General features: G+C 42.4%; 4 protein-coding genes across 4 annotated transcripts in view; all 4 read right to left on the reverse strand.

The window, feature by feature from the left end:
* LOC105497900 (late cornified envelope protein 1C-like) overlaps positions 1–2,194 on the reverse strand; it is a 2,228-nt gene extending 34 nt beyond the window's left edge. The window contains exons 1-2 of the mRNA XM_011769423.2: positions 2,144–2,194; positions 1–1,112 (exon numbers count right to left, since the gene is read on the reverse strand). The exon at positions 1–1,112 is cut by the window's left edge and continues 34 nt beyond it. Of these exons, the coding sequence (XP_011767725.2) occupies positions 734–1,090 (357 nt within the window). The 5' untranslated portion in view covers positions 1,091–1,112; positions 2,144–2,194 and the 3' untranslated portion in view covers positions 1–733. The remainder of the gene's footprint in view (positions 1,113–2,143) is intronic.
* A 9,233-nt stretch (positions 2,195–11,427) lies between these two features.
* LOC105497899 (late cornified envelope protein 1C-like) lies at positions 11,428–13,324 on the reverse strand. The gene is made up of 2 exons (XM_071071393.1): positions 13,274–13,324; positions 11,428–12,102 (listed from the first exon to the last, which is right to left on the reverse strand). The coding sequence occupies exon 2, from the start codon at positions 12,078–12,080 to the stop codon at positions 11,724–11,726; it is 357 nt and encodes a 118-aa protein (XP_070927494.1). The 5' UTR covers positions 12,081–12,102; positions 13,274–13,324; the 3' UTR covers positions 11,428–11,723.
* A 12,097-nt stretch (positions 13,325–25,421) lies between these two features.
* KPR (keratinocyte proline rich protein) lies at positions 25,422–27,225 on the reverse strand. The gene has a single exon (XM_011769420.2). The coding sequence runs from the start codon at positions 27,223–27,225 to the stop codon at positions 25,486–25,488; it is 1,740 nt and encodes a 579-aa protein (XP_011767722.2). The 3' UTR covers positions 25,422–25,485.
* A 43,211-nt stretch (positions 27,226–70,436) lies between these two features.
* KPLCE (KPRP N-terminal and LCE C-terminal like protein) overlaps positions 70,437–72,089 on the reverse strand; it is a 1,783-nt gene continuing 130 nt past the window's right edge. Inside the window, exons 2-3 of the mRNA XM_071071397.1 lie at positions 70,971–71,288; positions 70,437–70,916 (exon numbers count right to left, since the gene is read on the reverse strand). Of these exons, the coding sequence (XP_070927498.1) occupies positions 70,437–70,916; positions 70,971–71,267 (777 nt within the window). The 5' untranslated portion in view covers positions 71,268–71,288. The remainder of the gene's footprint in view (positions 70,917–70,970; positions 71,289–72,089) is intronic.

Here is a 72,089-nt window from a genome sequence, read left to right on the forward strand (position 1 = left end):
GCATGCAAATTATACAGCACTAAATGTGATTTAATTTTTTTACAATGCAAATTCATTTCACCTATGTGCATGTACATATGTGTGTGTGAATGCATGCACATACAATACGGAGGAGGAGTCCGGGGAGATTGTTAGTGGAAGGAGTGGGGACCGAGGAACACAAGAGTGAAGAGGTGATAGTGGGAAGGAGGATGAAGTCGGCCTCCTGGTCATGCCTGAGGGACACAGTTACATACACGAAAGGAACCAGAAGTTGAAAGAACAATGCTTCTTGAAACTACTTCGGTCCCTTCTTTTAAAAGGAAAACACAGAAAGAAGAAAAAACACAAAACACACAAAAATGCAAGCTTTTTCCTCCTGAACCCTTTCCCCATCCTCTGTCCACCAAGGCCTCAGCAGCCACCAGCAGACACAGGGGAGCAGAACAAGGATGACACAAACAGGAAAATCAAGCAGGCTGGTAACAAGTTGGGGAGCAGATTCTGGACTTTATTTCTTCAGTTTAGGCAGCAGGATACAGCAGTGTGAACTGTGGAGGAACTGGGTGTGTGCTTTGCGTTCCCAGGGAAGCCATGGATATGCAGAAGAAAGTCTCTGAACGCCATTAAAGAGAAAGATTTTGGGTTTCCTGACACCAGGCCAGAGGGATTCTCCAGGCAAGACTTCAAGCTTTTGCTGGAACCTCTCAGCTATTCAGGCAGATTCGGAAGGAAGAGGAAGTCAAGGTCCACTTCAGCAACAGCCTCCAGAATGCTGGCCGCTGCCCGCTCCGCAACAGCTGGATCCCCCTGAGGGCTGGCTGCAGCAGTCAGAGCTCTGGGGTCTGTGGCAGTGGGACCTGCGGTGCCTGTGGTGGCTCAGGCAGCAGCCACCTCCCCCAGAGCTGCAGCAGCCCCCAGAGCTGGAGCCACAGCAGCCCCCAGAGCTGGAGCCACAGCAGCCTCCGGAGCTGACACTGCAGCAGGAAGAGACTGGAGGGCACTTAGGGGGACACTTTGGGGGACACTTAGGGGCAGGGCACTTGGGAGTGCACTTGGGGGTGCACTTGGGAGGGGGCTGGCACTGCTGCTGGTTCTGCTGGCAGGACATCTCGGCAGTAGGTACTTAGGAGCTGAGGGAGAGTCAGACAGAAAATCAGACCTAGGCAGAGGTCACCCCTGCCCCTCTGACAGTCTTAGCATGACTTATACTTATAGAAACATCATGTCCAATAGTTTCACTTCCAATACTTTCCCCAAATTCTCTCATCATCTCTTTGCAAGCTCTGGATACCCTTGTATGTTATCCGTTACACAAAATAGTAAATTAAGACCAAACAATATTACAAAATGCATTTGACAGTCTAAAGTGTTGTAAGTGAATGAATAAATTATTCCTAAATATGTCTTCACATCCTGAAATTAAATGATTTATAGGTCATTTAGGGAAAATTATTTCTTAAAGACAAAAAATAGTCACTACCTTTTGTAACTTGCAAGGTAGTTTTACTCTGTAAGATCCATACTACGAAAGATCTTGGATATTCCTGGCTCAGTAAACTCACTTTGTTGAAGCAGAGACAGACAAACCCATAAATTCCTGCAGCCCTGGAATTTGAATCCTGGCCTCTTGATCTCAGGCTGGAGCTCAGACTTCCTCAGCTCACCACTTGCTAAAGCTGATGGGCTGGCATGGTGGGTCTCAGGCTTGGTGTGTCCTAATCAACCTGAGAAGTTTGTGAACGAATCCCAGACCCATAAAAATGTCAGTTCCATAAGCCCAAAGGAGCCTCTGGTCCCCTGTCCATGGCTCCAGCTCTTCCCTGCAGACAGGGACAAGGTTGTATTTTCAGAGGTGGGCTCCCTTCCTGTGGCCTATCAGAGTGCCCCAGGTCTCTGCGCTTCAAGGTTTCCCATCCTGAGGGGCCTGCTCCACCCTAGAGCAGTGTTTTCGGAGCCCAAAGGCACAGCCAGCCCGTTCTTCTTTCTGTCCCAGTTATTACCAGTCTCCTCCCTGTCCCCTATTCCATCAGTCTTCTCAAGAAAACTCCCCACCTCTAACAACATGGCCTCCAGCCGCGGAGGCCCTGCCTACCACCCCTCCTACCCTGATCTGAGCATCCCTCTGTGGAAGCCCCTGCTCCTGTTCCCAGAGGACACATACCAAAGTCACAGGCAGCACAGGGTCCTTCAGCACCTCAGGATGTGAGTGAATGGGGTGCTCTGGCCCTGAGCCCTTTTATCCCAGCCTGAGTTTCTGCCTCCTGTGGTGAGACAGGGCCTGGGCATGAGAGGACTCGCCTCCTGATACCCACGTGGGTCCTGTGATGGGTGGTGACTGGCAGCTCCTCACCTGTCTCCCTCCCCATGTTGAGGGCAGCTGCTGCTGAATAGGAGTAGGGCTGCTTAAAAAAAAAAAAGGGTGAGGACAATTTATACATGACTTTCTGCCCCATTCTTCCTGGTAAATCCCAGCCTTGACTGCTTTTTAGTTCTAGTTTTTGCACATTGGCTCCCAATTCCTTTGTTCCTTCTTGTTGCTCGTGGAACTCATTGGCTCTTGGCAGCTGAGTTCGGACTGTAATTTAGAGATTCTTTCACATATTCCCACTTAAGTCTAGGTAATCCTCCCAGGCTACCAGGGGTCAGCTAACTTCTGTCTGCAGCCCAAATCTGCCTGCTTCCTGATTTGGATAGCCTGCGAGGTTTTTATGTGTTTAAATTGTCGAGAAAAGAAAGCAAAAAAGGAAAATGTTTTACAACATATAAAAATTATATTAAATTCAAATTTCACGCTCCATAAAGTTTTATTTCTCTGACTCAGATAATGAGCCACATTCTTTATTTTACTGATTGTGTCTGTGGTTCTTTTCACACTACAATGGAGAGCTGAGTAACTGGGATAGAGATGCTATGGTTCCCAAAGCCTAAAATATTTATTCTCTTACAGCTTGTAAAAAAAAAAGAAAAGAAAAGAAAAGAAATGCTGACCTGATACATTCCATTATATTTAAGAGCTTGCAGTCAGACAGGCTAGAAAACTGTCCTGGTTCTGCCATCTAATGTCTGTCTGTACTTGTGAAAATTACTTTACTTGACTCCTTTTTAGTTTGTTGTTCTTGTTTGTTCCTCAGTTTAAAAGTACAGATAGTAATACAGATATCTCTAAGGGTATTGTGCCAGCCAGTAAAATAATATAAGGAAAGAGTCTGGTAGAAGGTCCGTGAGATGACAGACCCTTAAAAAATGTGATGCCTACATATGCATCAATAAAGGAATAGGTATCATTTTGAAGTCATAGCTGCTTTCCAAGATGGAGGGGTTGGGGTGTAAATCTGGGATTTGGGATTGTTTGGTTTTTTGATTGTTTCCTTTTTTAATGTTTAAGACCGCTTCCTTTGCTCTGCTAAGTATATTGATGTATTTGACTATGAAGTAGGAATGACTGTGAGTGTGAATAGGGAAGGCATTTGTGTGGAGTGGGAGAACTCCAGAACTCTGTATCGTTCCACATGGAGTGAAAAAACCCGGAGTTTCCAAGGACCCTATGTCAGGAAGGAGGGAAAGGCACACATGGGGAGATGGAAGGGGAAAGGGGGACTGGGGGGAAAGCCAGGACTTAGGTGCAGGACACTGTCCACGACATGGTAGGAGAGCCTCTAGGAGCTTTTCACCTCAGCAGCTCCCTCCTCCTAGGTTTCCCCCTATTGTCTCTGCTTGAAGAGTGTTTTCTTTCCCTCTACTTTCAGTAGATGAAGGGAAAGCGCAGGAGTTCCTATCTGGTTCAAGTTTGTATACAACAATATGGTGAGCTTTTCCAACATAAAACTAATTCATGAATTAGAAGAAGGCGCACTACAGCCAGAACAAACATATGAGGAAAAGCCCTCTCTTTCCTGTCAGTGGTAGAAACACTGGGGGAGCATCTAAAATTCTCCAGAGCCTGGAACAATATAATACATTAGTGATATCTAGGTCATAAGCAGAAGAGTGAAGCTAGTTCACAAGTAGTTGCAAAATATAAATATGTTTGTCATATGTATTCGGATATCCAAATAATATATACACTAAATGTGTGTGTTTATATAAACATACACACATCATATATTTTATAATGACTCTGTGTGTGCGTATTTTCTTAGCTGTTTCTCTGCCTCTCGCCTTCTTGGTTTCTCTCTCTAGCTCTTCTTCATTAGAACTGTTCTAGAAATAATTGCCTGTGACCTTAATAGAGTGACCAAACATCCCAGTTTGCCAGCAACAGTTTGGGATTATGCCTTTTGTCTCAACATATATTATCACAAACCTTCTTTTTCATCTCGAATGTGTGCCAGTTTGGATGAAAATGTAAATAGTCATGCTACCATTGAACAAGTCTTCTCAAAGGCTTTTGCTGATTCATGATAAAGCCAAAACTCTTACCCTTCACGTTCAAGGACCTGTGTGATGTGACCTTATTCTGTTTCTACAAGTTTTTATTTGCTTTGCTTTTCTTTTTATTGTTTTTTTTCCTTTTGAGACAAGGTGCTGCTCTGTCACCCAGACTGGAGTGCCATGGTACAAATCAGGGGTCACTACAGCTTCAAACTTTTGCTAGGACTGCAGGCACACACCATCATGGCCCAGGTAATTTTTAATTGTTTTGTAAAGTTGGAGTCTCATTATGTTGGCCAAGGTGTTCTTGAACTCCTGGCCTCAAGTGATCCTCCTGCCTCAGCCTCCCAAAGTGCTAGAATTATAAGCGTGAGCCACTATGCCCAGCCGACTGCTTTGCTTTTTTAGAGAAGAAATCCTCTTCAGCTGACTTGGCCAGTTAACTCTACTTTGAACAAACTACTCCTTGCCTTAATGTGTTTTGCTTTATGTGACATATCTCTGAAATGAGATTGAATATTTTGTCTGGATGTGATGTTTGTATCTTTTATCAGCACTTAGAGCAAGGATATGCATGTAATCATTTCATCAGCATTTCATAGCACCTGAGAGCTTGCAAATAGCTTTTCCATCTGACTGGAGATCATCCCATGTGGGATTGGCCCTAAGACATGCACAACGATAAGTGCTTGCCATATCCCTCAGATGCCTCTGTATTATTCAAGGATGATGTCTGTACTTAGGTTGTCCCAAAAGGCTTTGTTATTGAAGGAGAGGTCAGGGTATTGATTCCTTGGCTTACTCAGGAAGTACTACTCATATGTCCAGCTCACTGATTCCTGGTATGGTGGGGCTGACATGCCACTGAGCCATGCCTCTGTCTCCAGGAAGGGCAGCGCCCAACAACAATTACTCTGACTTGGGTTTGGTGATAAATCAGCAGCGTGGTTGTAGTATCATGAGGACTCATTGCTAAGCCTTGGCTATTAGATTTAAACTGGCTGGATATCATCTCAATGGAAGAAACATTTCCTGATAAGTGATTGGCTTTCTGGGGTTATCTTTTCATGAAAGGTATCTGCCTCTTATAATCTCAGGAGATGACAGGACACATGGCTGAGATCCACAGGAAGTAATTCTAACTGTATGGACTTCACTCTGTTCCCTGGACCCTACAGCCCTTTCCAGAGAAGGATCTTGTACATTAGCAGTTTTTGATTTGTTCCCCCTTTTTTTCCCCCAAAACCTTTATTTTGTTTTGTAAATTCCTTTTAATGCACACTTAGATGAAGATATTTATGTTTTCTAATTCGTTGATAAAAAATTATTTTGAGTGAAAAAGGGAAAAGGAAATATAAAAGAAAAACAAGTGCATTTTTAAAACTTAGAAATCTACATAGCAAATAACATCACAAATAAGACAGAAAGAAAAGTAATTGGTTGGAGGAAATTGCAATACATTTGCTAAGAATATAGAAAAACAGTCCTTACAATTTAATTGGAAAAATGCAAGTATGCCAATACAAAGAACAATCAAAGGCCATGAACAGGCAACACACATACTAGAAAAGAAACACAAATGGGAAAAACATGTTAAAAATATGTTCAGTGTGGCCGGGCATGGTGGTTCATGCCTGTAATCCCAGCACTTTGGAAGGCCATGGAGGGTGGAGTTCAAGACCAGTCTGGCCAACATGGTGAAATCCGTCTCCACCGAAAATACAAAAAATTAGCCAGGCGTGGTGGCAGCACCTATAATTCCAGCTACTTGGGAGGCTGAGGCAGGAGAATCGCTTGAACCCAGGAGGCAGAGGTTGCAGTAAGCCATGATCAGGCCACTGCACTCCAGCCTGGGCGACAGAGAGAGACTCTGTCGCAAAAAAAAAAAAAAAAAAAATTCCATGTGACTAATAATCAAAAAATGAAAAATAACAAAAGGAAATATTTTGGGTTTTTCTGATGTAGGTTGTCTATCCAGTTTATTCATATCAGACTGGCAAAGATTACCTAATAAAAACTCAGTGTTGGGGAGCATTTGTGGAATCGAGCACTCATGCTTTATTAGTGTGAAAATAAATTGCCATAATTATTCTTCATTACAATGTGATGATCATTTAACACACACTTGATGGTGTGTAAATGAATTAAAAAGTAAAATGAACATACTCTTTTACAATGTTTGAACATCTAGAATTTCACCTAAGGAAATAAGGGAATGAAGGAAAGAATATATGCATAAGAATGTTCACAGTAGCAAATTAGAAATAATAGGAGTTCTGTAAGATTTCAGAATACAAGACCAATATTCTTATATCTCTGAAAATAATGGAAGATAAAAAATTTAAAGATGCGACTTTAAACAGAAAAATGCATGTTTTATAATAATATGTATATTTTTAATGAACTACATACTTAGGAAAAAGGATCACATGACAACAATGAGAAACTGTTTCACACTCATCACTGGACAATTATATAAACATCTAATATCACACAGTGTTGCCAGTATGTGAAGCCACAGGCATTCTCACACTGATGGAGGGAGTGTGAGCTGGAGATCAATGTGACAGCATATTGTAAAGTTAAAGATGAGCCTATCCACAATTCAATTGTGTGATCCCTCAGCACATATCCTAGAGAGACGTGCCTAGGCATGGATGACAGAGAATTTTAAATAGTGGAATCTTTTAGATTTGCAAGATACTTAGAAACAACATAAATATTCCTTAAAAAGAGATTGCTTAAATATGTAGTAGTGTGGTTGTAAGGTGAAATATTGCATAGCAGTACGAAATGCACACAGCTAAGCCAATTAATAGGAATATCTCACAAATGATTCTGTGATAGGAAAGCAAGTTTGCATAAGATTTCATCAAGTGTATAATGTTTGAGTTGAAAATATGTAAACTAGACTGCATATTTTAAGGAAATGTATAATGTAATAGAAATTTAAAGAAATACATAGGAATACTGAACTCCAAACTCAGGCTATTCCTCTGGAGGGCAGGGAGAAGATAGGCATCAAATGTATACAACTGTTTACCTCTTTGTCGGGTGATGTGTAAGGAATTATTTATTAAACAAGTATTTATACTTTTTAAATATCAATTTCTCATAACAATTACAGATATTTTAACTAAAACTTTAAATAAGAACTTTTAAATTTTAACTTTTATTTCAATAATTTAATTTGAAATTTAATTTAAAATTCTAACTTTAAAATGTATATATATAAATTGTATGCATGCCCTTTTAATTATTAAAAAAAAAAGTGAAACATTTTGTCTTTTTCTGATGTAGGGTGTCTATTCAATTTATTTATTTATATCAAATTGGCAAAAATTGAGTGCCTAACAAAAAATGTATTATATTTTATTATATGAAAATTCGGAAATAGTACTCATTGAAAATCTTTCAATAAAATCAAATCTATGTGTGCGGGAATCTTTTTTCTGTTTGCTCACTAGTATGTCTCAACTATCTAAATAAACTCCTAGAATATTTTATGCTCTTAGTAAACATTTATTGAATATTTTATTTACAGTGTTATGGCTTTCTAGTTTGTTTCTTTCATATGATTTTGGATGTACTGAAAATTCTATTTTGATGGTATTAGATCTATCAAAATTTGTCACTAACATTTGTTACGTTTCTTTTGTGCATAAAAACATTTTTCCACTGTGAGTTCTACTTTGTGATTCAATTTTAAAAATTAGCTCCTTAATCCTCCTGAAACTTGTTTTGTTAAAGAATATAATTTCTTTTTTTCTCCAGTTCAACTTACTAAATAAGCCATCCTTTCTCCATTGATCTATATGCTAACATATTTTAAATTCTTTTCACACAAAAGTGTCTCCTGGCTATTTATGGTACTCCATTTCCTCCCATCATATGTGTTCAAGATGAAGATATTTTCTTTGCACTTGTGTGTTTTATTGTGCAAAAAATCATAAGGTCTTCAAAACAGCCCCTTTCATCACTCTGAGACCCGTGGAGATGAGGAGTTTTCCTGAGTTTCTGTGAAGCTAGGGAGGGAAAGGGGAATTCTCAAAGGACTGTGATGGGGCCATCTCCTTAGGATCCTGAACAGTGTCTGTCTTTCTGGGGAAGGTCCACAACACAGCCCAACAGATACCACCCTAGGAGTCCACTCTCTGGCTATCTGTCATGCATTCGCTGAGCAGAGGAGGGAGATGGTGCTGGCATAGATAACTGTGGCAAATATCTTGAATAAATACTTGCATCTAATTCTCTGTGCCTGAATTTCTGACTTTTAAACTGAGGCTAAAAATAGACCTGCTTCATAGAAATTTCAAAGATTAAATAGTATACTGTGAGCACACAGTGCCTGGTGTATTGAAATTGCTCAGTCACTGATGCTTCTTATAATATTACCCATTCATCAGAACACAGAACGATAGAGAGTAAGAGATGTTCTTCAGGGAATGAGCAGATGGGAGTCAGCAAGGTGGCTGAGAAGGTTGTCTTTTCTCTAGCAGCCCAGGATGGTGGCACTCCTCGGCCACTGGTCTGAGTATCTAAAGTGGGAGGAAGTGCTCAGAGAGGGCTTTCTGGATCTTCTCATGCTGCTTGGACTGTGTCACCATCCCGGTCTCAAACTGAGTGGGAATTGTGGAGCATTTGTATGCATGAACAGGAGGGTCTTGTTAAAGTAAATTAAAATGGACACCAGACCTGAAGAGTCCCTGGACAGACAAAGCCAGTTAGGCCTCATAAATGACCTCAACTTTGCTTGATCTCCAAACATAAGGGAAACGTAACTTAGGTTATTTCTTGTAAATGCCTGTATTAAAGAAAAATGATACTTCAAACCAACCAATCAGAAGCCACCAGAGCTACCTTATAATTATGCAACTAGGGACTTTCAGCAGAATAGACTGAGTAAGAAAATGGTGTAACAACAACCAATCGAATATTTTCTTCACTTTACTTTTGTGTTTGCTTTATAAAAACTTTCCCCTTGTGTTCTCTTGACAGAGCCCTCAAACCACTTTTGGGGTTCATGAATTGCTGTTTGCTCAAATAAACTCTTTAAGATTGTATTATACCTCAGTTTACCTTTTAGCAGTCCCCACAGGTGGAAAGCAGAGAAGAAATGAAGTCCAGCCCCACTCCTTGATACTGGTTTCTGGACTCATCAGAGAGCCAAAGAAGAAGGGAAGACTTACAGGGACCCTGCAGAAAACTGATGTCTTTAAATTTAAGGAGCTCCTGACCTTGAAGCATCTGTGAGTCCCTGTCTAAATAGCTCTGGTCCTTGGAGCTTGGAAAAAGGAGGAAAGAGATTAAAATGTTGTCAGTTTTAGTGGGAGTACTGTGAGATGTCTGCTCCTCCCTGGAGGAAGCCTTCTCAAGTTAAAGCACAGGTTCCCCTGCCTTAGGGAGCCACAGGACAAGGACAGAAGCCCAGCCCTTCTCCTCAGAAATCCCCAAGGGTGGTGTAATACCCATATCCCCTGAACTCAGGAAGTCCTTACCCAAGGCCTATATGCTGACTGTGCCTATGGAGTATCCCTGATCCCAATGCAGAGAGGCCTGGTAATACAGGGGTTGCAATTCATAGGGATTCAAACTGCCTTTTCTTCAGGGACTCCATGCCAGATGGGGAAAGAGGAAGCACATCTGGGTGGTTCCAGGAGGAAAGGACACAAGAAGTCATGATAGGAGAGAGGATAGCCTGAGAATACTAATATTGAAGGACTGTAGTGTTAAAATAGTGTGAAAGTAGAGGAAATATGAGGGAAGCTTCCTGGAAATGGAGGAAGCTGACTGACATTCATCCAGGATCCAAACCTCAGGACAATCAGAAGGACTTCTAGAAGCACAGAGGCAGGGTGTCTTTCTTTCACAGAGTTGGACATTGCTTCCAAGCTCTTGACACCTGGGATGAACATTGGTGTGTTTGTGTGTGTGTGTGTGTGTGTTTGGGTGTGTGTGTGTTTGCGTGTGTGTGTCTATAATTTATGACTCCATTTGTATAGGCAGTGGCAAGAACAGAAACTCTTTGAAGTTCATTTGCAGAAGTGAGCTCAAAGGTTTATTTGTACTAGAGCAGTCTGCATTTTTAAAGTACAAGCTACATGGAATCATTTTGCTATGGTTGCTGAAGGAAGAGCATGGTAAAATTCTTTGGGAGAATAGATGGGGACAGAGTGAGGGTATCAGGAAGAAGGAGGGTGACAGCTGAGTAGGATAATATCTGTCTTCCTTAATAACCAGGGTTATTATGTCATCATCGCTCCACTTCGGTCCTCCCTTCCACATCTGGCCTTGTGATGGAGGGTTGGGACTGCCAACCCTATTTCTCTTTGCCGGCTGTTTCCTGGAGTCTCTGCCAGTAGGGGGAGCTAGAGAGAACTTGGAGACTGACAGAGCTACAAGGACCAGGCTTCCTTAGATTCCCTTAGAATTCTCCAAGTCACCCCAATATTACTTCTCACCCCAGCAGGAGCAATTTATCCCAGTAGCAACAGTGGTTCCAGTGTGCAGTTTCTCCCACTCACAAAACCAACCTTGTTGGGTTATCATGGAGACAGACCCTAGGACCAGCACCAGCTTGTGCCCCTCCTCAGAAGCCTGAGTCCAGACACGTAGGGCCCCTCCTCTGAGCTCAGGGACCCCGGCACTCTTGAGAAGGGCCCCTTTCCTAGAGGCCTGAGTTTCAATTCATGGGAAACTGCTCCAAGTTTCTAAGTTTTGATAATTTCAAGACACTCCCTTTCCCTGCCATTGGTAGCATGGTGGCAATGGCAGTTACTGCCTCCACGAACTCTTTTTGTCCTCTATTGGTCTTGTCAGTTCTCTGATGCCAAGTAAGCAATTCTTTATATAAACTTCTGTCTGTTAAAGTAAATCTCATAATTCTCTTTCCTGACTTGACCCTGGCTGAGGCACTGAGCGGCGGGGATCAGCTCTGGCGAGGACCAGGAGTTGAAGGAGTCAAGCAAGCTATGCTGCTTCAAGGCCCAGATAACCGGATGATGGAGCTGAGATCAGGCATGCTTATCCCTCTCGGCACATTTACAGGCAAGAGTAACGCAGTCTAGAAAAAGATGATGAGCACATTATTTGTTTTATTGTTTCATGCACAATGGAGATTGCCAAGGAAATCAGGGGAATGAGGTAAGGTCTTCTATTTGGTGTTTCCAGGCCAGGTGCACAGATGGAATCAGAGGCTGGAAGATGAATTTTTGTGAGAGGGCAGATTTCTGCATTCTAGGTCAGAGGAATCTTCCAGGACAGAGTTTGAAGTCCTTACTAAAATGTCCCAGCAACACAGCCAGGCCCAAGGAAGATGAAGTTGCACCTCTCATGCCTCTAAATCTGCTCTTCTAGGCACAAGGTCCACTTCAGCAGCAGCCTCCAGAGTGCTGGCCACTGCCCCCTCCGCAGCAGCTGGAGCCCGCTGAGGGCTGGCTGCAGCAGTCAGAGCTCTGGGGTCTGTGGCAGTGGGACCTGCGGCGCCTGTGGTGGCTCAGACAGCAGCCACCACCCCCAGAGCTGCAGCAGCCCCCAGAGCTGGAGCCACAGCAGCCCCCAGAGCTGGGGCCACAGCAGCCTCCGGAGCTGACACTGCAGCAGGAAGAGACTGGAGGGCACTTAGGGGGGCACTTTGGGGGGCATTTAGGGGCGGGGCACTTGGGAGGGCACTTGGGGGTGCACTTGGGAGGGGGCTGGCACTGCTGCTGGCTCTGCTGGCAGGACATCTCGGTGGCGGGTGTTCAGGAGCTGAAGGAGAGTCAGACAGCAAGTTAGACAGAGGCAGAGGCCACCCCAGTCTATTCTTGTCCTTTCTGCATTATTTCTAGACCCTTCATTTTGAAAGCCTTGTATCAAACATAGAAAAATTACCTCTAATGTTTTTATCACTCTCAGTGTCTACCAAGTGCTTTTGTTCATGGATTCTCACTTCAAACCTTATTTGAGATGTTGTCCTGCAATATATAATCTCCAAATATGTAAATAAAGTTTCTGCTCATTAAAAGCTCCTAAGTGTGGGAGAGAAGGCCAGGAAATAAATTGGCTCCAGGCCAACATTCATTCTATCACATCACCAAGAATTCTAAAAATGTTCAATGTTGGGACCAGTTTAGAGGTGAAAAATCTCTTTAAGGAAAAATCAAAAGGAATTTCTATTGGAAGAACTGATGTATTTCGGTTTGCAGAAATAGAGAAAACTATAACCGCAAAGGACGTTGGAGTCCATTTGTTCCAACAGACTCAATATATAAATAAAGAAACTGAAGCCAAAAGAGGTAACTTCACTGGCCCAAAGTTATTCACTAGCATGTCACATTTGTTCCTGGGTCCCCTGGTTGCCATCCTGGGCTCTGCCCTTTAGCACATGCTGCCTCCCCAGGCCTGTCCCCAGGCACTGTCACATGCCTTCTAAACTTCAGTGTGGACTCAGTTTTCCACTACAGATCTTCCTGTTGGCATCTAACAAGATCCACAGGTGTCTCTGATCCTTTCTTCCTCTAAGTAGCAATGTCCTCAGCATATCTTTTCTACAAATAAGTATGTCTGTATTTCCAAAATTATATTCCCCCTATGCGACCCACTCCAGCGTAATCTAGTGGCCAATGTGTTTATTCTCTAAAACCAGAGAAACACACTGAGCAACTGAAAACAATTTGGTTCCTCTAAATCTGTGTCATACAGCCCTCCAGATCTTACCAGTTCTTCTTAAACTCTCTCACTCCACCCCACCCCTCTACCTCCTCTTTCCAATTTTCTTCCCCTGCCCCATTCCTTGCCAATCACAATTCCAGGCCCCTGAGGCCCTGACTAGACTCTACTAGACTCTACTCCTGCCTTGGTCTGAGTATCCATCCCCTCCCTCCCTGGCCTGAGCATTCCTCTGTGGAAGCCCCTGCTCCTTTTCCCAGGGCACACTTACCAAGATTACAGGCAGCACAGGGTTCTTCAGCACCACAGGAGGTGAGTGGATGAGATGCTCTGGCCCTGAGCCCTTTTATTCTGCCCTGGGGTGCTGCCTCCAGCTGTGAGACAGGGCCTGGGCATGAGAGGACCTGCCTCCTGACACCCACATAGGTCTTGTGACGAGTGGTGACTGGCAGTTCTGCACACACCTTCCTTCATGGGTGTTCAGGGGAGGTGCTCTCAGCTAGGAAAGAGCTTGGTGGAAATGGGGGCTTGTGGTGGGTGAAAATGAACATCATGGTTCCTGGAGTCCTCAGTGGCCTATATCCTATGAAGATGGCTCTTCACAGTCTTGTAGTCATGCTTATGAATTCTGCACAAACAACCCCTTTTTCCTTCCATCCTAGATACTAATTTTCCATCTAGACCTTTGGCTCCAGATAGCTTGGTTAAGAATCCACAAGACTGCATTGTGGGGTTTGTCTGTGCACACATGCGCATGTGTGTGCTTCATAGTAGTTGAGAAAAGAGGCCTTGGAGACCCTGGCCAAGTACTCAATATTTTTGGTCATTGGCTTTCTGATATTTTAAATACAGATAATAAGAGAAATATCTTTTTTGCAGGATTTACAAATTAATTAAGATGGCAAAGGGGAAGTAGCTGAGATAGTATGTGGCATGCGGTTATAATCAGGAAATGGATGGATAGATAGATAGATAGACAGATAGATAGATAGATAGACAGAGACAGACAGACACAAAGAAAAATAGAGGGAAATCTGAGGTTTTAATGGACATTGGGAATTTTTAAAGCCACAGGTGCCTTTTAAGTTAGGTGGCTCTTATTAAAACTAAAGGTCATTTGTTTTTTCTCCCACATGCCTCAGTGAATTGGGCTTTCTGAAGGTAGATCCAGAGTGGGTATAAGAAAAGAGGACTAAAGAGATGTATATTGCCCTAAATTACAGCATAAAAGAATTTGCAGTTTCCTGAGGAGAATCTGAAGGGATGAGGTAAAATAAAGATGGGAAGAGTGGAGAGAAGAGAACAGCCAATGAGGTGGCTTTAAACTGTGACTTGGAGTGGTGTAGCTGGTATAGACAAGAATAGACATAGTCAATATTTAATTTGAAAGTATTGGCTTTGTTGCAATATACATTTCCTGGGTTTCATTTTTCAGTTTCCCATGCTCAAAATTAACCAAATGCAAAATGTAAAAGTGATAAACCAATATTTGAAAAATAAATGTGGTCAAAATTATATATAATATCAAAGAATTATTGGATGTTTTTAGCAGATCATAAGTTGCAGAAGAATAGATTGGTGAACTTGAAGAAATTGTTCAAACCGAACTGAAGAAAGGGAAAAATATTGAAAAAATGAACAGGTGATCACTGACCTGTTGAATAATATCAAACATTCTGGCACCCATATATTTAGAGTTTCAGGAAGAGAGAATAAATAGAATGGGGGAGGAAATATCTTTTTAAATAATGGTCAAAAACTTTCCAAAAGTGATAAAAATTATTAACCTATAGGGCCAAGAAATTAATAAATCCCAAGCAGGATAAATACATAGTAAGCCAATAAATTGTACTATAGGTCCAGAAAGAGGATACCATTTAGTCTTGGAAGACTGGTGGAAGAGAGAGGGATTCTGAGGGAGGGTGTCTAGGACAGGTTTGTTAAGGGTATCTGATAGGATACAGGCTTTAAGGGGTGGTGAGGTTTAGATAGCTTAGAGAGATGGAGGTGGTAGGGAGTAGGGAGGTATGTGGAGAAGAAGTGAGGGGTATGACAATATGTACAGGGCAGGAGAGGTCTTTTGTGGTTGAAATGCAGGGCATGTGATAGAGAATAAGGCACAAAGTGCAGCTAAAAGAAAGACTGGGTTCAGCCTGTAGAAAGTACAGGGCAGGAGGGGCAGGTGGTCTTTTGTGGTTGGAATGCAGGGCATTTGGTAGAGAACAAGGCACAAAGTGCAGCTAAAAGAAAGACTGGGTTCAGCCTGTGGAAAGTCCATTGTCAGGGCAAGTCACTGGCCTGTCTGTATTGAGTGTTCACCAGAAATCCATCTCCTGAAGGCTTTAGTTTAATTTTGTTTTTTTACTTACAGGTTTATTGTTTTAGAATGGGAAGAATGATCACATCAGTGCTGGATTCTAATATGGAAGAGGACTTTTAGGCAGACCCTGTGAGAGAGGGTGACATGGTTTGGCTGTGTCCCCACCCAAATCACATCTTGAATTGTAGTTCCCAGAATCCCCACATGTCATGGGAGAGACTCATGTGAGGTAATTGAATCATGAGGTTGGTTACCCCCATGCTGCTTTTCTCATGATGGTGAGTTCTCAAGAGATGTGATGGTTTCATAAGGGGTTTTTCACCCTTTGCTCAGTACTTCTTACTGCCACCATGTGAAGAAGGATGTGTTTCCTCCCCCTTCCACCATGATGGTAAGTTTCCTGAGGCCTCTCCAGCCATGTTGAACTGTGAGTTAATTAAACCTCCTTCCTTTATAAATTACCCAGTCTTGGGTACATCTTTATCAGCAGCGTGAACACAGAGGGCAACAGCAGTAGAAAATGAAATAAGAAAATACCATTGATGATACTTGCCAAATATTACTACATATCCACACTCTCATAGTCACAATTTCCAATTCTGGCACCCCTAAAAACTGACTTTTTGTCTGATTGTTGACAATATTCATATGGTGGCAAAAAAAAAAAAAAAAACCTGACCTGAACAGACAGTGAGCTCACTTCACTGTAAATATTCTTATGTTCTGTTGTAAAAATATAAATGTCCTCCCCAAGGGGAAGGATCTGTGAAGCCTTAGGGATAACAGGTGGTCCTGGACTGCCCACCCTCACCTTGCCTGCCTAACATGTGTTCAAGTCCTTGGTTCTAATTCCATGGTATTGAGACTGAATATGGCCAATTTTGAAGCACACTTGTAGTGTTACTAATGAATTCGATTCACTGTATTGCCCTCCTTAAAAAAAAAAAGTTCTAAATTTCAAAACACATCTGTTGCCAAGGATCTAGGATGAGTCATTGGAGGAACAAATAAATCTAGCATTTTTCAGGAGTAACAATCTATCTCTAATAATCACCACTTTGTTTAAGAGAACGTTGTATCAGTCTGTCTCCCAAATTCTCAGACTTAAACAAGCCTCAGATTCTCCCCATTTTTAACTGACACCCCAAGATTTTCCCCACTCATAATCATATCACCAGCCCTAATTCATAATGTGCTCCTATACGTGTTTTTCTTTCTGTTTTTTCCTTTTTCTTTTTTTTTTTTTTTTTTTTACTTATTCTCAACTAGTCTCCTGTATTCAGTGGGCATCCAGAAGAGCATCTGTAGGCCTGCTCTTGAAGCCCTCCCAAGGGCCCTTGTGCATTTTTGTCTTTTTCTCCTTCTACCCATTAATCCCATTGACTAATCATCAATACAAATAATTCCTCTTTGTGTTAAAATGGCCTGTGTTACACTTTTCCAGGACAATAGAATTTCTTGCTTATATTTTTCAAGGTGCCACTAGCACTGCATGGCAACTATGTAGGAAGATTAGAAAGTGAGTGTTCTGAGCTCTTGGACAAGTTTGCCAAATAATGATGATAATTACTGGCACAGGTAATCTACTCACAATTGCCATAATAGCCAGGATAAACTACTCTTCCATAATCAGCATGCAGATCCCTTGGGGAAAAATAAAAACCTTCTGTATATCCTTAAAGTTGTAATTGCTTGCATGTATTTGCATGTATTCCTGCCTTACAGAGAATTTTTATTTTTCATGAATGGGAGGTTCTTCGGATGGAGGCAAGGGGAAGATGTGATTCACTGTTGGCTTGGGATGGCCTTGAGGACAAAGCTTAAGACTTTCCTCCAATTCAGTGGTTCTCAATGGGGTGAGGTTGGGGATGGCCTGACTACCACACCCCAAAAGAGGGCATTGGACAATCTGGATAAGTGTTTGATCATCACAGCTGCTGTCATCTAATTGGTAGAAGCCACGGATACTGCTAAGCACCCTTCAAATCACAGAAAGGAAGAATTATGTTGTCCAAATCGTCAGTAGTGCTGAGGATGAGAAACCCTACTCTGGTACAGGAGGATGAAGACTATACTCACTGGAGACACCTCCTGGATTTCTCACTGAACAAAACAAACCTCTGAAGAATGCTGATGAAATGCTGTGGAAATGACTGATGAATTAACTTATTGTTCAATCCGGATTTCACATTCAGGCCAGGTCAAGGAAGGACACCTTTCAGTGACTAAGGACCCAATCCCAATTCGAGCCTAAATAGTATTTCTGATTGACTGCAAAGCCTCCCCTTTCTGGTATTTCCTCTCCCTCTGGTTGAACTAAGAAGCCGTGCTGATGGCACACTGGCTGAGTGGCGTCAATATACTGATGACCCTCTGTGATGGCTGCTGACGTTGCTGTGCTTAACCCCACCCTCACCCTGGCATCTGGGCTTCCTTCCCCCAGATCTTATACTTCCTCTAGACTCAGTGTTTTGCTTAAGGCATTTTTCCAATTCACCCCATCCCTGTCCTCTCTGCTATTCCATATCCCACCACTGCTTCAATTCCTCCTCCTTGAAGCTTCCTGCTTGCCCCTGCTGACCACGTGCATCCCTACGTGTGCGTCCCTGCGGCTCATTCAGTCTGCTCCTGCCTGGGCTTAACTAACCCTTGTGGCCCACCTCCTTCTTCAAACAGGCCGTTCTCCAAGCCAATCATCCCCCTTTTCTCAAGGTGAATATTTCACTGCCAAAAGCAAATATATTTTTAGTGTTTTATGATATACTGAATATTTTAAATAGCTTATCTCATTTAATCCTCAGTGTGATCCAGACAGGTGGACTTATTTTCAGCCACATTTTATAGATGGGGGAACTGAGTGCCAGAAAAATTGCCTAAGTCACGACTTCCCAGCTAATGAGTGGTAGAACTGTGTTCAAACCCTCCTCTCATGATGCCTCTTCCATGCCCTTTCCATTGCTGAGTGTTTAGGCCCCACAGCCTTTCAGCCCCTTCTTCCATACATCTAGCTCAGTACTCCTCCACTTCTTATATGGTCTGGGATGCCTGCCCAGGTCATCTTCATAGCTATATATGTTCTTACTTACAGATTAGTTGTATGTTTTGATTTATTATATAATTTTTAAAAATATGCCCAATATTTATTTGTTTTTCTCTGCTAGACTTTGACCTTGAGAACGAGGGTCTTTGTTTTGTTCGCTGATCTATCCCAATCATCCAAAATACCATCTGGCACATAATAAGTATTCAATTAACAATGACTAAATATTTGTTGAATGCATGGAAGAACAATATGTTTCATTTCCAAACAGTTCTGACTGTTACTTTTTCTTTATTTCTAGCTAGAATCTTCTTACAGTTTCCATGCATTGCATCTGAGCTCTTTGTTTTATCAAAAAAGCTGATTCTTTTTCTAAATGAAAGCACTATAAATAATGCAGGATGGAAGCATGCTAGTCCTTTCAAAATGCAGTGTTACTCTTTCTTCCACAGGGAGGTAGATCAAGTTTTGGAGCAAGATTAACCTAGGCTTGAATTCCATCACTATCAGGTCTTAGATATGTGACCAGATAAGCTAGTTAACCTCTCTAGATTTTGTGTCTTCTAATGTCTGCAAAATGGAGTGAATGCTATCACCTTTCCAAGTTGTGAGCATGAGGAAGGATTTCCCACCTCAGATGGTGGTTGGTACCTAGTAGTTCATCATCTTCCAGCCCCACACACTTGACCTGAGCTGACCACAGTGCTCAGGTGTGCACATATCTGTCCAGGCAGAATGACGCCATCACACAGAGCTATTCAGAACAAGAGTTCATTGCCATTTGGCACAATCTCACTCTTGGTCCACACTAAGATTCTAATCAACCAAAATTTCTTCATGTGTGCAACTGTGCATATACCCACTCAGCTTCTACAGGTATGGCTAACCATTAATGTACGTTAAAACTTAATGTTTACCTTAATTACATTTTATTTTGTCAAATTAAATTCATTATTCTTACCCATGTTAAATCAGAATTTTACTCTTCAATTCTCCTTCACGACTTGAAGTAACCTGAAATTTAAGCCAGTTTCTTTTCAAGTTTCTCCCCAAGGTGTTGATAAAAAGTTCATTACAACAGGGCTGAGAATGGAGTCCTGGGACCAGCATAAAACTTCCATATAGTGTTAGGAACCAGGAAGGATATTTAACTAATGAGGACCTACTCCTCATCGGGCCGTCTGTCACTAAGTCAATGACGCTGATAGCATGCCTGCTGTTATCTCTGAGAAGGGAGAAGACTCCCCTCTCTCCTCCATCATCAGCTAACTGCCACTCATTTGTCTCATCTCTGACTTGTAGTTGCCTCCTTTAGGCCCTGGACTTGCTAAACTGCCCCATCTGTGGGTTTCCATAGTACTCTGAGTTTCCCATATTGAAGCTTTTAACATATTATTGTCTGCATTGCTCACTAGTGTATCTCCAGGATCAATACCAGTTCCTGGAAGATAGCAGAGCCTCAATAAATATTTGTCAAGTGAATGGATGTGTTGATGCAAGTTCATAAGTGGTTTCCTCCCTCCCTGATGGGCATGCACTAGAGAATAGAGGAAAGGTGTGGATCTAGCTCAGGGTTCCTATGATAAGATGTGATGGGTAGATTTGGCACAGCTTGGGTTATTCCTAGGCCTCTAGATAGGTCTAGCTTAGCCTTCCAGAACAGGAAGTGCCATCTTTTGGAGGAATGAGCTGGATGGTCTCCGGCAATGAGAAGCACATAGATCATCAGGCATCACCCCGTCTTCCTGACTAGTCTCAGGCATAGGCATGTGGATCCTCTTGATTTTATTCATGCCATGCCAGAATTCAGATGATTCCAGAATTCATGCTGTCTACCTATGAATTCTAATATGAACGGCTGAGCTATTCTCTGATGCATAACAGTTGTATTTGTTTATGCACTACAGGCTGTTATAATGTGTAGGACAAGCTGTGGGATGTGGAATTTCTTTCTCTTAAGGTCCAGGTAATGCCCGGGTAGAGGAGAGATATACTATAGCTAGGCCCCCATCTCCCATATGTCTGTAACATGTGCCAGATCCCCTCATTCTGGGTGCTTTTGGTGGCAGTGAAATTGGGGATTTAACTGTGAAAAAGGAAGAGATTCCTTCATCTTAAGGTGCTTCTAGACCAAGGGGTGGATAATTTGTGTCCCCACATGGACAATTACATAAAACCTCCTACAAGAAACCAGTTAACAGTCAGCTCTGTCTTCACCACCACTGCCACATCCTACTCATGCTGGGCCAGATGAGTACAAATTTCAACCCTCCTCCTAGGTATTGAATAAGCTCACACACCTGGGTATTCATTATAGAAATGGTTTTCACTTCTGATTGATCAGAATAATTCTCAAATGCAGGTCCCCAATTTTCATTCTGAAAGTTCAAGCTAAGTAGTTCTAGGATGTATCCTGGGATTCTGTGTCGTTAAGTGAGTATCCCAGGTAATTTCCCTCTAGCATACTGCCTTCCACAAAAAGGAATTTTAGATAACCCACCTGGTCTGGAAGGAACTTCTGAGAACATCTTTCATTCTATAGTGAAGATTCCACAGTGGAAAGCTTAGAAAGAGGAAAAAGACACAGAATTGCAGAAGAATGTAAACAGGATTTCAAAGTGAGAAGCATGATATTCAGGCCCAGTGTCTCTCATGTTCTCCCCCTCTCTGGGAGCCGAGCCCCGGTTCTGAGGCAGCATGGCTGGATGTCAGGCATGGACGTCTGGACTGATCACTGCCTCACACTTTGTGACTTGGCCAATTCATGGGCAGTTCTGAGCAACACAGTTCACCAGACTCTGGTACAGAAGCTACACAACCTGTGCGCTGCCTCATATCCGTGTAGGATTTGAAGAGGAGCCTCTCTGGTTGGTTTTCGAGTACATTGAAAGGTCTTATAAATGGTCTCTTTTGCTCTCTTGGGTCTTCAGCCTTGGTTCTGGAGTCACTTTAAGTTTTGTTCAAGTGGTTGTCACAAAAGGAAAGGTCAGAAAACCAAGATGCCTGTCATCAGTGAAATGATGGATGGTGGAGAGTAGAAGAGATGACAGGGATCATCAAAGCTGTTGCTGAAGGACTTAGGATATCCTAAAGCATATTCTGAGGCCACAGCTCCTGTTGCCAAATGCATTTTAAAAGCTCCAAGCTTTTAAAGCAGACAGTTAGACACACAGACACATAGACACACAAAAAGAAACATGAAAAACAGACACACATCCCTGTGTGCCTTTTTCCTCTGAGGTGTTTGTCTCTGGCTGTAGAAATGTTCTGGGAGCTGGCTCCTACATAGCCCTGGGCAGTGGAGAACACCAAGCCATTGGGGGTTTCTTGGCTCTGCTCCAGGCTGGCCCAATCAAAGACCCCTCTATTCTACTATCATTCTGGGAACCAGAATCTATCCCCAGAGGATGGTGCAGACCACAGAGCATTGCTCATTCAATAAAGATCCTGGATGGGGACCTGTCGCCCAGACCTAGGGGAGGTCAGGACTTCTTAGAAGTGACCACCACCTTGGCACAGCCAGTTATGTGTTTCTTCAATATTTTGCAGGGGTGAGTGGTCGGCCCCCAAGCATCCCCAGGCAAGGGGTTCCTTGTCTAGCAGTTTGTTTTCAAGGACATGGGAGAGATCTAACAAGAATCCCTTCCCAAACTGGAGCTTCCAAGCCTCTCCCTACCCTGCCCTCCTCACTCCCACCCAGAGGCCTGGGTGATGGAAACCTGGAGATGCTCTGTGGGGCCAAATTCAGGCCCTGCCAAGCCCCTGGGGGACGTGCCACACAGCAAATTCAATTCTAGAGCAGCCTGGATTTTAAGGGAGGAGGCGGATGTGGAACTAAATAACCTATTTGGTGACTGAGAGAACTCCAAGATTGTGTTGGGAAAATAATTGGGTTAAAACTGGAAAGATCTTTGGAAGAGGCAGGGACTATGACTAAGATCCAAGGTGCCATGTGTGGTATAAAAGAGTGCAGACTGGGAGTCACGAGTGGCCGTATGGCTTGGGCAAGCGCTTAAACCCTGAGTGCTTAGGTTTTTAATTCTGCAAAAGAGCAAAATAATAATGCCTGCCTGACTGAATATTATGGGAATTAGAGGATGGATAGATATGTAGATACGTGTCTGTATACACACACACAGATATACACATACTATATATGTATATTAATATTCTATCTGCATATGGCATTTCACCAAACCAGTGATGACCAAATGTTCCTGGGCATCAGCAACACCAGGAGAGCTTGTTGAAACACCGCTTGCTGGGCCTTGCTCTCAGAATCTTTACTTCATTAGGTCTGGGGTGATGCATTTCATTTGCATTGCAAACAAGGTCCTAGGTGTTGCCAATGCTGCTGGTTCAGGTACCATATTTTGAAGACCAGTATACTAGGTTGTGCACTGACAGTAAACAAGGTTATGTCTATCTCTCTAACCAGGGCCATCCTAGCAGATGAGCAATAAATATTGCCCAATAAATACATGAATGAATGGATTTCACATGAAGGGCCTCAGTTTTCCTTTATATGACACAGGGTTCTACTAGTTGGTTTCTGAGGTCTCCACCATCAGCCTGGCAGAACTAGATTCCTTGGGCAAGGGAGATGCATACTCAGAGCCAGGTCCTGGATCTGTTTCCCAACTATGGCTCTGTAGCTGTGAGGTCCTCTGGGGAGTGGACTATGAGGAGCAGGGCTACGGATCAGACCTTCAGAGGCCCAGGCCAGAGATGCCCTCTGCTGTCATCCTCCTAAGTGCAGCTTTTACATTCTCTCTCCCTGAGGACCTGTCCTCCAGCACCCTCATCCTCCAGAGCCACATCCCCACCCAGCATTCATCTCACCTGCAAGGACTAAGAGGAGAGTCACTGCTGTCTCTTCCTCCCCTCCAGCCCTTACCTTCATGCTGCCAAGACCGCCCATGCCTAATGGAATCTGGGAGCAATTGAGGAATGCAGAGTTAGGCTCAAATGCTTCCATAAAAGAAAACAGAAAGAAAAGTAAACAATTTGGTTCTTTTTTTTTTTTTCTGTGAGATGGAGTCTTGCTCTGTTGCCCAAGCTGGAGAGCAGTGGCACGATCTTGGCTCACTGCAACCTCCGCTTCCTGGGTTCAAGCACTTCTCTTGCCTCAACCTCCCGAGTAGCTGGGATTACAGGCACAGGTCACCACACCTGGATAATTTTTGTATTTTTAGTAGAGAGACAGGATTTCGCCACTTTGGTCAGGCTGGTCTCAAACTCTTGACCTCAGGTGATCAGCCCTCCTCGGCCACCCAAAGAGCTGGTATTACAGGCGTGAGCCACCATGCCCGGCCTAGTTCTGAAAGAAGAGGAGTGTCCCCAGAGAGCCTCCAGGTACTTCATTCTTCCCTTCCTCTTTTCCAGAGGCAACAAGGCTGTGACTATGGCCCTAGAGCTAGGCAAAACCCAGTTCACCAAATCCAGGCCTGAAGTCTCTCACTCCCAGACCAGGGGGTGGAGTTATTCTCCCTGTTTCCTCATCCCCTTGCCTTTTTCTTCGTCCTTTCCATCTGGGGCCAAGGAAACTGAGGGAAGATTGAAAACCCACAAGACAACCCACTTGGTGTAGGCTTAAAAAGCTCACACCGTGGGTACAATAAACTAAACAAGAAAGGTAATAAATTAAAATGAAAATTCATACTATGTCATATCCATCAAGATGGCTATTACCAAAACAAGAGAACAAACAGAAAATAGCAAATGTTGACAAGGATGTGGAGAAATTAGGACTTGTACCCTGTTGGTGGGAATGTAAAATAATGTAGTCACTATGAAAGATAGTATAGCAGTTCCTCAGAAAATTAAAAATAAAATTGCCTTACGATCCAGTGATCCCGCTTCCAGATATCTATCCATAATAATTGAAATCTGGGATTCACAGAAGTATTTGTATACCCATGTTCATTGCAATACTATTTACTACAAGAAAAATGGTGAAAGCAACCTAAGTGCCCATCCATCCACTGATGAACAAATAAACAAAATATAGTATGTACCTGCAATGGAATATTAGTCAGCCTTGAAGAGGAAGGAGATTATGGCACATGCTACAACTTGGATAAACCTTGAGAACATTATGCTAAGTGGAGTAAGCCAGTCATAAAAGGACAAATACTGTTTTTCTACTTATATGAGCTACCTAGAATCATCAAATTGATAGAGACAGAAATGGTGGTTGCTAGGGGCTAGAAGGAGCAAGGAATGAGGAGTTATTATTTAATGGATGAAGATTTAATTCAGCAAGATGAGTTCTGTGGACAGATGGTGGTGCTGGTAGCAAAACAATGTGAATGTACTTAATGCCATTGAACTGAATGCTTAAATATGGTGAAGATGGTAAATTTTATGTTACATGTGTTTTATTATCACAATTTAAAATAGCAACAATAAAAACCTCATCTCAGCAAGTCAAGGAATAAAAGCAGGAATGACTCAGGACTCAGGCAGTGAGTACATGATGATCTTTATTGTCACGTGGCCTCCTCTCACCTCAGTTCCTACAGTTGAGCATCAGGACAGAACATGGTTCAAGTTACCAACCCACAAGCCTTGCTAAGCAGCAGCCAGCCCCAGGATAGACACTGAGATTTAGAGATTCTCTGACTCCACTCAGTTGGGAGTTTAGAACCTAGTTGGGCAGATAAGAAAGATATGCCTGTAAAGTGAAATAACAATTCAAGAGATATCACCAGGCAGTTACCAAGTAGTGCGGAGGATGCAGTGAAAGATGGGTTGGATTTCAGAAGCTGGGGAGGAGAAGAGAAGTGGTCTAGGAAGAGGGGGGAAGAGTGAGCAGAGGCTTGGAGGCAGGGTCATCTAAGGTATGGCCCAGGAAACACCCAAGCTGTGCCCGATGGCCAGACTGGTCTGGCTAGAGCTGAGGATGTGTACAGGCGAGGAGTGACATGTGAGGCTGGAGAGGCATCTGAAACCCAGGTGTGAATCTTTGGATGATAGACAAAGGAGTTTGGACATCACCTTTGTAATAGGGAGTCTCTGAATATCTCTGGAGAGATTCAAACAAGAGTGCACTGGAAATTGTGGAACAGGAGGAACAACATTTTCAGAGGCAGGAGACAGGGTTGTGTCAGTCACCTTTCCTTTAAAAATAAGCACTCTTTGCTTCCCCTTTCACTCCAGCATAGGCATTGCCTTGGTCTCCATGGCCATCCTGACCCCTCCTCTCTGGAAACACATCACCAGGCCCACAGCCAGCACCACTCTTTTGCCCCTGGTTATAACTGGATGGGCCACAGTAGGGAGCTTCGGTGTCTAGGCGGTGTGGACTAGACTCATGACAGCCTACGTCTCCTGAGTATGGAACTGGATTTAGGCCCCAGCACGGACTGGGGCTGCGCCAAGGCTGCCTGCAGGGCTCTGGGCTTGGGCAGGGGGCTGGCAGGGGAATTGGCTCTGGCCGTGGACGAGGCTCTGGGTGCTCACAGGGCTGCAGGTGTGGACGTGGCTCTGGAATCTCACACTGCGCTGGGCGAGGACGGGGAACTGGCCGCGGTGTTGGACGTGGTGCTGGAAGTGGTTCCGGATACAAACAAGGTTCTGAACGTTGTCGTGGTAGAGGACGCGGGCGTGGTTCTGGACTTATGCATGGTTCTGGGAGCAGACGTGGAAGTGGAGCAGGAGGTGGACATCGCTGCAGTGGTGACTCTGGACGCTGGTCAAGACGCCGTGGTGGACAGAAGCTTGGGAGCGGACGTGGCTCTACGTGTGGCCTCAGCTCGGGGCAGGAGGTGCCCCAGGAGGGCTGCGGGCCACAGCTCCGGGAGCGGCGTCTGATGGGAGGAATCTCAACAGGACACCTCTGTGGGGGAACCTGCCTGGGGCAGCACGGGGAGGAAATCTCGATTCGGCACTTGGGGCCACGTCTCTGAGAGCAACTTGAAATGGGTAGTCGAGGACAGCGACTGTTATAGATGGGTTCAGAACGGCGGGGTGGGGTGCAGTAGTTAGGAAAACCTTCAGAGGGTCTTAATGGCAGGTAGCTGCTGGAGCAGGGCTCAAAACGTCTTGGTGGGGAACAGCTGCGGGGAAAAAGCTGCAGCCGCCGAGGAGGAGGAAGGCATCGGCTGGTGCTCCGAGAGCGGTGCTGTTCAGTGAAGCTCCCATAGGAGCCCTGGGTCTGGCATTGGGGCACACAGGGGCTAAAAGAAGCCCGGGACCGATACTGAGGGACACAGCTGCTGTAGGAAGGCCGCGACTGGAACTGGGGGGTGTAGCTGTTGTAGGCAGCCCTTGACTGAAACTGGGGGCCACAATTGCTGTAGGAGCCTTGATACTGGCACTGGGTGGAGAACCTTCCCTGAGTCTGGCACACTGCAGGACGCCCTCTATACATCTGGACAGGCTGAGGAGCTGGACAGGGTACATAGTTCTGGACTGGGCATTCTACATAACAAGTTTCTGTATAACAAACTGGAGCACATTCTACGAAGCAAGTCTGAACAGGCTGTGAGGCTTCGCACTGCACGTAGGACACCTCAGATTGGCATGGAGCCTGGCTTTGAACAGAGGAAGTTTGAGATTGGGATGCAGCCTGGCCCTTCACCTGGGTGGTCTTAGACTGACATGGAGCCTGGCCTTTCACCTGGTTGGTCTTAGACTGGCACTTCACCTGTGTGGTCTGAGACTGGCATGGAGTCTGGTCTGTCACCTGGCAAACTTGAACTGGGCATGGTGCAGGGCACTCCACAATTTGCATCTCACAAGGGGCTTGAACCACCACTTGGCTCTGGGCAAAGGGGGAGTGAGAAGAGTAGAAGGAGGGACCCTTGACGCAGCACTGTTGGAGCGGCAGGCAGCACTGGATCTGCTGCTGGTCACACATGGTTCTGATGCAGCCAGTCGAGCGTGACCTGAGGGCAGAGAGACCAGGGTCAAGAAGATGAGAGTTGGAGAGGGAGGGCTGGGACCTAGAGGAAGACACCCTTCATTTTCCCTAGCTTTTCCTCCTCCACCCTCAACCTTCACCCAAGTGTCCTGACTTAGTTGGACCCAGGATTAATCTGTTAAACCTGCCCTGAGTCTGTCAAAGGGCTTGATTGTGCACATCCAGGGTTGCAGGTGTCCAGGATCTCCCTGGGAGTGGATCTACCAATGCCCAGAACAAGAGGGCACTGATGACAAAAGGATTCTCTTTTTGTCTCCACACTTTCTCACATCCAATGTGGTCTGAGCAGCCCTACAGGAAGTAGAGATAAAACATGCTCCTAAGGCTGTAGCCCAAAGTGGAAACTCCACTCCCACAGGAGCTAGGATTTACTCATACATGTGCACTGGCAGTATACATACATGTGCAAATATGTAAAAATGTACATATGAGAATAAGCACTCGACACCATCTGCATTCACATAATGTCAAAGCATTCACTGGAAAGTGGGCAGCTCAAACCCAACATTAAATGTTTGTTTCTTTATATTCAATGTTTTTAGATAAATTCATTTAAACATGACACAATGTTCTGAAATAAAGTCATTTAAACATGACACAATGTTTTGTAATAAATTCATTTAAACATGACACGTGCAAAGCTTTCCCATGCAAAACACACCAGCCTTGGAAAGACTCTGACCACCATGGTAACTCGCCCAATCAGGTTGCTGTTGTTAATCACCTGAAGTGTGACAGCCTGCAGGCCTCAGAAATGTTTTTCCCCAGCTCCTCTTAGAGGCAAAGTGGAGTTACCCAAGATGGAGTAAGCCAGAAAGTCCAAGGTTCTTAATCAGAAGACGGACATTCTGCCATACTTAATCATCTATGCAACTGGGGCATTGCAGACCTGACTTGAGAGCTGCAGGCATATACCCTGACACCACGCTTAGCCGGGGAGAGCACAGGGCAGCCTCACTCCACTGCTTGTCCCAGATCCACGTGTTTATGTGGATTTGCAGGCAGCCCACTGACCAGCAAAACAAGATCATTTGACAGCAGGCTCATCCAACAAAACGCCTTTCAATAAGCTCCTCAAATGCTCCTGATGAGGGTTCAAACCTTCCATTTTCAATTTATAGAGAATACCTACTATCTATTTCCCTGGGGAAGGTAACCCTTCCACACACAACTTTGCTCATAAGGTGTAAATTGCTAATGTGGCTTTTCCAGAAAGATTATGAGGGGAAATGGTACCTGAGGATAAGGTCAGGGTTATCAAAGGCAAATACACTGAAGTCACAGCCCTAGCTCATCTCATAAACTCCATAGCTATGCTTCTGTCTCCTAAAAGCTCACCAGACTTTTCTCCTCAGGTTGATGCACTCCTTGCCCTCCCCGGCTCCTAGCTTCACCCTTCTTTGTGCCTCACTACTATGAACCTGGGCTCCCTCGAACATCACACCCACCCCAATCCCAGGATCCAGTTCCTGGACTCACCCTCCTCACAGGCAAGCAGTCGCTCAGGCTGAGGCATCTGGGAAGAGGGCTGTCTTTATATAAAGGGTTCTGGGTCTGGCTTGGGCCATGAGACAGCTGGTTGGCATCTGCCTGGCGCATCACCCAGGCTGGCATTCCAGCAGCCGGTTCCCTCCCTGTGTACCTGCCCTTGCCGTCACCTACAGAGTATGGGAGTGTCTTGTCTTAGTGTTGAAGTCTCAGGACTATGAAGAGCAGATTCTTGTTTTCTTCCTCCTTCATTACCCAAACAGTTTCTTCTCCATCCCTAGAAGACCTGATGGTCAGGAGATGAGGAGTGGCAAAGGTATCTTCTCTCCTAAAAGACGATTGTATCTGCCAACTTCCACTTTGCTTCAGATTCTTACCAGAGTGATAAAAAAGAGGAAATGTTTTCTTTTTTTTTTTTTTTAATTTATTTATTATTATTATACTTTAAGTTGTAGGGTACATGTGCATAACGTGCAGGTTTGTTACATATGTATACTTGTGCCATGTTGGTGTGCTGCACCCATCAACTCGTCATTTACATCAGGTATAACTCCCAGTGCAATCCCTCCCCCCTTCCCCCTCCCCATGATAGGCCTCTGTGTGTGATGTTCCCCTTCCTGAGTCCAAGTGATCTCATTGTTCAGTTCCCACCTATGAGTGAGAACATGCGGTGTTTGGTTTTCTGTTCTTGTGATAGTTTGCTAAGAATGATGGTTTCCAGCTGCATCCATGTCCCTACAAAGGACACAAACTCATCCTTTTTGATGGCTGCATAGTATTCCATGGTGTATATGTGCCACATTTTCTTAATCCAATCTGTCACTGATGGACATTTGGGTTGATTCCAAGTCTTTGCTATTGTGAATAGTGCTGCAATAAACATCCGTGTGCATGTGTCTTTATAGCAGCATAATTTATAATCTTTTGGGTATATACCCAGTAATGGGATGGCTGGGTCATATGGTACATCTAGTTCTAGATCCTTGAGGAATCGCCATACTGTTTTTCATAATGGTTGAACTAGTTTACAATCCCACCAACAGTGTAAAAGCGTTCCTATTTCTCCACATCCTCTCCAGCACCTGTTGTTTCCTGACTTTTTAATGATCGCCATTCTAACTGGTGTGAGATGGTATCTCATTGTAGTTTTGATTTGCATTTCTCTGATGGCCAGTGATGATGAGCATTTTTTCATGTGTCTGTTGGCTGTATGAATGTCTTCTTTTGAGAAATGTCTGTTCATATCCTTTGCCCAATTTTTGATGGGGATGTTTGTTTTTTTCTTGTAAATTTGAGTTCTTTGTAGGTTCTGGATATTAGGCCTTTGACAGATGAGTAGATTGCAAAAATTTTCTCCCATTCTGTAGGTTGCCTGTTCACTCTGATGGTAGTTTCTTTTGCTGTGCAGAAGCTCTTTAGTTTAATTAGATCCCATTTGTCAATTTTGGCTTTTGCTGCTGTTGCTTTTGGTGTTTTAGACATGAAGTCTTTGCCCATGCCTATGTCCTGAATGGTACTACCTAGGTTTTCCTCTAGGATTTTTATGGTATTAGGTCTAACATTTAAGTCTCTAATCCATCTTGAATTAATTTTCGTATAAGGAGTAAGGAAAGGATCCAGTTTCAGCTTTCTACTTATGGCTAGCCAATTTTCCCAGCACCATTTATTAAATAGGGAATCCTTTCCCCACTTCTTGTTTCTCTCAGGTTTGTCAAAGATCAGATGGCTGTAGATGTGTGGTATTATTTCTGAGGACTCTGTTCTGTTCCATTGGTCTATATCTCTGTTTTGGTACCAGTACCATGCTGTTTTGGTTACTGTAGCCTTGTAGTATAGTTTGAAGTCAGGTAGCGTGATGCCTCCAGCTTTGTTCTTTTGACTTAGGATTGTCTTGGAGATGTGGGCTCTTTTTTGGTTCCATATGAACTTTAAAGCAGTTTTTTCCAATTCTGTGAAGAAACTCATTGGTAGCTTGATGGGGATGGCGTTGAATCTATAAATTACCTTGGGCAGTATGGCCATTTTCACGATATTGATTCTTCCTATCCATGAGCATGGTATGTTCTTCCATTTGTTTGTGTCCTCTTTTATTTCACTGAGCAGTGGTTTGTAGTTCTCCTTGAAGAGGTCCTTTACATCCCTTGTAAGTTGGATTCCTAGGTATTTTATTCTCTTTGAAGCAATTGTGAATGGAAGTTCATTCCTGATTTGGCTCTCTGTTTGTCTGTTACTGGTGTATAAGAATGCTTGTGATTTTTGCACATTAATTTTGTATCCTGAGACTTTGCTGAAGTTGCTTATCAGCTTAAGGAGATTTTGGGCTGAGACAATGGGGTTTTCTAAATATACAATCATGTCATCTGCAAACAGGGACAATTTGACTTCTTCTTTTCCTAACTGAATACCCTTGATTTCTTTCTCTTGCCTAATTGCCCTAGCCAGAACTTCCAACACTATGTTGAATAGGAGTGGTGAGAGAGGGCATCCCGGTCTTGTGCCAGTTTTCAAAGGGAATTTTTCCAGTTTTTGCCCATTCAGTATGATATTGGCTGTGGGTTTGTCATAAATAGCTCTTATTATTTTGAGGTACGTTCCATCAATACCGAATTTATTGAGCGTTTTTAGCATGAAGGGCTGTTGAATTTTGTCAAAAGCCTTTTCTGCATCTATTGAGATAATCATGTGGTTCTTGTCTTTGGTTCTGTTTATATGCTGGATTATGTTTATTGATTTGCGAATGTTGAACCAGCCTTGCATCCCAGGGATGAAGCCCACTTGATCATGGTGGATAAGCTTTTTGATGTGTTGCTGAATCTGGTTTCCCAGTATTTTATTGAGGATTTTTGCATCAATGTTCATCAGGGATATTGGTCTAAAATTCTCTTTTTTTGTTGTGTCTCTGCCAGGCTTTGGTATCAGGATGATGTTGGCCTCATAAAATGAGTTAGGGAGGATTCCCTCTTTTTCTATTGATTGGAATAGTTTCAGAAGGAATGGTACCAACTCCTCCTTGTACCTCTGGTAGAATTCAGCTGTGAATCCATCTGGTCCTGGACTTTTTTTGGTTGGTAGGCTATTAATTATTGCCTCAATTTCAGAGCCTGCTATTGGTCTATTCAGGGATTCAACTTCTTCCTGGTTTAGTCTTGGAAGAGTGTAAGTGTCCAGGAAATTATCCATTTCTTCTAGATTTTCCAGTTTATTTGCGTAGAGGTGTTTATAGTATTCTCTGATGGTAGTTTGTATTTCTGTGGGGTCGGTGGTGATATCCCCTTTATCATTTTTAATTGCGTCGATTTGATTCTTCTCTCTTTTCTTCTTTATTAGTCTTGCTAGTGGTCTGTCAATTTTGTTGATCTTTTCAAAAAACCAACTCCTGGATTCATTGATTTTTTGGAGGGTTTTTTGTGTCTCTATCTCCTTCAGTTCTGCTCTGATCTTAGTTATTTCTTGCCTTCTGCTAGCTTTCGAATGTGTTTGCTCTTGCTTCTCTAGTTCTTTTAATTGCGATGTTAGAGTGTCAATTTTAGATCTTTCCTGCTTTCTCTTGTGGGCATTTAGTGCTATAAATTTCCCTCTACACACTGCTTTAAATGTGTCCCAGAGATTCTGGTATATTGTATCTTTGTTCTCATTGGTTTCAAAGAACATCTTTATTTCTGCCTTCATTTCGTTATGTACCCAGTAGTCATTCAGGAGCAGGTTGTTCAGTTTCCATGTAGTTGAGCGGTTTTGATTGAGTTTCTTAGTCCTGAGTTCTAGTTTGATTGCACTGTGGTCTGAGAGACAGTTTGTTATAATTTCTGTTCTTGTACATTTGCTGAGGAGTGCCTTACCTCCAATTACATGGTCGATTTTGGAGTAAGTAAGATGTGGTGCTGAGAAGAATGCATATTCTGTTGTTTTGGGGTGGAGAGTTCTATAGATGTCTATTAGGTCTGCTTGCTGCAGAGATGAGTTCAATTCCTGGATATCCTTGTTAACTTTCTGTCTCGTTGATCTGTCTAATGTTGACAGTGGAGTGTTGAAGTCTCCCATTATTATTGTATGGGAGTCTAAGTCTCTTTGTAAGTCTCTAAGGACTTGCTTGATGAATCTGGGTGCTCCTGTATTGGGTGCATATATATTTAGGATAGTTAGCTCTTCCTGTTGAATTGATCCCTTTACCATTATGTAATGGCCTTCTTTGTCTCTTTTGATCTTTGATGGTTTAAAGTCTGTTTTATCAGAGACTAGTATTGCAACCCCCACTTTTTTTTGTTCTCCATTGGCTTGGTAAATCTTCCTCCATCCCTTTATTTTGAGCCTATGTATGTCTCTGCACATGAGATGGGTCTCCTGAATACAGCAGACTGATGGGTCCTGACTCTTTATCCAGTTTGCCAGTCTGTGTCTTTTAATTGGAGCATTTAGTCCATTTACATTTAAGGTAAAGATTGTTATGTGTGAACTTGATCCTGCCATTATGATATTAACTGGTTATTTTGCTCATTAGTTGATGCAGTTTCTTCCTAGCCTCGATGGTCTTTACATTTTGGCATGTTTTTGCAATGGCTGGTACCGGTTGTTCCTTTCCATGTTGAGTGCTTCCTTCAGGGTCACTTGTAAGGCAGGCCTAGTGGTGACAAAATCTCTAAGCATTTGCTTATCTGTAAAGGATTTGATTTCTCCTTCACTTATGAAACTTAGTTTGGCTGGATATGAAATTCTGGGTTTAAAATTCTTTTCTTTAAGAATGTTGAATATTGGCCCCCACTCTCTTCTGGCTTGGAGAGTTTCTGCCGAGAGATCTGCTGTTAGTCTGATGGGCTTCCCTTTGTGGGTAACCTGACCTTTCTCTCTGGCTGCCCTTAAGATTTTTTCCTTCATTTCAACTTTGGTGAATCTGGCAATTATGTGTCTTGGAGTTGCTCTTCTCGAGGAGTATCTTTGTGGCGTTCTCTGTATTTCCTGGATTTGAATGTTGGCCTGCCCTACTAGGTTGGGGAAGTTCTCCTGGATGATATCCTGCAGAGTGTTTTCCAACTTGGTTCCATTTTCCCCCTCACTTTCAGGCACCCCAATCAGACGTAGATTTGGTCTTTTTACATAATCCCATACTTCTTGCAGGCTTTGTTCATTTCTTTTTCTTCTTTTTTCTTTTGGTTTCTCTTCTCGCTTCATTTCATTCATTTGATCCTCAATCGCAGATACTCTTTCTTCCAGTTGATCGAGTCGGTTACTGAAGCTTGTGCATTTGTCACGTATTTCTCGTGTCATGGTTTTCATCTCTTTCATTTTGTTTATGACCTTCTCTGCATTAATTACTCTAGCCATCAATTCTTCCACTTTTTTTTCAAGATTTTTAGTTTCTTTGCGCTGGGTACATAATTCCTCCTTTAGCTCTGAGAAATTTGATGGACTGAAGCCTTCTTCTCTCATCTCGTCAAAGTCATTCTCCGTCCAGCTTTGATCCGTTGCTGGCGATGAGCTGCGCTCCTTTGCCGGGGGAGATGCGCTCTTATTTTTTGAATTTCCAGCTTTTCTGCCCTGCTTTTTCCCCATCTTTGTGGTTTTATCTGCCTCTGGTCTTTGATGATGGTGATGTACTGATGGGGTTTTGGTGTAGGTGTCCTTCCTGTTTGATAGTTTTCCTTCTAACAGTCAGGACCCTCAGCTGTAGGTCTGTTGGAGATTGCTTGAGGTCCACTCCAGACCCTGTTTGCCTGGGTATCAGCAGCAGAGGCTGCAGAAGATAGAATATTTCTGAACAGCGAGTGTACCTGTCTGATTCTTGCTTTGGAAGCTTCCTCTCAGGGGTGTACTCCACCCTGTGAGGTGTGGGGTGTCAGACTGCCCCTAGTGGGGGATGTCTCCCAGTTAGGCTACTCAGGGGTCAGGGACCCACTTGAGCAGGGAGTCTGTCCCTTCTCAGATCTCAACCTCCGTGTTGGGAGATCCACTGCTCTCTTCAAAGCTGTCAGACAGAGTCGTTTGCGTCTGCAGAGGCTTCTGCTGTGTTTGTTATTGTTTACTGTGCCCCGTCCCCAGAGGTGGAGTCTACAGAGACAGGCAGGTTTCCTTGAGCTGCTGTGAGCTCCACCCAGTTCGAGCTTCCCAGCAGCTTTGTTTACCTACTTAAGCCTCAGCAATGGCGGGCGCCCCTCCCCCAGCCTGGCTGCTGCCTTGCCGGTAGATCACAGACTGCTGTGCTAGCAATGAGGGAGGCTCCGTGGGCATGGGACCCTCCCGGCCAGGTGTGGGATATGATCTCCTGGTGTGCCTGTTTGCTTAAAGCGCAGTATTGGGGTGGGAGTTACCCGATTTTCCAGGTGTTGTGTTTCTCAGTTCCCCTGGCTAGGAAAAGGGATTCCCTTCCCACTTGCACTTCCCAGGTGAGGCAATGCCTCACCCTGCTTCAGCTCTCGCTGGTCGGGCTGCAGCAGCTGACCAGCACCGATCGTCTGGCACTCCCCAGTGAGATGAACCCAGTACCTCAGTTGAAAATGCAGAAATCACCGGTCTTCTGTGTCGCTCGCGCTGGGAGTTGGAGACTGGAGCTGTTCCTATTCGGCCATCTTGCTCCGCCGGAAATGTTTTCTAACTTGAAGTAATTTAAGTTACTTCAAAGATAGAGGCAACTCTATAGAAGGATGAGCCCATGGGGTCAGAGGTGAGTCTAACATCCCAGGCCATGTAGTTATAGCTATGCAACCTTTATAACCAACCTGAGTATCAAATTACTCTTCTGCAAAACAGAGATAATTAAATCTTGTTTCTGATTGTTGTGAGGATTAAGGCAATTATTATATTTTTAAAAACCTATCCAAGAATGATGTTTAAAATATCCCAAATACACTCAGGGTAAATGCTGGCCATAAGCTACAGGCACTGCTGAGTCTTGGGTGTCTGCTCCCTCCCCATCCTGAGCTGAGCAAGTGGATGGCTGCACAGCAGGTGCTCAGCCATGCTGCAGAGCAGTATTTGAAGGCAGCACCAGGCAGATAGTATACTGTGGAGTAACCCTTAAAGGCAGTACAGTGCAGGGCAGAAATAATAATCTGGCACTCTGTGACTCACATAGAGTCAAAATGGACAGCTCTTTATGTTTCCCTCATAATACTGTCATTAATCATTAGTATTTAAAAATAGGGAGATTTTATTTAAGATTCCAGAAATTCAGATTTTCTTCTAAAATGAAGAGATCTAGCACAGTTGAACCTACCTTCCATCATCCTGATTAGCAGCTGCCCACCTTAGATAGGGCATTGCTATAGTTTGGGTGTTTATCCCTTCCAAACCTTATGCTGAAATTTGACCCCTAGTGTTGGAGGTGGAGCCTAACAGGAGATGTTTGGGTTATGGGGGAGGATCCCTCATGACTAGATTAATGCCCTCTCTGGTAGGGGTGGGGGTTAAGGTCTTGCTCTATTTGTTCCTGCAAGAGCTGGTTGTTAAAAAGAGCCTGGCACCTCTCTCGCCCCTCTCCTGCTTCCTCTCTCTTCATGTGATGTCCGCACAGCCTGCTCCCCTTCACTTTCTACCATGAGTGGAGGTAGCCTGAGTCCCTCACCAGAAGCAGATACTGATGCCATGCTTCTTGTTCAGCCTACAGAAATGTGAGCCCAATAAGCCTTATTTTTTTTTCTAAATTATCCGACCTCACATACTCCTTTATAGTGACACATTTGGACTAAGACAGGTAAATATTTTGCCATTCTATAATTCTCCATTATTCTTTTCTATGTCTACAATGTAATTCAAAGTGTACATTTCCTTATGTTATTTCACTTGTGCTTTTATTTTCCTTTGCTAAAATTAAAAGTGAAATAATCCTTCTACCTGGATTATTTCACTTGTTTATATCACCCTTCAACCCCTTTCAACAGAATCTTAAAAGATTCTGACCAAGCTTGTGAGCATAGACTTTAGATTTAGACATGTTTTGGGTTGAATCTGAGCTCTAGTAACTTACTAATGGCATGAAAGCTACTTAGTCTCCATCAGCCTCAGATTGATTATCTACTTCTAAAACGGAAAGGAGGAGAAAGAGGAAGAAGAGGGGAGAGAAGAGAAGGAATTAGAAAATATTTTCTCCTACAGAGTGGGACAAAATCTTCACACTGAGGATCAAATATCAACATGAGGTTTGGAAGGGATAAACACCCAAACTTTCACAATGCCCTATTAAAGGTGGGCAGCTGCTAGTCAGGATGATAGAAGGTAGGTTCAATTATGCTAGATTTTTCGATTTTAGAAGGAAAGCTGAATTTCTGGAATCTTAAATAAAATCTCCCTATTTTAAATGCTAATGATTAATGACAATATTTTGAAGACAAAACATAAAAAGCTATCCATCTTGACTCTATGTGGCTCACAGAATGCTCATTTGTTACTTCTGCCCTGCACTGTGCTGCCTTCAAGGGCTACTCCACAGCACTACCTGCCTGGTGCTGCCTTCAAACCCTGCTCTGCAGCACTGGCTGAGCACCTGCTGTGCAGCCATCCACTTGCTCAGCTCAGGATGGGGAGGGAGCAGGCACCCACGACCCAGCTGTACATGTGGCTTATGGCCGTAGGGTTATTATGTTAATTAAATGAGAAAACTAATCTAAAGTACTTAAAACTTAATTAGCCACTTCAACAGAGTAAACAGACAACCCACAGAGTGGGAGAAAATCTTCACAATTTATATATCCAACAAAGGACTAATATCCAGAATCCACAAGGAACTCAAACAAATTAGCAAGAAAAAAATAAACAATCCCATCAAAAACTTGGCTGAGGACATGAATAGAAAATTCTCAAAAGAAGATATACAAATGGCCGGCAAACATGAAAAAATGCTCAACATCACTAATGACCAGGGAAATGCAAATCAAAACCACAAGGTGATACCACCTTACTCCTCCAAGAATGACCATAATCAAAAAATCAAAAAATAATAGATGTTGGTATGGATGCAGTTAAAAGGGAACACTTCTACACTCCTGGTGGGAATGTAAACTAGTACGGCCACTATGGGAAACGGTGTGGAGATTCCTTAAAGAATTAAAAGTAGAACTACCATTTGATCCAGCAGTCTCATTATTGGGTATCTACTCAGAGAAAAAGAAGTCATTATACGAAAAATATACTTGCTCATGTGTGTTTATAGCATGTCAATTTGCAACTGAAAAAAATATGGAACCAACCCAAATGCCCATCCATCAACTAGTGGATAAAGGCACTGTAATATATGTATATGATGGAATACTACTCAGCCATAAAAAAGAATGAATTAATGGCATTCGCAGCAACCTGGAGGGAATTGGAGACTATTATTCTAGGTGAAGTAACTCAGGAATGTAAAACCGAACATCGTATGTTCTCACCCATAAGTGGGAGCTAAGGTATGATGATGCAAAGGCGTAAGAATGATACAATGGACTTTGGGGACTGGGGGAAAGGATGGGAAGGGGGTGAGGGATAAAAGACTACAACTTGGGTTCAATGTATACTGCTTGGGTGATGGGTGCACCAAAATCTCACAAATCATCACTAAAGAACTCACTCATGTAACCGTTTCCCAAAAACTCACAGAAATAAAAAATTAAAGAAAATAATAAATAAATCTGACACCTCACAGTTAAAAAAAAACTTAATTAGCCACTTAGCTGTCTGGACTTTATTTTCCTCATATGAGGATAAAAGTGATAATACTGACTTTACCAGGTTCCCACAAAGATAAAACCAGATAATGGGTATGAAGGTGCTTTGTAACTCATAGTACATATGCCAATTATGTGCATGGAATCTGTCCCAGGGGGATGTCTGCCCAACTCAACATGATCTCAGATTCCTAGTTCTGGATCCCATCACTCATTCCAGAGGAGTCTCCAGATACCATTTAAAACTTGAATAGGATCATAGATTTTCAGAATGTCATGCCAACAAAAACCCCCAGGAATTATCTGGTCCCACCTTGTCATTTTACAAAGGAAGACTATAAATCCCAGAGAGAGGAACCTGTCTAGGGACCTGAAGCTAATGACTGCCTTGAAGGGATTAGATTTCAGGTAGCCCAAGTCCCAGATCAGGACTCTTTCCACTTCCATAGTGATTTCTCTGATCACACACTTTGGCCAAGGTGCTATGAACTTGAATAGCCCTGGGACTATGTTCACTAAGAAGGTAGTCAGGAAAGCCATGAACAACGAAAACTGAGAGCATAGATCAGCTGGCCTCAAGAAAATACAAATTATTGAATCCTAATGGCTACGTCTCTCCCACTCATCTCTTGATAGAGTGTGCACTTTTTGAAGGGATAATCTCTATCTTATTCATCTTTGTATCTCTGTATCCTGATATATAAGCCTGTTGATGGATAGATAGGTGAGTGGAAGGAGGTAGGTATAAAACTGGCCTTGATTCATGTATCCTTAATCACTAGAGAATGACTTGGCATTGTCTCATCTAGAGATCAGAGTACTGCAACGTTTGTTACTTTTTGCTTTTTGCTTCTTATGAAGAGAAATGAAGGATAGGGATGGGGGTAGAAAGAGCCTGAAAGTTAAGTCTTAGAGATGACAATGAGGTTAGCTGTTAGAGTTGTCAACAATATTTTAGAAACTGATTGTTAAGCTAGAAGCAAATGATTTGACTCCTGAAATTCTTCCTTCTCTTGTGTGTAAGGCTCTAGAATTAAAAAGTTGTCATTGCTTAAAGAACTGGAACAAGTAATGAGATTGTCTAAAGGCAGGGTTAAATATGGCGTATTCTCTTTTTCTCCAGTGAAGTTTAGAACTCTTTCAAAGGCATTCTAATTTGGTGATTTATTCAAACTAAATAATTTATTTAGCTAGTCTTCAGTGTGCCCTTTTAATCTCTGTGAGTCTATATATATTTATAGGTGTTTTGCTTTTTGGCTCAACCAACTCAACGTGGACAAAAATAAATTTTCATCTCCTCCTATACATTTTCTTTTTCCAAAGTCCAGTTTCTGACAATAATCCATTCACAACATTTTTCATTCACCCTGGATGGTTGTTCCACCTTAACTTAACATACAGTCACCACACTATTCATTCTGCTTTGTACTTGCTCTCAAATATACCCCTACTGTTCCCGCCTCTGCCCCTGCTGCATCTAAGGTCTTCATGACTTCCTACATGGTGCGATGATCTCTTAACTGTTTTTTTCTGAGTCCAGTCTTTTCTTCCGTTTAACTTACAAATAGCCACAAGAGTGATTATCCTAAAAAATAAATAAAATTAAAAACAAAACTGATTATGTTATTCACTTTGCTTCCCATTGTCTATTGGAAAATGTTCAAACTCCTAAGCAAGACATACAAATCCTTTCATAAGCTGCCTCAGGTCTATCTACCCTTTCGGCTTTACGTCCTCTCATCATTACTACCTCCCGACCCACCTACCACTCCAGAGAGCATCAAAGGAAGCATGCATATGGCTTTCATTCTCTATGCATTCCTTGATATTTCCCTAAGTCAGATCTTTGCAAATGCTACTTCCTCTGCCTGAAATGCCCTTTCATCTCCTACCCACATGTGGAACTATTGCTCATCATCCAAGACAACTACAACGACACTTCCTTTGCAGTGTTCCCTGTCCCCTAAGCCATGACTCAACTCTGAGCTCTGGCAGCAATTCAGACACACCCATCATTGAAGTGATCATGTGTTTTGTGATTATTTACATTCCTGTCTTCTACACCAACTGTGAATTCCTCAGTGAAAATAAGTTTTGGTATGTAAATATTTGTATCCCAGAAAGAGGTGTTGTGCTAATGCTTAGTGTTCAGTTTACCTTGTTGATTAAATATTTCATTTTCATTTTTACAAATATATACATACCCTTACACATGCTTGTATGCATATAAGCCTAGCATATGTATATCTTATATTGTATTTTATGGATTGATTCATTTTATTATCTATTGAAATATAACAAACAAATAAATGATAATATATAAAGATCACACTAAAAACCACAATGATAGCAAAGAGCTCAGTGATGATATATACGGATAATATATTGTATATTGCTATATACAATATATGCTATACATATAACTGTAGATAAAAGGATGTACTAAAGGCAGAGACTATCTCCAGAGAGAAGTCATTAATTTTAGTGAAAGATATTGTGGCTATTTAGATAAATGGAGCTATTTAGAAATAGTAATATAGGCTGAAATACATGTGGCTAGAAATATAATAATATAAATCTAGGAATAAATGATAAGTATGTAGTGATTTATAAAATTGGCATGAACTATCAGAAGAGAGCTGAATAAAAAGATATTCATAAATTATCAAAATGTAGTTAGCAATAATGGCATACAGGGTAAAAGATGAAGTTTCAAATTTAAATAAATACAGATGTGTAAGTGGAGCAAATTAGAAATGGGCAGATCACATGAAAGAGGTTGTGAGGCACAGGAATAGCAGGATACGTTAATTAACAAAAAGATGGAGGCAACTTGGAAAGCACACATAAATCTGGAGATAATTCATTGAGGACTTGCTCTATTACTGTCATTTAGCTAGGGAACTGAATTATGTTAACTTTTAATCTTTCAAATAACCCTGCAGGGTACCTATCACTATCATTATTTATTAAAAAATGAGAGAACAAAGGTTCAAAGATGAAGTAATTTGTTGTAGATAACAAGCTTGGAAACAGCAGAACCAGGATTTATAGCCAAATGATCTGGTGAGAGAGGCCTCTGAAAGTAGACATATAGTGATATGGAGTTATCTTGAGTTAGAGATACAGAGACGCACTCAATGTTTTATTAAACGATGAGATTATTTTCATGAGTTATGAACCTTTGAGACCCTGAATTTTCATTTGAAAGAATTTAATGATATCTTGGTCCTGAGAGCTGGGACATCCATACTTGCCCTCTGCTCCAAAGATAGGTGTTTTCCACAGATTCAAGAAGAATCTTTTCCCTTGTGTCAGTTCACAATCTTTCCATTTTAATCTCCCTCCCGTCACTGTAATAAACATATGTCTTGGGACTCATCCCCAACATGAAGGTGGTATTTGTAATCTGAGGTATCTTCCAATATTTCAATATGAATGCTTAGTGCCTTGTGACTTCTACCTTGAAGCATTGAAGAAATCAGGGTTTTACCTGAGTGCTGTTGAGCTTTCCTCCCTGAGCCCAGCTGTGGTAGATCAGACACATATCTCAACTGCATAGTACCTATGTGTCAAGTAGGGTAAAGGTGAAAAATAGTATCACAGGTTTTCATCATACCACTGTTAAGTAGATTAAGAGACAAGGACACCCAAGAGCTGTATCAGGAAGAACAAAGTTGACCAGCCATGGTGACTCATGCCTGTAATCCCAGCATTTTGGGAGGCCAGGGTTGCAGGATTGCTTGAGAGTAGGACTTCAAGACCAGTCTGGGCAACATTGGGGGACCCCTTCTCTACAAAAAATAAAAACATTAGCCATGTGCAGTGACACACGGCTGCAGTCCTGGTTACTTGAGAGGCTGAAGTGGAAGAATCGCTTGAGCCCAGGAGCTCAAGCCTTCAGTGATCAACCACAGCATTTCAGCCTGGGTGACAAAATTAGACCCTGTCTCAAAACCAAAAAAAAAAAAAAAAAGTAAAATAAAACAAAAAAAAATACATAAAATAAAGAAGAATAAAATTAATACTAAGCAGAGAGGAAGAGTTTGCCAGGGCCGTCTGCAGCCACCTCTAACAGGGGCATTAAAAGATTGAAGAGAAAGCACAACAAGGATAGTGATAGCGAAAACCAAATAGATGCATAGGGAGAGAGGAGAGACTGGAGCTGGGAATGTATAACCAGAGAATGTAGAGAAGCAAGGGAAGTAGAACTATATATCTACCTCAACCCTTCTTCACATTTGCAAATTTGATGTTGTCTCAGTTCAATTAACAGAAATATATGTATATTTCATTAACAGGACAAAAATGAGGGTAGACAAGTTGTACTCCTGCTTGTACAGATAATTTAAGTTTCTATACAGCTCACTATCTTGCAATGCTCATTTCACTTAAACAATAATATTTTAAGCCTAATATGAAGCTAAATCATCCACTTTTTGAAATCATAGGAAACTCTCAGACCATCATCACATTTGGTGAATGGAGAGCCTTGCTTAATCACATCTTGAGTCTCATAGAATGTTAGTAGTATTGCTGGGTTATCAATATCCAATGATCTAGAAAACAGCGAAAGGGGCTCAGTTATTGGCAAGGATACACCAAATGCCAAGTAGTCTTTGATTACTTAGAAGCCTTAAGCTACATCCAACTCCTCAAAATTGCTCCCTATGTAGGTTGGTGCTTCATTCACTTCCATTTCTCAAAATTCTTTCCTCTGCTAAGAACACTCTCTCCTCACTCACCCCTAGTCCCATTGTATGCCAAACTCCTGCCAATATTGTAGGACCTACTGGTATTGCATTTCCATGCTGATGTGTCAGGTTTCTACACTAGATAATGAACCTCTTGATGGCAAAAGACTGTGCCCAGAAGAAAGCTGGCTTTCTAAAAGTGCTCATTAAATGTTTGTTGAATGACATAATAAAACTAGTGATAAGCCCCAGAGGACAATTAAAGTAATTGGTTATTTGATAGATAACAAGGATGACTTCGGCAGGCATAAGTTGGCTAGAAAAAAGATGACTTTCATGCCTGTAATAAGAGCACTTTGGGAGGCTGAGGTAGGCGAATCTCCTGAGGTCAGGAGTTTGAGACCAGCCTGACCAACATGGAGAAGCCCTGTCTCTACTAAAAATACAAAATTAGCTGAGCACGGTGATACATGCCTGTAATCCCAGCTACTCAGAAGGCTGAGGCAGGAGAATCTCTTGAACCCGGGAGGTGTAGTTTGCAGTGAGTCGAGATTGCATCATTGCTCTAAAGTCAATTTATTACTATAAAATTTATTAATTGATGATAAATACACTTTATTACAATAAAGAATACATTAGAAGTTACATGGCCTCCAGCAAAATCACTTGAATTATCTGGGCCTCAGTTGGACTAAATAAATCCTAAAATTACTTCTGGTCCTAATATTAGGTTCAAATTAGAGAGACAAAGATGGAGTTAGAAAAAGAGAGAGAAAGAGAGAAGGAGAGAGAGAGAGAACTATAGATTGAGGAAGAACAATGAAAGAAATAGACATAAAGCTGTGAAAACGGACTATTGTCATTAGACATGCATATAGAAAGATGAGAAGAGAAATTTGTGCAATAAGATTATACAGAGTTGCCTGTAAGAATATACAGACGAAATTAAGATAAAAAATATATGATTCCTCACATCATACACAGAAAGTTACTCAAAATAGATTATATACCTAAATGTAAAAGCTAAAACTATAAAACTCTTAGAAGAAAACATAGGAGTAAAACTTCATGCCATTGGGTTAGGCAATGGTTTTTTAGCTACAATACCAAAAACACAAGTAATAAATTAAAAAATAGAAAAACTGAATTTAATAAAATTAAAAATTTGCAAGTTGCAAATGATACCATTAAAAAGTGAAAAGATGACCCACATAATAAGAGAAAATATTTGCAATTCATATATCTATAAAGGGCCTTTTATCTAGAATGTGTAAAAACTCTTGAGATTCAATAAGAAGAACATAATACAATTTAAAAATGGACAATGGATATGAATAGACAGTTCTCCAAAAAAGATATACAGACAGCCAATAAACACATGAAAAGTTGCTCAACATCCTCAATCATGATGATGGAAATACAAATTAAAACCACAATGACATACCACTTCATACCCACTAGCATTATTACAGTCAAAAAAAATAGACAAGAACAAGTGTTGGGGAGGATGTGGAGAAACTGGAACCATTAATACACTGCTGTGGGGATGGACATGGTGCAGTCACTGCGGAAAACAATTTGACAATTCCTCAAATAGTTAAACATAGAGTATTACATGATCCAGTAATCCCACTCCTAGCAAAAATGAAAATTCCATGCAAGCAAAATGAAAACATATACCCACTTAAAAACTTATACATGAATGTTTCAAAGCAGCACTATTCACAATAGCCAAAATGTGAAAACAACCTATGCATCCATCAACTCATGAATGGATAAACAACATGGTTAACCTATATGAGGGAATATTAATTCGCCATGAAGAAGAATAAAATTCTGATACACGCTCCAACGTGGCTGAACCTTGAAAATGTTATGCTCAGTGAAAGAAGTCAATCACAAAAGGCCACATACTGCATGATCCCATTTATATAAAATATCCAGAGTAGGCAAATTTGTAGAGATGGAAAATAGGACTTGGGGTAGTGGGGTGTGACTACTTTGGCTACAGAATTTCTTGGGGTGAGGAAAATATTCTAAAATTAGATTGTAATGATGATAACACAGCTCTGTGAATACACTAAAAACATTGAGTTGTATACTTTAAATAAACGGATATGTGAATTATCTCAATAAAGATTATATATGTGTGTATACATATGTGCATATACATATATGTTGTATGCATAAGTACATATATATATCCACACACATATATATACACACATGTCTGTGGGAATATATCTGTAAATCTTGGTGAAACCTAAATTACATTTATGAACCATAGAATCACAAACTCCTTGAGATCCAACCTCTCTGCCATACATAATTCCCTCTAAAAGATGGAATCAGTCTCTGTTTGAACCTCAGTTAGCCATCTTTCCCAAGCGTGCTGGGGATACTAATCACCTACATTGACGTGTTCACAAGATGTCAACCCATAATCCAGGAAAACAGTATATTTTCTTCGGTGATTACTACATTTTAAAGGTCTTCCCTGTTAATAGTCATTATCTCACACACTCTACTTGGAACAGAAAAGATCTTAGTTTATGAAGTGGAGCTTATTCAGTCTAGTTCACTCAACACATATTTACAGATCACCTACCAGGTTCCTCACATTGGATTAAGAATAGTCACCATCATTTATTCCACAAGCACTCCCTGAGCATGTATTCACAGCATCTTCCCACAGGGACCTTACAGTCTAATAAGGAAAGCACAAAGATACACAGACAAGGTACTACCTTCCAAAGATTTTACCATCTGCTCTGGAGAAACAGCCACGCATGTCAAGCAGTGAGTGAGAGGATGGTCTGTGAATCTCCAGTTATGAAGTTGGGTAGCCCACAGCATAAAATGGCCCATGTGTGGGGTAGGATTTCCAGATTTAGCAAATAAAAACACAAGATTCAGATAAATTTGAATTTTAGGTAGACTACAAAATTTTTTAGTGTATATGTGTCCATGGGATATGAAGAGTTAAGAGAGATATTTCAATACTAGTAATGATGAAAGGATGATGGTGATAATACTAAGGATACTGATTCAATCATTCATTCATTCATGCAAGTATTCACTCAGCAAATATTTATTAAGCATTTACTATGTAAGAAGCACCGTGCTATGCCCTGTGGAGACAGTGGTAAGATATGCAAACTATTAAATACAATTCCAGTGCTGAATGAGCTTTTGGTCAGCAGGACAAACCCAAGGGTCACAGAGACAAATAGCCAATGCTAACCTTGATTACTGTTTGGCAGGAGAAGTCCACAGAGCAGCAAAAGCTCCCTAGTGCTGGGTGCACAGAACAGGGGAGAGCTAACTGGGCCAGGGAGGGCTTTCCTGAATGAGCGGCTATGGGGCTGGGATCTGAAGGAAAAGCAGGAGCAAAGGAGTGGGAAGAGCATGCTAGAAAGGGAACTCCATGTGCAAGAGGAGTGTGTGTGGGGCAGGAGGGATCATGGCATCTTCACAGAACTGAAAGCAGCCAGTGTGGTGACAGCAGGAGAAGGGGCCAGTTGGTGCCTGGTTTTAAGAACCAGGTCTATGTCCTTAGACTGATAGCAACTGTTTTAGGTGGAGTTGTGATAGGACCAGTCTCCGGCTGCCCTGTGAGGGATGGTGTTGGGAAGTTGAGCAGAAGCAGAGAGACAGGGATGGAGACTATTTGTTTCAACACAGGAAATGAATCACTGACCCTATACTAGCACTAGGCACCATCAGACATAATACTCTCTTGTTTGAATCTCAAGAAGCAAAAACCGCAGTTAGGAGGCTGAGTGTCCCAAAGAAACAGCAGGGTCTCCAAATCAGACACATCTGCACTTATCCTGTTGCTTCCCTCCAGCCAACTGTGTGTCACACCAAGTCACGTGCTCTCTCTGAGCCTTTTTAGTTTCATCATACATACAGTGTAAACAATAGCTGCCTCATAGGTGGTTGTAAAGGCTAAAGAAAAGATATGTGAAGAGTCAAGCCATGAATAAGCCCTCAATAAAGGTAATTATCATTATTGCCATTATATTATTATTATTGCTTAATTATAGCCATTTTTGTTACATCATGATGCCACCTAGTGGAAAAATACTCATTTCTGAAACAGCTTACAATGAGCCAGAATTATTTGGAGTATGAAATCACATAGGCTGATTATGTGACATGAGGTGTGATGGAAAGGGAAACAGACTGGAGCTTCGGGCTAAGGTCCCAGTGGGCACTCCACATCTCTGTCTTCATCTTTCAATTCTGTTTGTTTTGTTTTTCTTGTTTATTTATCAAAGAATGCTATAAAAATAAAACGGAATAAATACTACAATTTTCTCTAAATTAAAATGTCAACATAAGCATAGGAGTGTCTTCCCCTTGACAAATGTGGCATTTCTATTCCCTAACCCTGGGACTGGCAGAAGGGAAGCAAGTACTATTTCCAGATTACATGATGAGGTCACTCTGAGGTTGTCTGGACAAAGCAGTGTGTTTTCTGGGATGTCTGGAGACTGAGCTGGGCCATCTTTCCTGGAAAACACTAATCAGCTTGGAGGAGCAGGGTTACTGGGGAGGCAGTATGTGTGTGTGAGGATCAAGAACAAGGAGCAGGGGGTACTGGAAGAAGAAATTTTATGTGATTTAGGATCTGATGTTCCACAGAGGGGTTTTGCATGGGCATGAGGTTAGGAGCTCAGGGAGTGTGTACAGAACACAAGGCTGAGTCCTCTGAGAAGAGTTTGTCTTAGCATCTCTAACACCACAAGGGAAGAAAGAATGTGAGGGGAGGAAAACTCAGAAAGGGAGGTCCATGTTTAGTTGGGTCCTCCCATCACTGCTCCTCTGCAGAAAGGGCCCAGGTCAGCAGCAGCCCCTAGAGCTGTGGCAGCAGCCAGATCCCTTAGTGGGCTCACACTCACAGCAGTCAGGGTTCTAGGTCTGGTGTCAGCGGAACAGACGGCCTGTGGTGGCTCAGTCAGCAGCCACCAATCAGAGCTGTAGCAGTCCCCAGAGCTGGGGCCACAGCAGCCCCCGGAGCTGACACTGCAGCAGAAAAAGACTGGAGGGACACATGGGGCAGGGCACTGGGGTGCCTCACTTAGAAGTGAAACATTTGGAGGGCACTGGAAAAGGGGCTGGCACTGCTGCTGTTTTTAATGGCAAGACATGTTGGGAAAGGTTCAGTCAACCTGAAATTAAAATAAAAAAGAAATCAGTGCACAATATCAAGGACTATTTTGTCTTCTCCTGGATTTCATAGAAACCTACCACCTACAAAAAGCTGGTTCGTGAACTAACTTCTACAAAGGAATTTGGAAACCGATTTGGAGGAAAGTAAGTCTAATAAATACTCTCCCTGACTTCAGTCCACTTTGCCTCTGCTGAAGTATTCTGGCCTTCTCCCTCCATGCCCTTCAAAGTCAGCCCTACATAAGCCTTCTTATCCCCAAGGGAAACAAGGTAGTTTAGTCATTTTCTGACTCCTAATCTCAGGGATTTCTGGTGGGAGGATGACATTTCCAAGAACATTCATTTTTTCAGGTAAATAAATTGGAAGACAGTACTACTAAAAACCACAATGCCTGTAGGTTTCAGCATCCTTCCCCTCCTCCCTGGCCCCCAGTGATGCCTTCCTCTTTGCCTGCCTTCTTCTGTTCCTCTTTTCATACAGTCCTATTACCCCTGGAGCTGTCTTTGCCAGGCACTCACATGGCTCAGTGGAGGATGCAGGAGCTGTCAGTAATAGTTGACAAGGCTGAGGACTGAGAAGCCCTGCACTGGAGCCCTTCTGTCCTGGGCCTTGTGTCTCCCTGGGAGTGAGGCACAGCCGGCGTGTGCAGAACAGTCACTTTCACAACCTGGGAGCAGGATGACTCTTGTCACACTCCTAGCCCTGAGGCTCCAGGATCTCCCCGGACAGAGGCCAAGAAGAATCTCAGGAACCAGAGATGACCCAGGTGTCTGCTCCACAGGCCTGCTGCGAGCCAGCCATTCCACCTTCATGCATTCACTCATCCATTAATTCTGTAAATATGTATTATCTGTCTTGGGCTTTGGTTTTGTAAGATGCTCTTGTCATAAATATGAGCCAAGTTGCCTTGAGGACATAAACGTAAACAACGCACTATGAAACATTCTATTACGTGCTGTAAGAGGGCACCATGACCGAGCGATGGGCTCCTAAAAACTTTTACACCAGGACAATGTCACGTCCATTTGTATGTCTTTCTGCTCTTCCACATGGATAACATGTTGAAGGCAGAATCTATACTAGACTTTATTCATCTTCATGTCCCTAGGAATACCATAAACAGAGAGGGCAGCCTTGAAGAATAAATGAGTTAAAGATTGACTGACTGAATAAAAGAACAAATGATTGGCTGCTTTATAGACACATGGGCAGAGGATGTGTCTTAGGATAACATTCTTTGGGCTTCAGAAGTACCCTGAAGAATGGAACACATTAGGTTAAATGAGACATGACCCTTGGATGTGATTATCTGTCAATGCCTCCATAATACCCCATTAACTGTTAATATTCCATTAACAGTCCTACAGGGATACCATTCAGATGGAACATGAGGATGTACAAGCAGGTCAAGAAAGGCAGTGAAGCTCAGGTCACCAATGAGGGAAGAAAATCCAAGGGGCAGTGAAGTGGGGGGTAGGAGAGAGCCTAAGGCATTATAGGGTCATGGTGGAGTCAGTGCTATGAGAAGCTGTGGGGGTGAAGAGGGGGAAATAACAAATTCTGCCATTTGGTCACAGGAGGGTTCATTGGACTTTGCTTTAAGGGAGGGTACAAGGGTAGAGAATACTCCGATATGTGAAAATCCATATTCTTGCCTTATTGATACATCTGAAACTAGAGACAAAATGACTTAATTTGGCAGATAGTTAATTTGTTCCACCTTGGCAGAGGCAATCTACTAAGTATTCAATATACAAGGATAATTATTCCTTTCCTGAAGGATTCACAGGCCAGTGTGGAAGACAGAGAAATACACAGACAATTTCTGTTAGATAAGTCCTGAGAGCCACTGGAGTGTAGAGGGCGCGTAACTCTGCCTAGAGCCTGAAATAGGGACCTGGCTGATGCCAGGAGCAAGGAGGAGGGCACCACAGTCATTAGGACCAAAGAGGTTCTGGGACCCCAGGCTTTCATAGTTGGACGGCAGGTGAGGAAAGAGTATGAACACTGCATAGAATGGTCAGCGTTAGCCAAAGAGAAGGCAAATATTAAGAATAAGTGGTGCATTGTTATTAAAGATAGAGAAAACTCTATGAAGCAGATGATCCCCATTGTCAAATGTCCCAGTGGGCCCACTCCATTTGGCTGTTTGGACATTAATTGTGACCTCAGAGCATCTGATTTCAGAGAATTAAAGCAAACGTCATGATTTAATCTTTCTACCAATGAATGGGCTTAAGTGATACATAATCAAGAGTTAGAAGACAACTTTATAAGGACTTAGAAACGACAAATATGAGAAAACCACCCCTGAGAATTAAGAAAACAGAAAACTATTAGGACATAAAGCAGTATTCAATTGAGGGTCAAAAACATGGAACTTACTGAAAGAATTTCAGATATTTACAAAGGAAGTGAATAATAGGGCTGGACCAGTTAAGGGAGGTTTGCTCAAAGGATCAAGGTCACTGATGGGAGTGGCCATGATCATGGTGATGATGTTCTTGTTAGTGATGAAGGTAAGTTTAACCATGTGGTGATGGCAAAAGAGCTTCACTGCATGAAATAAATGGATTCCTGAGGGCTTTGTGTTACAATGATGGCTGTGGTATTATAAAAAAAAATGTGTGTTTGGCCTTTGTCCCTAGTTCCTGATGCACAGCTCCTAAAACCCTTGGCAGTGAAACCTTTTTTGTTTCTCATAACAAGCCTCTTTAGGCCACACCTGAGTTTATGCTAATGGACAGCTTGTGAAGGACCCCCTAGATAGCTTCAAGATTGAAGGCTGGTCACCAGAAAGGCCAAACACATGACTAGAGAGTAAGAACTTTCAACTTCACCAATAGCTGGTGATTTACTCAATCATGCCTACATATGGAACCTCCATGGACACCCCTGAAGGACAGGTTCCATAAGCTTCTGGCTGCCAACCTAGAACATACTCATTTTCTGGAAGAATGGTGTGGCCAGAGAGGACTTAGAAGCTCTGTGCCTCATATCCATACATACATTGCTTTATGCGTCTCTTCCATTTGACTGCTACTGAGGTTCATTTGTTTTATAATAAACCAGTAATCATAGATAAAGCACTTTTCTGAGTTCTATGAGTCAGTCTAGCAAATTATTGAGCCTGAGGAGGGGGTCATGGGAACCTCTGAGTTTGTAGTCATTTGGAAACCCATCTGCAGCTGGCATCTGAAGTGGGGGCACTCTTGTGAGACTAACTCCTTAACTTGGGATGTCTATGCTAGCTCTGGGAGTTAGCGTCAGAATTGATTTGAATTGTTGGACACTCAGTTGGTGTTGAAGAAGGCAGAATTAGTGCAGAAAACAAACATGCATTTGATGTTGAAAGAAAACCACCCAGCTATCCTAAACTCATTTCATCCTCACAACAGCCCTATGGTTAAAGCAACTATTTTAATCCTCTTTTTACAAAGTCTATACTAAAGCGCAGAGAAGTTAATAACTTACTTCAAGGTCACACAATGATAATTTTATTGAGATAATATATAGATTTCTAATTCATTTGTATCACCAACGAAAAATCATTCTCAATGACATCATAAAACATTTAAAATGACCTGTGTAAGTAAAAATAATTATTCATTTATATAAAAATATTCTTAGGCAGTGGTCTGAGTGTCATTTGGTTTAGTGAAATTTCAGCCTCTTCCTCTAGAGAGGAAGTCAGGAAACCTAAGGAGAAATTTCATAAGCCATTAGCACAAATGTCAGGCATATATGTATGTTGTAGACAATGAATTTCATTGAATCCTCACTCCCAAACAAGTTATTTTGTGAAGATGATCCATAAATTGAATTTGGAAACTGATATGAAATGAAATTGAGTGCAAGAAAAGCTTTTTGTCTTGTGTTTCTTTCTCTTTTTTTTTCCCAGTGAAAAATGCTAACCATCTTTCCACATGAGCTCCAAAATCAACCCCATAGAAGTCTTCCTAACTTGGAAACACGGTTGGCCATATGTTTGTAAGCAATCCCTTAATGATATAATCATTCTTCTGCAAGTCAGATGGGTGTCTCTAAGAACATTTATTGGAAGGGGATTATAAGGAAAGAGATTGGAGATACAAACCTGAGCCCCTCAATTCCTGTGACTACTCTTGCTTTGTTCCTTCTCCTCTTCCTCTACCCCACTGCTCATGATGCATTTCTTCTTGTTACTCTCCTTCCCTAAGTTAGACATTCACAGCTCCATGGTCTGCTTCTGACACATATTTAGCAAACTAAGAGAAGTGGAGGGAGGTTGTCACTAACAAGGATACATAAAAACAAGCCCAGACCTAGGTCAACTGCAGGTTGAAGAATTCTCACACTTGTCCCTCCAAACCCAAGTGACTTCTTCCTCTCTCCCTGCCTTTTTCTACCCTCTCTCCATGCAGTCCCGTCTGGCACCCACGAATCACCATACAGAGCCTTCTTTGAAAACCACTGACCTGGTTAGTGGAGGAGCAAGGGCTGTCACTAACAAGGCTAAGGACTGAGGAGCTTGGCACTGGAGGCCTTTTATCCTGGACTGATGTCTCCCTGGGAGTGAGGCACATCCTGTGTGTGCAAAACAATCACTTTCATTGCCTTAGGATGAGCTCTTCTCACACTCCCAGCCCCAGGGCTCCAGGATTTCCCTGGACAGGAGCCAAGAGGAATCCCACAAGCTAGAGACTACTCCATACATGCTCCATAGATCTGCTGCAAGCCAGCCATTCCACCTTCATACAGTCACTCATTCATTATTCCAATAAATATGTATAGTCTATCTTGAGACCATAATTTTGCCAGATATCAATGACACAGATGATGTAGATTGCTCTGAGGACGTTATGGTCCCAGAGTACAAATGTATAAACAATGATTTGTAAGTTTTTGTACCATGTGATTTTGAACTCTTGTTCAGGTCTCATACAGCATTTCCCCAAGGTGGTTTTACAGTCTTTGTACTTGTCTGTCCAATCTACGAACAGTGTGAAAGTATGGCATGTTTTGTTAGCCTCCATATTCCATATGCTTTTACAGTATCTGGCACAATAAACATAGGAAAAAGATTAAATATCAGGAAAGACGAAGGCAGATGTTTAGAAAGCACTGAGGCAGATACTCAGGTCATAATGGTGCAGCCTCTTGGATTTTAGAATCCCTTGTATGAAGATAGATTCCCAGGAAGGTATAGTGTTATTTCACTAACACAGAATACTAATTCCTGAGAAATAAGTTATTTCAGAGCATAACTCTGTGGAAATGAGACCAGGTTGGCAGAAGGTGGACCTAGAGGAATCCACGTGAGCATGGAAGTAAAGGCTTTGGGGAGCCTGATGGCCCCTAGAGGGCAGTGGGCACATGCAGGGCTGGTATTGCCATCAGAGAAGGCAGGGGGCTTGAAATGTGAATGAGTTAGAATAGAGACAGATATTATGTTGAACTCGGAAGTTCTAACAGACTTTTTATTTGAGAGTTGAAGGTAGGGGCTGAAAGTGCTTGAGAATTAGAATAATTGCATTATTGAGCATGTGCATAGGTAGATACTTTTAGAGAAGGAAAATAAAATAAGACATAAGTGGATTTAAGTTGACATTGATTCACACCTACTAGTTAGTAAACACATCGTTAAATTGCTGTGAATAAGGAGTTAGCACTAACTGAAGGAGCTCCTATTGTAGTTAAGGTGCTTTTTTTTTTTTTTTTTTTTTTTTCAGAGAACAGAACAGAGCGATCCTGTGATAGGGTTTTGCCAGGGCTCAATACAATAGGCAGATAGAGGAGAGTGTCACCTAAGGCAAACCGGATTGCCTCTTTGGTAATTAAATAACCACCGAACACATGCAAGTGGAGAAGGTTACCAAAAAAGAGTATGCATGCTGAGAGAAAAAAAAAAAAGACAAAATGAGAGGGAGAACCAGGCACAGAACCTTAAGGGTATTCCAACTGTTAGTGGGTAGGCAAAGGAGATGTAAAAATTAAGGAGTCTAAGAAAGTTGAGGCACATAGATGGAAAAATAAAGAGAAAATAATGGCATTTTGAAAAACAATGGGAAAAGAAATTTCAATAAAGGACATTATCTCACATTATCAAATGCTAGGGAGACAGAATCCATAGCGACACTGGAAACAGTAGTTTCACAGTGAGGGCTAAAACTGCCTTAAAATAATTTTGGAAAGAAACAGGAGAGACAAGCAGAGATCACTATTTCAAAGAGTTTAAGAGATAGATGAACAATGAATTTTTTAAAGATGGAGAAATCACAATTTCTATACGTAGAAGTAAGGTTACAATGGCAAATTGTCCATGTGATGTGTGATGTTGATTCAAAGAACTACAGCAGTTCAGAGAGATTGATTTTTAAGAAAAATCCTTGAATTTTTAAATAAAAAGCTCCAATTTTAAGGGCAGGGGGTTTTAAAGAAAGAGCTACTTAAAAGCCAATGACAACTGATGAAAGTGATGATGATACTGACCCTAATTATACCTCTGGTCAAGAGAAGCTTGAGCTGACATTAGAGACACAGGAGGTTGAAAGAAAAGAGGGATCAGGGCACAGTGACTCATGCCTGTAATCCCAGCACTTTAGGAGGCCAAGGCAGGCAGATCATGAGGTCAGGAGTTCAAGACCAGACTGGCCAACATGGTGAAACCCCGTCTCTACTAAAAATACAAAAATTAGCTGGGTGTGGTGGCGGGTGCCTGTAATCCCAGCTACTGGGGAGGAAGAGGCAGGAGAATGGCTTGAACCCAGGAGGCAGAGGTTGCAGTGAGCCGAGATCGTGCCATTGCACTCCAGCCTGGGTGACAGAGCAAGACTCTGTCTCAAAAAAAAAAAAAAAAAAAAGACAGAGAGAAAAAAGAAAATAGGGAGGTGACTAAAACAAGTGGGAGGTATTTCAGAGTATTAATTTAAAAGGATAGTTTTGGGGTCAGTGAGACAGTGAGACTTAAGTTGACATTCCTGCTTCTTGAGAAAGTTGTGCAAACTTAAGCAAGTTATAGTTAGGGTACAGTTTCATTGTCTTCAAAACAGTGATCATAGTTCTGCTCATCTGTAAGCATGAAGTGAAATATTACCTATAAAGCACTGAGTACAGGACCATGTAGGTAGCTAGAACTCAAAAGGTGGTACCAAATTCTACGTCTACTATTCTTACTACTCTACTGATTATTATTGTTTCACCTGCTTTGGTATTTTAATAGGCATCATTCTGCCTAGTAAGGCTCCTTTGTCACAAAGAAATGATATTACCTGATATAATTAGAACTGTTGATTTTGTTCTGTTTTTCTTGTTGAACTCAACTAAGGCCATATGTGAATATTTATGAAGGTACATATGGCAAAAAAAAAAAAAAAAAAAAAAAATGAGGGTTAGGTGTGTCTCATTTTATGTCACCTATTAAACATATTTAATGTGCAAAGTATTGCAGCAGGTAATATGGAAGATTCAGAGAGACTTGGAAACCACACTTATCTTCAAAGATGTACTTATAAAGTTTACCATCTAGAAGACCAAACAGACAAGTACTTCACCATTCTCTATAAAATCAAGGTGTGACTGAAGACAGAATCCTAGCAATGAAAATAAACAGGTGAATGTAGAGATGTAGAAATCTACACTGATAGCTACAATGTGCAAGAATGAGACACAGAGAGGTGGAAAGTAAGAGGATTCTGGCAGGAAAAACGTCTCCATAACTGGAGGAATAATAATTTGAGAACAATGAAGAAGAGATTGTTGTACAAGGTAATTCAGAAAGAGATACACATCTCCTTGCACTTAACATAGAACTAAAAGACCACACATTACTCTCTAATTGAATCAATGATTCTAAATGTTGCAGAATTTCAGAGAATAAAGTTTTTCTTATGGGCTGAAAAAATTAAAAGTTGTTTTTAGCAGAATTATAACTACTGAATATTACAATAAGATTGACACCAGTGGTGGTTGCATGATCTTAATTCAGTGGACACAATCATTGACAATGACTGAGTCAAATAAATATATTATAACCCGAGTATTCCCCTTTATTTCTTATAATACTAAGAACTACCTTCTTCCTAAACTATGTATTTGCCAACCTCACAGTTAAAAGTAGAATAGTTTACCTAAAAGAGTGATTTTAAAAGTCAACTATGATAAAAAACATTCTAGTTATAATAAATGAATTTGGTTTTCTTTTACATACTGAGGTCCAATTTACTCTTCTTAAGATTTTGAGCTCATGCCTGTAATCTCAGCACTTTGGGAGGCAGAGGCAGGCAGATCACCTGAGGTCAAGGGTTCGAGACCAGGATGACCAACATGGAGAAACCCCGTCTCGACTAAAAATACAAAATTAGCCGGGCGTGGTGGCTCATGCCTGTAATCCCAGCTACTCGGGAGGCTGAGTCAGGAGAATCGCTTGAACCCAGGAGACGGAGGTCCAGTGAGCCAAGATCGTGCCATTGCACTCAAGCCTTCCAGCCTGGGTGACAACAGTGAAACTCTGTCATAAAAAAAGAAAAAGATTTTGAGTATGTCTTAAAGAAGGATTGAGAATTCTTCTCCTCATCTCACCTTAAACAATGAAGAAGGCTTGACTCTTTTCAAGATACCTGCAGGCATATGGATTTGTATTAAGGCATGGACATAAGGACTCAGGGGAATGAGGGAAGGGCACAGGGCAACATTTTTACTTTGTCCTTGTTCCAGAGGAAGATAGTGGTTTGCTCTTACTGAGGGGACATGGTCAGATATTTCCACCTAGAAATAAAGAATACAGATTCCTTTTCCACAGATCTCTTCATTCATGGCCAGACACTTTCCAGGAAATATGCAACACTTTCTGACCTGCTAGGGTAGGCAGCAAGTCTAAGAATTGACTTCTAATAGGAAAGAACGCAGCTCTATTCATACCTGCTTTACAGAGAAGCTGGGTCTGAGAGAGACGTGAATAGAGAGATAAATAGGTTGAGGGCAAAGGTAGGTACTCAGTTACTTCTAAGCTCTTCTCCAATTCTGTATTCACATTGGACGACTAGATTGAATGGACCCTTAGCATTTTGTTCCAAAGGCCTGACCCACTCTCTTCCTCAGTTTTAGGCAGTAATAATTAAGGATAGTATCTGTGGAATATCTACTGTGCACTAGAGCCTCTGTCATCATTTTATGTTACACATCTCATCTAGTCTCTACAGAAGCCTATATACTAAATAGTGATAATAATTATCATCAGCTTTGTTTGCTTGTTTGTTTGTTTGTTTGCTGAGATGGGGGGTCTCATTCTGTTGCTCAGGCTGGAGTGCAGTGGCATAATTATAGCTTGTTGCAACCCCTGACTCCTGAACTCAAGAAGTCCTCCTGTATCAGCCTCCCAAGTAGCTGGGACAACAGGTGTGTGTCACCATGCCCAGCTAATTTTTGTATATTTTGTAGAGATGGGATCTCACTATAATGCCCAGGCTGATCTCGAACTCCTGGGCTCAAGTGATCCTCGAATCTCAGCATCCCAAAGTGCTAGGATTACAGGCATAAACCACTGCATCCAGTCTATTATTTGGATTGGGGACACGTGAAGACTGAGGCAAAAAGAGGTTAAGTAACTTGCCCAAAGTTTGAGAGTTATTAGTGGCCTAGTGATTTAAACCCTGGCATGCTAACTCCAAAACCATAAAACAACATTATCACCCTAATTCTTTTCTGGCAGTTTTTCTTCTTAGTTCATTTTCTGCTACTATAACTGAGTATCTCAGACTTTGTAATTTATAAAGAACAGAAGTTTATTTGGCTCATACTTTTGGAGGCTGGGAAGTCCAAGAGCACAGCATCACATCTGACAAGGGTCATCCCATGGTGGAAGATGGAAGGCAGAAGAGAGCACATGAGACAGAGTCACCAGGGGCTGGACCAACTTGATTTTTATTTCGAGACAGGGTCTTGCTCTGTCACCCAGGCTGGAGTGCAGTGGCACAATCACAGCTCACTGCAGCCCTAATACCCTGGACTCAAGTGATCCTCCTGCCTCAGTCTCCCAAGTAGCTGGGATCACAGGTGTGCATCACCACACCTGGCTAATATTTTTAAATGTTTTGTACAGAAGAGGTTTCACTGTGTTGGCCAGACAGGTCTCAAACAATCTTCCCGCCTCGGCCTTTCAATGTGCTGGAATTACAGGCGTGAGCCACCACGCCTGGCCCAGATTCACTTTATAACAACCCACTCTCGAGATAATTAACCCACTCCCATGATAACAACATAATCCATTCACGAGGGCTCTGCCATTCATGAGCCCTCATGACCCAATTTCCTCTTACTAGGCCCTACCACTCAACACTGTTGCATTAGGGATTAAGTTTCCAACACAAAAACTTTTTGGGAACACATTGAAATCACAGTGCCTTTCTTCAAAATTTGGCTTTAGGAAAGAAGGCTGATTTGCTAAACACAACTATTTTTCATAAGCAAGTACATGGGCCCTTTGTATTCTGAAGGAATGTGCAGCCATCAGAGTGCTGTAGAAATCACACACAATATACAAGGCACAAAAATCCAAGAAATTCCCATGAGAAGAGTTCCTGTGCTTCATGAAATGTAAATTAATTTCTGTCTTTCTTTCTCCAACTCCATCTTTGACTCCCAGTCTCAGATACCTTAGCAAGTTCCTCTCTCCTCACTCCCTTCCCCTGTCACACAGACTCTGTTTTAATCTTCAAGTTGTGGGGTGAAGCTCACCTCACCCATAAAGCATATATATGTATATACAGACATATACTCTAGGAGAAGCACTACCCCAGGGTCCAGCAGAGCAGACGCCTTGACTGGTGATGGCCAGGGCACGGCAGGAAAAGCATGGGTATGAAACCGGAGGGCATCACCCCCACTCCGCAGAGCAGCAGGGCCACCCCAGCCAGTGCCCACTTCTAGGGTACTCCTCTCTAGTGAGCCTGGGACCCTAGGGACCTGGGGTAACAGTGAGAATCTTGATAGGTCTGCATAGTTTGAATCTTAGAATTCTGTACTTCTTTTCTGACTGCTGACTCACTTTCATTTTTGTAGTGAGTTTAATGTATGGCACTCTACAACAATACTCAGAGGCTAACGATAATGATGCACAAGTTAGACACATTGTGATATTTACTACATTTTTGAAACCTTTTTCAAGAAAGCATTATTTGAAATAATGTCCGCAATGGTTCAGATAGTCTACAAATATTAATGTCATTCAGTCCTTAAAATAACACTGCAAGGCTGATAACAATATTTGTCTTTCACAAGTGAAGAAATTAAAACTCAAAGAAGTTAAAATATCTTGTCTCAGTGCAGTAAACTAGTAGGTGGTAGAAGTAAAATTATAATTTAGAGGCATTTGACTCCAAAGCTTGTGCTGTTTTCACTCTGTCTCGCTGAGAATTTAGAAGGGTAAACTTTATATAATATATTTTATACCACAAAGGGATTGGCATTAGGATTGCTGGCATTGAAAAGATACCTGTCAGTGCCTTTTGTGGAGATGTTGATTATAATTGAGTTAAATGGTGGGAAAGCATGCCAATGTCCAACACATGTTAGATCCTCAATGGTTTTTAAGGGGAATCTATGATAAACATCAATAAATAGTCTCGTAGGTGTGTCATGAGATGGCTCCATCAAACATCCAATGGCCCAGAACTAGCCCAGGAATGTGGAACTGCATAATAATTAGAAAGGCATAGGCACTGGAAATATGTAGATTCTTTTTCTTATCTCCATGAGAAAGTAGCTCAGATCTTTAAAGATACAGTGCTTCCTGATGCCTATTTTCTTAATGATATGAAAGATGAAACTGCTGGAAATGGAAATGTTCTTTTTAAAAAATATACTCCATAATTGGTGTATATATCTAATGTAGCATTTCTGTAAAACCAGCTCTTTTGTGTGTGTGCAACTGTATATATGTATGTGTGCGTGCATTTACACACACTCACACTAGTTAGGAATAGGAATTACCAAGCAAAAACTAAAGAGAAAATGAGAGAAAATAGAAACTATGCAAGAGTAATTTGCTTTTGCTCTAAAGATAAAATCAACATAATCAGCCTTTCCTTTTGCTCACCTTACTTGATGAGGACAGAAGTCAGAGCCCAGTCCCCTGACGGTGTGTAAAATTGAATAGTAGACCACCCTGGAGTCAGCTGGACTCACTCTCAGGGGAGGCTGAGCTGGGAGAAAGCAACTGCGAAGGCTTGCCGCCGTGCTCTAGACACTCCCCGCTGTGGACTTTGTCACAGGTGGTCCTAGAAGAGGAGACCCTCTGGCCTCTGGCAGAAGCAAAAACAAATCGTCCCTGCTGGGAGACACTTGTGTCCTAGGCAAGTTGTTTTCACAAGTACATTTTCAGGTCAGTGACCCCTCGCTGTCCTCTCTGACTGAGGAGCTTCTCATCTCTTGAATGTTGTAATAGACTTTTCAGAGGTTGTCCTGACCTCCAGGAGATGTTGAGCATCTTTCCTCTCTTCCCATAATGTCTTGTTTGCTATGTTTATCATTTTGTTTTTGTTATCTGACATGCTGGTTCAGCCAGGAGACTGTGAGCTCCTCAAAGGCAAAGACCCTGCCTTCTTCATGTTGGTGTTCCCCACACCCAGCAGTGAGTTCAATACATGTTACCAAGTGAAAATATAAACCCTTCCTGAGGGTCTGGGTGAGGAGTGGTCCTGTGTGTGAACAGGCAGGTAATTTCTGAGATGTGTGGCCACACCCACCTCAACCTGGGCTTTCCAGAGCCCTCTTGGTTTATCCCCAGGACTTAAGTCCCCAATAATGGGGATGATGCCAATCATGCCTTCAGGAAGTCTGTCATGGAAGGAGCAACTTATTCTGAAGAGCTTTTGCAATATGCGAGGAGGAACATGAGGCTCCAGGGGGACCAGGAAGAGAAGGATGAGGAGAAGAGAAGGACACAGTGGAACCAAGGGGCACCAGCTGTCACAGACACAAGAATGGGATCTGTGTACAAAACTCCTGTTCTGGATTTTGTCCCACCACATACTTAGTCACCTGGGTCAATTCCAACTTAACTTCTTAACTTCTCTGAACCAACTTAACTTCTCTGAACCTCCGTTTCCTCACCTGTTATAATGGAGCAGTTATAAATATTTACTGTTGCATATGGTTGCTTTTTAAATGGAACATTGGATTTTAGGTTGCTGTATAATACAAAAAGAGCATGTGAAGTAGATTTTACCTGGCAGTTTTTTTGTTTGTTTCTTTGAGACGAAGTCTCACTCTGTTGCCCAGGCTGGAGTGAGTGCAGTGGCGTGATCTCAGTTCATTGCAACTTCTGCCTCCTGGGTTCAAGTGATTCTCCTGCCTCAGCCTTCCCAGTAGCTGGGACTACAGGTGCCTGCCACCACACCTGGCTAATTTTTGCATTTTTAGTTTCTGCCACGTTGGCCAGACGGGTCTCGAACTCCCGACCTCAGGTGATCCGCCCACCTCAGCCTCCAAAAGTGCTGGGATTACAGACATGAGCCACTGCACCTGGCCTACCTTATAATTTTTAGTTATCATTACTAGTAGTATTTAAAAGGAGACCTGGAGAGAAAAGGATGCACAAAATGAAGAGAGGTTGAAGATAAAAGGCTTGTTCATTTGATAGGAAGCAGATTCTCAAATGCCGTGAAGGCACAGAAGCCTTCCCTATGTAGAATTTACGTTCTAAAGTAGAGAGAAAAAACACACACTGGTTGAGAACTAAGGCTCTGAAGTAAGATTGGGTTAAAATCTGAGCAACAATTCGTGTGGTTTTAGGCGAGTTACTTAACCCTAGGAGGCTATCCTTAGCTATAAAATGAGGATAAAGCTTACATCTACCTCTTGGATTATGAATGAGAATTAATCACTCTTCCAATAAATATGTATTAACTATTTGTTATGTTATGTTATATTATGTTATGTTATGCTATGTTATGTTATGTTATGTTATGTTATGTTATGTTATGTTAATGCAAGACATTGCTCTTGGCATGAGGATACAAATAGTGAATAAGATACACAGGACCCTTGACTTCAAGGTGCTTCCATCCTAACAGGAAAGGAAAAACAATTAACAAATGAATATGTAATGTAGTATCAGGCAGTAAAACAGTCTAGGAAGAAAAATAAAACAGGGTAGGGTGAGGAATTGGACAATGTACTCTCTGAGACAGGGTGGTCAGAGGACCTGGCACTGTGACAGGCTCAATGAACAGTAGATAGTGTTTAGTTGACATTTTCCGGTCTGAGAAATCCACAGAAGCCAAGCCTAGGAGTCCTTTCTGATGCTCCTTGAGTAATTAGACTGGATTTGCACAATACAGGAAATCTCCATAGGGTAAACACTTAAACGGGGGAAAATTTATTCCTTTATTTGACAGGAATATATTGAGTGCCATCCTGTGCTTGGCTATGGGTAAATCAAAGCAAACAAGGCAGGGTGCCCAGTCTAGTAGGTTAAGACAAACAGGTCTCCCAGCAGAACGTCCATGTAAGCTGAGCACAAGCGCTGGTCATGAGGATCTCTGAGAAGATGACTCACTGCCCGCCTTTCTCAGCCCTTTGGTGCTGCACATACTACCCTGCCTCCTCTTTCTCCCCGGGTGGCCCAGCCCGCCCCAACACCCATTTGTTTCACGCAGTAGACATGCTAAATCAGGCCATACGCTGCCATCAGCTGGGTGGAGATCCTTACACAGATGACAAAGAAACATATCTGATCATGACATTTTCCCAAGCCAACTTCTGTCTGAGGACCCGGTATAGATTCCCCTTTTTTTCTCAAGCACTGGCTCCAATCCAGGAGCTATTTTTCGGGTGCCCCACTTCTTATGCTCCATTATGGGGTGCAAGTGGTGATCTCTAAAATCACTGCCCCATTTCTAGTATCTTAGGGAGATACTGTCTCTGAACTTTGAGGAAGATTCAAAGAATGGGAGCTACAGAGTATTAGAGGTAGAAAAGGCTCTTAGTGATGGTCGCACCCAACTTCCCCATTTTACAGAAGAGGCAACTGAGGCTAAAATAGGTGAAGTGGCTTATTTAATGTTACAAAAAGAATTTGTGGCAGAGCTGGTATAAAAACAGAGGTAGGAGAAGCTGGGAGACAACAGTCCCTTGTAATGTCAGGTTACACATTTTCATAACTTTGTAATGAAAACCTTCTCTCACTACATTTTGCCATAGAACTAAAAATTCCAAACCACAAACTCCCCCTTAATACTTTTCATCTAATATGATTGTGACCCTCTTAGCCTCTAAGTTGCGTTTCATATTTCCTGTCAGAGCACCTCCAACCAGGAATAGGAAAATGGCTTAACACATTATGAACCTATTATGTGGAAGGCATTATCTTAGGCAGTTTAAGACACAATCTCTCTGAGCAGGGAGACCACAAACTTGTCTGGAGTCATAGGGTCAGTAAATACACGTGTCTGACTCAAAAGTCCAGATCTTACCACAACACTGACAACACTGGCCTTCTCCCAAAACCTGCTGGCTAATTTAGACCAGTGTTCCCATTGTTCAGATAAGGAGAACATCACAGGCAGAGTGACTAACACAGTGCCTGGCACACATCATAGGCCCTCGATAAATAAAGGGCAATTCTCTGTCTTTTCCTTTAGGTGTCAGGAATAAACAGATTTGAGTCATTTGTCTTATGGGTATTTACTAATATTGGCTGTACATTCACAATACATGTATAATATACATGTAAGATACAAAAGTTTAGATGTATGTGACTATGTTTTATTTAGTAATTTTGTGAAATATTACAAAGTCTCTCTGCAGGTGTTAGCCTTACTTGTCAGGATATTTGGCAGAAGTATTTTCCTGCAAGAGAAATCATCATAAAAACTATCTTACCCAGGCAAGTGGGGTTAGGATTCTACTCAGTAGACTTTTCTACTCCAGAAATATTATGGGAAAGCAGATTCATAGTAGATCCCAGGATAGCAGCATCTCAGCCTGTTCAAGGAATCTCTGTCCAGTTTCCCTGGGGTTTCGTTCCGTGTTTTGGACTTGTCATTGTCTCTAAATGATTTACTGTTAAATCTCCAATAAATATTGTAGAGGTATCAAGAGTCAGGAAGTTGGCCGGCTGTGGTGGCTCACGCCTGTAATCCCAGCATTTTGAGAGGCCAAGGGGGCGGATCACAAGGTCAGAAGATCGAGGCCATCCTGGCTAACATGGTGAAACCCTGTATATACTAAAAATACAAAAAATTAGCTGGGCGTGGTGGCGGGCTCCTGTAGTCCCAGCTACTCTGGAGGCTGAGGCAGGAGAATGGAGTGAACCCGGGAGGCGGAGCTTGCAGTGAGTTGATGTCATGCCACTGCACTCCAGCCGGGGCGGGGCGACAGAGAGACATTCCACCTCAAAAAAAAAAAAGCCAGGAAATTTGGATTATCTTACATTAGAAACAGTGCATCAAGATTACACGGCACATGTATATATATGTAACAAACCTGCAGGTTGTGCACATGTACCCTAGAACTTAAAGTATCAAAAAAAAAAAAAAGAGAATTTGACGTCAAAATGAGAGACACAGGAATTGATGTTAGTAGGAGCTGAGTCACATTTGTAGGATCAGCTTTTATCAAAAAGGCCACAGACTCCTGGAACTGAAGTCCTTGTGATTTCCTCAGTTTGTTTTTCCTGAAATTCAAGTGTTCCATTTGTTACTTAAATCTGTGACTACTCCATTTCCAATAAATCCTTTGTCACCTGAAACAAAAACAGAAACAAAAACAAAACAAAAAAAAACGAAACAAACAAAAAAACAGAATATGGTAGAACTTTTGGTTAAACAAAAAATTTCTTGAAACTGAATATTCTGAAGGCCATAACTCATCGGTTTTAAAATGAGACCCTGAAGTCCTTGTACCGGGAGGCAAAGACCACCTGATGCTGGTGCTGAAATGCACCCTACTCGTCTTATGGCCCAAGCTGCCATCTCACAGACATGAAAACCAGACCCAGAGAGGGGAGTTACGCATGGCAGGGCCAGGAGAGAACCAGGTACACTAATGCTCTTGTGCAATTGTTTTAGATTCTCCTTTATATGCTCTAAAAGTATAGCTATTTTTTTTTTCTGCAGAGAAAATTAAACTTTAAAAGGCACAAATCACATGGCCTGTTTGCAACCTGACAGTGGCTGCTGGGATGCCCTACACTGAGGCTGCCCTTAGCTCCCAGGCACTTCTGCCCCTTTCTGCTTCAATTCTCACTCTCTCATCACCAGCCTCTTACACTTGTTCTCTGCCCCTCCCGCTCCCTGCAACAGACCCTGCCTGTGCCCTTGCCTCTGTGTGGAAAAATCTTCCTTCACTGCTTTGTTAGTAACTCCTGTTCAACCTTGGGGTCAAGCTGCACTTGCTCAGGAAGTCTTTTCTGATCTTCCCGACCATGTAAAATGTGCATATTACAGAGTATTTGAAACGCTTTCTTTATAACTCTAGTCCTAGATGCAACTTTCATTTGTTTATTGAATTACTTGATTTTTAAAATTCTGACTTCAAACTATACTACAAGGCTACAGTAACCAAAACAGCATGGTACTGGTACCAAAACAGAGATATAGACCAATGGAACAGAACAGAGTCCTCAGAAATAATACCACACATCTACAGCCATCTGATCTTTGACAAACCTGAGAGAAACAAGAAATGGGGAAAGGATTCCCTATTAAATAAATGGTGCTGGGAAAATTGGCTAGCCTGGATCCTTTCCTTACTCCTTATACGAAAATTAATTCAAGATGGATTAGAGACTTAAATGTTAGACCTAATACCATAAAAACCCTAGGAAAAAACCTAGGTAATACCATTCAGGACATAGGCATGGGCAAAGACTTCATGTCTAAAACACCAAAAGCAATGGCAGCAAAAGCCAAAATTGACAAATGGGATCTCATTAAACTAAAGAGCTTCTGCACAGCAAAAGAAACTACCATCAGAGTGAACAGGCAACCTACAGAATGGGAGAAAATTTTTGCAATCTACTCATCTGACAAAGGGCTAATATCCAGAACCTACAAAGAACTCAAACAAATTTACAAGAAAAAAACAAACAACCCCATCAAAAAGTGGGCAAAGGATATGAACAGACATTTCTCAAAAGAAGACATTCATACAGCCAACAGACACATGAAAAAATGCTCATCATCACTGGCCATCAGAGAAATGCAAATCAAAACCACAATGAGATACCATCTCACACCAGTTAGAATGGCGATCATTAAAAAGTCAGGAAACAACAGGTGCTGGAGAGGATGTGGAGAAATAGGAACGCTTTTACACTGTTGGTGGGATTGTAAACTAGTTCAACCATTATGGAAAACAGTATGGCGATTCCTCAAGGATCTAGAACTAGATGTACCATACGACCCAGCCATCCCATTACTGGGTATATACCCAAAGGATTATAAATTATGCTGCTATAAAGACACATGCACACGTATGTTTATTGCAGCACTATTCACAATAGCAAAGACTTGGAATCAACCCAAATGTCCATCAGTGACAGATTGGATTAAGAAAATGTGGCCCATATACACCATGGAATACTATGCAGCCATAAAAAAGGATGAGTTTGTGTCCTTTGTAGGGACATGGATGCAGCTGGAAACCATCATTCTTAGCAAACTATCACAAGAACAGAAAACCAAACACCGCATGTTCTCACTCATAGGTGGGAACTGAACAATGAGATCACTTGGACTCAGGAAGGGGAACATCACACACAGGGGCCTATCATGGGGAGGGGGGAGGGGGGAGGGATTGCATTGGGAGTTATACCTGATGTAAATGACGAGTTGATGGGTGCAGCACACCAACATGGCACAAGTATACATATGTAACAAACCTGCATGTTATGCACATGTACCCTACAACTTAAAGTATAATAATAATAAATAAATTTAAAAAAAAAATTCTTCCTCTCTGCTGTAAACTCCAAACCAATAGAGATGGTACCCAGAATGACACAGAAGTTCAATGACTGTATATTAGATAAATGAATTATAATCTGACCAGAAAGTTGGTATAGACCCTTCACACTGCCCAGGTTACTGAGGGTTTCTCAAGCACTGGTCACAGGCTGCTCAGTGTCCTCTGCGCTGTGTAAGAGCAAGGTCATGCTGCTATGTGTTGGGGTCACTGGTAGGTGCTCTCAGAACTCACCTGGATGCCTGGAGGACCTAGACCTCAGGGCTGATGCTTCTGTTTACATTGTCTTTTCTACATATCCACCTAACACACAATCAGGGCTCCTGCGAAGGTTTGGGGTTATATAAAGCTATTTCTGCTCTAATTCATCTCCTATCTCCAAATTCAGCCTCCTAGTTCATGGTAAACAGAGACTTTATTTGTTTTTAATATGACATTAGATTTCTGGGGTCCAGATGGTGGTTACACGTGTGTGTTCAGTGAGTAATACACTTATAATCTGTATACTTTTCTAGAAGTGTGTTTCATTTCAATAGAAAATGTGAAAACATTTTTAAAAAGCATTAACAGCAACTTATATAGTAATAATAAGAGACAAACAGAGACAGAGAGAAAAACAGAAGAGAAAGAGAGAAATCAAAAAGGGCAATTTAGGGGGGTGGTTAGATAAATCTTTGAGCAACCACACTAAGAAAATATTAAAAACCAAACAACAAAAGGAAATAAGATACAACTATATGCACTAACCAAAATTTATGTTCAACATTCATGTATTAAATGAAAACAGCTAGTCATAGGGCAACATGTATTATGATCCTATATAATAAAACAGAAAAGTCTAAGATATGCAATCAATTGAGATGTACTAATGTGTAGGTTTTTGCTCCTTGACTTTTTCTTCCACTCATGCACCCTATTAAAGAAAATTATATTTTTGCCCTTTGAGCTTTATAATTGTGCTACTGAACTAGATGTGTGCTGCCTGTGCGCTGTAAGCCAGGACAGCCAACATATCTCAAATCCACCTTTCCAAAGATATGGTTTCAGAGATATTTATGGGATAGAGGAGCAAGGTAGTTCAGGGCCTGGGGAAAGGCAGTTGGAGGCGAGGAACAGTGAGGCAAGTGGCGATCTGCAAATGCACAGTCGAGCTTCATGGCTCTTCATAAGAAGCATGTTCAGAAAATGGTGGTGTTAGCATAATCTGAGGGAGGAGCTTCTGACCCTCTGACATCAAAAGGTCGCCTCTCAGGCATTCTTACAGGCCCAGTTTAAGGGTCAGTGGTTTCAGCTTGAACTAGAAAACAACCAACACCAAGTTCTTAAAAAACAACAAGGGACCATCAGCATGGTAACTTATGTGTCAGGGATGTTCTCTAAAAGGAAGCCAGCAGATTGCTTAGCTGTGTGACTTTTAGCTACACAGGTTTTAAGATTAACTAGAAGTAAGTAACTAAAAGCAAGCAAGGCAGGTTAAGTTTGGTGAGCTTCATCAGGTTAGCTCTTGGTTTCAACTACATTCCTCCCTCTTGTACAAAGTCAGTAGAGTGACTTAGAGAGAACATTAGAACAGCTGGAGAAAAGAGGAGAGGTTTTATTCTTAGGTTAATTCCTGTGGAGCAGAGAATACTAAGATTGGGTAAGTACAGAGAGAATTAACAAGGGAGACAGAAAAACTCAAGTCATTTACATAACCAGTACCAGAATCAGGTGGGATTGAGGAGGAAAGGAGAGTAAGCAAGGAGAGAAAGAAATCAAAGAAGCCACAATGTCTGGATGTTAAGAACATTTGGGAGAGTTTAGTGAGAAGCTGATGAACAGCTATGGAATATGAAGGAATTCAAAAGGATAGAAATGGGGTTTTTAGAAGTATGCATTGGATTTTAAAGAGGATTCCCTACAATATTTTCAGTGCCGGGTTGGGCTTTGCAGATACCATTCTCTAAAGAAACCAGACCACAGGGAACTTCAGCACCCCATCCTCCTACATTGCAGGACCCAGTTGGTACAAGAGGGAAGTGTGGCCCTGGCCAAGGCAGTTCCATCCCTGAGTGGGTTTCCAGTGACTGGGCTGCAAGTTTAGGGAGTTTGGATGAAGGGATGGTGTGCTCTTTGTGGAGCTACAGGTGTTTAGACATTCAAAGGCAGCAGAGTAGTCAAGATGACCTTCTGCTAGTGTCCAGGGTTAATCCACAGAGACAGTTTAGAAACAAACACATGATTCCCTGCTCTTTTTCATTCATTCCTTTATACATTATTTATGCATCACCAAACATATTGTCTCCTATGAACCAGGCCTTGTGGGGTTGTTTTAAACACTTGTTACTCCTCTATTTTTTAATGTGTGTATTTTGGAATCTCTAGTTACAGAAGTCCACCCCAAATTCTCTAGAGCTAGCTAAGCAATGGAGAAGAAAGAGCTAACTAGGATGAGGGGCCCAGAATGGGACCCAGAAGCCCCTCACACAAGATTCACCTTCCTTTGGAGGTGGCTCACTTACTACCCGGACTGACCTGGTGTATAGCTACCCACTTCAGGGGGCTCCTAGCCTCTTCCCTCAGGCCTTCAACCTATAGTTTCAAGAGAGCAAGCCTGTCAGATGAGAAAATGTAATTCATAAAATCCTGCATGGGTTCAAGCCCTCTGCACGGTGGTGGGGACATGGTCCAGTGATACTCCTGAGTGGACACAATTTCACAATCCCTCCAACACCCAGGAAGATGAGAGTCTCTTCAGGGTCAATCCCGCTCTGAGACTCATCAAAGGGCAGCACAAAAACAGCCCCAACTCTCAAATCTCCATTATCAGATGCTTCTAACTTGCATGGGAAAGTTTATTCACAGCATTCTAGAAGGCATGGGGCTCCCAGGCTGGGATTTCACCAGCTCAGTCCACTTGTTCATGTTCATGAAGATCTTTCCTCTAGCTGAGAAACAAGAGTAAGAAGAGAAAGACGCAGAAGAGTGCCTGATAGAAAGCATAAATATGGACCAAACAAACAGACAGAAAATGAATTGCATTCAGAGCTTTATTCATGCCAAAGTTTGGGGATTGCGCTAACTCTGGCAGGCTGCCTTGGTAGAGAAGCAAAGCACAGAGGCGAAGTGATGAGGTTCTACCTCACTGGCAATAACAGAAAGGGGGCCAGAAGCTGGTGTGTTTTCCAGAAGGGGTAGCTGGGCAGTGCATTCCTGAGTTGAGCTGTGGTATGTTTAGCAGCAGCAGTCATCCTCATGGTCACAGCATGCAGGACCTCGGGACCTCATGGGGATGATTCCCAAACAGCAGCACCCAGAGCCACAGCACCCAGAGCTGCCACATCCACAGCTGCAGCCACAGCCCCCAGAACCACAGCATCCAGAGCTTCCCGAATTGTCACAGCAGCCAGACGATCCTGTGTTGCAGTCCTGGGGCCGCTGAATCCAGCGTCTCAGGGGACTCACGCCGAAGGTCCGGGGAGCCAGACAACAGTAGCTGGTGGAACAGGGAGCAGAGCATGGGTCAGGGGCACAGTACTGGGAGGTTGAGCCACTTGCAGGAGCTTGAACGTAATAGCTCTGGCAAGGAGAAGCACCCTGGACACAGCACGTCTGGGTCTGGCAGGGAGCTGGACTTTTAATGTAGGTCGTCTGGCAGGGAGCTGGGCACTTCACGTAGGTTTGGCAGGGAGTTGGGCATTTCACATAGGTCGTCTGGCAGGGAGCTGGGCACTTCACATAGGTTTGGCAGGGAGCTGGGTATTTCACATAGGTCGTCTGGCAGGGAGCTGGGCACTTCACGTAAGTTTGGCAGGGAGTTGGGTATTTCACATAGGTCGTCTGGCAGGGAGCTGGGCACTTCACGTAGGTTTGAGTCTGGCATGGAACTTGGTACTTCACATAGGTTTGAGTGGGGCATGGAGCAGGGCCCGTCACACAGACAGTTTTGGTCTGGCATGGAACTGGGCATTTCACAGAGGCACCATTGGTACCCTGTCCAGCCCCTAGTCCCGAGCCTTTCACACAAGATGGAGGGAACTGTGGCTGCTTCTGCTGGTCACACATTGTTCTGTGGCTTTGCAAAATCTGTAAAGAAAGGTTTCATTAGAACTATATAACTATGAAGGTTTCTAGGGGAAACCTTCAACATCCCCTTTGAATACAGTGATTTGCAAGCAGGGCTTTCTTGAGAAGGATGCAGACATCCAGAGGCTGTATACTTGGCAGGAGGTAGATTCAGAGCCAGGGACTCTCAGCTCTGCTCCTGTGCCTGTACCTGGCTATGTGGCTTGGTACAAGTCACCGCTCATCTCTGGGCCTCAGTCTCTATATTGGGAAATGGAGGCTTGAAATGGTGCTGCCTGTGTTTCCACCCAACTCTCCAAGCCTCCCCTCATCTTACTTCAGTGTCTGCATTGTGAATTACCCTTTGGAAACTGCTGCTCCAAGATGATTGCCCCCTGCCACCAATTCTCTCCAGGGTGACTTCCCCTCTTCCTCCTGCCCAGACAAGGAATACCCAGGAAAGGCAAATTTGTGTCAATGGACCCTGAGCCAACATGAGCCTCAAGCTGTGCCCGGTAAGGAGCAAAGAACAAGGCTAAAGTTTAGCAGGTTTCCACCACGTGCTCCCCGAACCAGCTGGACTATCAGTTGGCCTCATTAGCCCATGGACCCAAGAGAGGACTGCACAACCATACTCAGCTAAGGGGATGGGGAGCCAGTTCTCTAAAGTCCCTTCTTACACAGGAATACCAGCTCGTCTTGCCCCCCTCCCTTTCCTCTCACACCCCAGGCTCCAAGTTTCCCACCAGCATTGCCTTCAGCCTCCTTCAGCAGATTTCCTCAGTGTCTAGTCCTCACTCACCCTTCATCCCATAGCTCTCA

The sequence above is a fragment of the Macaca nemestrina genome, chromosome 1 (genome assembly GCF_043159975.1).
Source record: "Macaca nemestrina isolate mMacNem1 chromosome 1, mMacNem.hap1, whole genome shotgun sequence".
Classification (NCBI taxonomy): Eukaryota; Metazoa; Chordata; class Mammalia; order Primates; family Cercopithecidae; genus Macaca; species Macaca nemestrina.

Coding starts and splice junctions, on each gene's coding strand:
- LOC105497899 (XM_071071393.1), bottom strand. CDS start 12,080: ATGTCCTGCCAGCAGAGCCAGCAGCAGTGCCAGCCCCCTCCCAAGTGC.
- KPR (XM_011769420.2), bottom strand. CDS start 27,225: ATGTGTGACCAGCAGCAGATCCAGTGCTGCCTGCCGCTCCAACAGTGC.